The 72,089-nt window shown below is 45.2% G+C and overlaps 1 long non-coding RNA gene across 1 annotated transcript; it reads left to right on the top strand.

Moving 5' to 3' along the window:
* Positions 1 to 23,800: 23,800 nt before the first annotated feature.
* LOC137323375 (uncharacterized) lies at positions 23,801 to 62,919 on the top strand. The gene is made up of 3 exons (XR_010963363.1): positions 23,801 to 23,879; positions 30,281 to 30,414; positions 60,898 to 62,919. It is a non-coding gene; the product is annotated as an uncharacterized lncRNA (long non-coding RNA).
* The last annotated feature ends 9,170 nt before the right edge of the window (positions 62,920 to 72,089 follow it).

Genomic DNA, 72,089 nt, shown 5'->3' with positions numbered 1-72,089 from the left:
GTTTCCCACAAAAAGGCAGGCATAGCTGGGACCCATATGGGTTCCCATAGCGACACCTTTTATTTGGAGGAAGTGAGTGGAGTCAAAGGAGAAGTTGTTCAAAAAAGAACACGTTAAGCCAGGTGGAAGAGGGTGATGATGGATGGTTGAGCCTCCGTTCAAGGAAAAAGAGGAGGGCCCGCAGGCCACCCTGGTAGGGGATGGAGGTGTAGAGGGACTAGACGTCCATGGTGAAAAGGAGATAGTTAGAGCCGGGGAACTGGAAACTGTTAAAACAGCGGAGGGCATCAGAAGAGTGGTGGATGTAGGTTGGAAGAGACTGGACAAGGGGAGAAAAAAGAGTCAAAAGAGGAGGAAATAAGTTCCGTGGGGAAGGAACAGGCTGATACGATGGATCTCCCAGGGCAGTCCTGTTTGTGGATCTTGGGAAGGAGGTAGAAGCGGGCTGAGCGGGGTTGGCAGACTATGAGGTTGGAGGTCGTGGAGGGAAGACCTCCAGAAGAGATGAGGTCAGTGATGGTCTGGGAAACTATGGCTTGATATTCGGCGGTGCGGGCATGGTTCAGGGGGAGGTGAGTTTGAGCCAATCCTCTCTGTGGGTAGCTGTGGAGATAATATTTACAAGGACCTGTTATACATTGTGTATGCATGCACACACGCACACACACAAACATGGCTGCAGCATTCCCTGCAACTCAGAGCACCACTTCTATTTACAGGACATGCTAAAAGCATTTCCCCTTTACTTTAAAACATACTAAAGCTTCTTTGAAAGGAATCCAAAATGAGCCTGGCATCACCAGAAACAAATGGCATTCAGGTTTCTGAAAGTGGACATTTTTTTTTCATTTTAGATGAACAGTTGACACGAATAACAAACTACTCCCATTTTAGTGGAAACTCCTTCTCTGTACAACCTTCTGAACTCAGCTGGTCCATTGAAACAGGGCAATTCATGGAAAAGATTCTCAATTATTAATTAACCAGTGCTCATATCAATACAAAGCATACAACAGCTCAGAATTTAATCCATAAAATCTGAATAATATCTCTCACTTCCTTTACCTTTCAAAAGTGAGTCGCCAGAACAAGCTTAAATGGATTTTTAGTTGCCATAGAAACAGATGAGATTAGAACTATGAAGACCATCAAAGCAACAATTTTTCTTAACACAGAAGCACTCAGCTGCAGGCTTGTGATAGATCAGGCCATGACTGTCTAAAAGTGTGTTTGTATAATGACAGCAGCAAAGGCCTGTTTGAGTTACCTGGTGTAACTGTTTCCAATGTATGATATTATAGACCTGATTTTACAGGACTCTGTTGGTAACACAGAACCTCACTGAGGTCAAGTGCAGGTCACAAAGACAGCAAACGCAAGCAAAAGGCAGCCATCTTAATGAGGTAGGAAGGGCTATAACCCCTGACTTTGAAATTCCATCCCTCTGACTCTGGCTTCGAGTGCACTCTGCTCCTTCATTCTCCCACCACTAATGGTAGTGCCTATTGTCTATACTGTGAAATTCCCTCCCTAAACCGCTCCACCTCCCTATCTTCCTTTAAGACTTTCCTTATAACCCACCTCTTTGACAAAGCCTTCCTAATATCTCCTTCTTCGACTCGATGTCTGATTTCCTTACGCTTCTGTGAAGCACCTCGAGATGTTTTTTCTACGTTAAAGGCAAATCCAATCCAGCCAATTACTGCCCCATCAGTCTAGAATCATAGAAGAATCATAGAATCATAGAAGTTACAACATGGAAACAGGCCCTTCGGCCCAACATGTCCATGTCGCCCAGTTTATACCACTAAGCTAGTCCCAATCATCAGCAAAGTGATGGAAGGTGTCGTCGACATTGCTATCAAGCGGCACTTACTCACCAATAACCTGCTCACCGATGATCAGTTTGGGTTCCGCCAGAACCATTCGGCTCTAGACCTCATTACAGCCTTGGTCCAAACATGGAAAAAAGATCTGAATTCCAGAGGTGAGATGAGAGTGACTGCCCTTGACATCAAGGCAGCATTTGACCAAGTGTGGCACCAAGGAGCCCTAGTAAAATTGAAGTCAATGGGAATCAGGGGGAAAACTCTTCAGTGGCTGGAGTCATACCTAGCACAAAGGAAGATGGTAGTGGTTGTTGGAGGCCAATCATCTCAGCCCCAGGACATTGCTGCAGGAGTTCCTCAGGGCAGTGTCCTAGGCCCAACCATCTTCAGCTGCTTCATCAATGACGTTCCTTCCATCATAAGGTCAGAAATGGGGATGTTCGCTGATGATTGCACAGTGTTCAGTTCCATTCGCAACCCCTCAGATAATGAAGCAGTCCGTTCCCACATGCAGCAAGACCTGGACAACATCCAGACTTGGGCTGATAAGTGGCAAGTAGCATTCGTGCCAGACAAGTGCCAGGCAATAACCATCTCCAACAGGAGAGAGTCTAATCACTTCCCCTTGACATTCAACGGCATTACCATCGCCGAATCCCCCACCATCAACATCCTGGGTGACACCATTGACCAGAAACTTTACTGGACCAGCCATATAAATACTGTGGCTACAAGAGCAGCTCGGAGGCTGGGTATCCTGTGGTGAGTGACTCACCTCCTGACTTCCCAAAGCCTTTCCACCATTTAACAGGCATAGGTCGGGAGTGTGATGGAATACTCTCCATTTGCCTGGATGAGTGCAGCTACAACAACACTCAAGAAGCTCGACACCATCCAGGACAAAGCAGCCCGCTTGATTGGCACCCCATCCACCACCCTAAACATTCACTCCCTTCACCATCGGCGCACCATGGCTGCAGTGTGTACCATCCACAGGATGCACTGCAGCAACTCGCCAAGGCTTCTTTGACAGCACCTCCCAAACCCGCGACCTCTACCACCTAGAAGGACAAGGGCAGCAGGCACATGGGAACAACACCACCTGCACGTTCCCCTCCAAGTCACACACCATCCCGACTTGGAAATATATCGCCGTTCCTTCATTGTCGCTGGGTCAAAATCCTGGAACTCCCTTCCTAACAGCACTGTGGGAGAACCTTCACCACACAGACTGCAGCGGTTCAAGAAGGCAGCTCACCACCAGGGATGGGCAATAAATGCTGGCCTCGCCAGCAACACCCACATCCCATGAACCAATAAAAAAAAACTTGTCATTGCAACTGATCTTCCCACCTCATTTTCCTCCCCAACACAGAAGGGTGCCTATTTAGAAGGGCTCCCAGAAGAAGTAGGCCTTAGACCGCTGGGCCCATTCCCTGTCTGGTTGGAAAGGGGCAGCCAGCAAAATCTTGAAGGCCGGAAAAAGGTAAGTCCCTTTTTATCAGGGATCGCAGGACTGCGGTGACCACGGTGACAACCACCACGAGAACAATAATAATAATAACAATAACGTGTATTTACATAGGACAGGGATCAGAGGTGGAGGCCTTCTTGGTTGCTGGGAAAAGGCATGAAGCCAGCAGCTTTTACCACTGCTGCTTGCCTCCAAGCAATGTCGGATTTCTGTACCAGTTTTCCAGATGTGATGTCCTGGGGTTCATTGGGCGTAAAGTAATGACCTGAACCCACAAATATAGGTGGGTTCAAGTCAGGTCAGGCGGAGCACACTTGAGGTGATGCACTGCCTAATTAGCAGTAGGCATGGGGGATAGGGGAGGAAAATCAGCCCTAAGATCTACCCCCACAAGCAACCAGCTACCTTTAAGTGGGCACATCCCTTTAAATCTCAGCTGATGGCAGATTTTCCACATGATCCATCAAGATAGCTGCCAGTATAAGGCCAAAGTTGCACTGGCAGCTGATGCTAATGATTCAATTGAACTGCACTGCAAAGCTGCATGTAGTTAGCTCAGTGCGCTGTGGGCCATTTCCAGCACAGATTTTGCTGGGAGCACAAAATCAGGACTCACAGGTCAGTAAACGGTAAGTTCACAACTGCTGTGTTCCCAGCAAGGAACATGGCTTACAGAATTGGCGCTACAATTTTGTGGACCATTCTGTGACCTATCTTCCCGTCGAGTGTAGCTTCCTGCAGGTAGAAGAGAATCTAGGCTGACACTTTAGTGTAGTACAGAGAGAGTACTGCACTGTGGGAGGTGCCATCTTTTGTATGATATGTTAAATCTAGGCCCTGACTGCCCACTCAGGTGGATGTAAAAGATCCTATGGCATTTTTTCTAAAGAAGAGCAGGGAGTCCTCCCTGTGTCCTGGAAAACATTCACCCCTCAGTCAAAACAGATAATCTGGTCATTTATCACACTGCTGTTTGTTGGACTTTGCTGTGTGCAAAGCATTAATTACAACTTCAAATGTAATTCCTTCACTGTGAAGTGCTTTAGGATGTCCTGAGGATGAGAGGTGTTTTGTAAATGCGTCATGTAAATGCCTGGTCAGGGGCAGTAATCAAATAACCGGGCAGATCGCAAGAAGTGCTTTGGGCCAATGAGTACCTGAGGAGATTAGATGGATGCCCGATGGGGGAAAAAATGTCTTAAAACATGGGTGAGTTCATTTTTTGAAATAATCTTATGCCAACCACACCCTACAGAAGAGGACTATGGACCTTCAGAAGAACAACCTCCAAGAAAAAAGCAAAATACTGCAGATGCTGGAAATCTGAAATGAAAACAGAAAATGCTGGCAATCACTCAGCAGGTCAGGCAGCATCTGCAGAGAGAGAAACATAGGGTTAACCCATAAGGCATCCCCATCCCAAGCATCAGCTCACACCTCTCCCAGACCCAGCAGCTCTGGTGCAGCCATCCTCCATTACCAGCACCTGCTGTGGGAGAGAAAATGTGGTTAAGATTTGGAGGAGCTAAAGTCAATGTTAAGACCAGAGGGCTGTAAAGTGCTTAGTAGAAAGATGAGGTGTTGTTCCTCAAGCTTGTGTTGAGCTTCATTAGAACAGTGTAGGAGGCCAAGGACAAAGAGGTCAGAGTGGGAGTGGGATGGAGAAATAAAGTGGCAAGTGACTGGTAATGTTGGATGCACCAAAGCAATTGGGATGGGGGATCCCCCTATAGGTACATGACCCATTCCTGGTCCATGGCAGATTTTCCATGCTTCCCTCCCCCTCTGCCATTCTGTTGTAACCATTCACACATCCTCTAAATTGTTTCTCTAATTTCTCATTATCACCTCCTTTTGCCTTGTACCAGGTTTGCTTCTGTCATTTAATCATCTCCCACCCTCCACCCAATCATAGACCTCTCATTTTTCCTTTTCCTGCCCACTTTTCCCTGGCTCTATATCTGCTTATAAACTGTTCATCTGTAACATCTCCCAGTTCTGAGGAAAGGTCATCGACCTGAAACGTTAACTCTGTTTCTCTCTCCACAGATACTGCCTGGCCTGCTAAGTATTTCCAGCATTTTCTGTTTTCATTTCAAACTTCCAAGAAAACCTTAGTGTTAACAATGGTAGAGACATCTTGAGACAAATCATTAAAGGAACCTGCGTCCAACATGTTAAAGATTTGTATTAGCTTGTCAACAATACACAATATAATGCTTTATATAGATGGTCTATTATCATTACTGATAAGTAAATATTTTAAGGAATAATAAGCCTGACCCACATAACCCAAACCTTTTAATAATCAGGTGTTCAAACCTGATTGACCCAGTTCTTTTGAAACTTCACTGACAAAATACTAACATATATTTAATCATTAAAGAATTTCAACTGTAGTAAATCCAGAATATTACATTAAATTAAATTGTGAGAGTAGAACATGGGGACAAAGATTCAAGCTGTAAAAGGCAAATGTAGGACTGAATTCAGGATGTTCTTCTCCACACGAAGTAATCAATACTTGGAATGGACTCCCAGATAAAGCAGTGGAAGAAAAAATCCTGGATGCATTTAAGCATCAATTGGATGCTGCAATGATGGGGAACCTCGGGTCTTTCTGCATGGATGAACTAAAATAGGCCAAATGACCGTCCTCATCCGTAATTGCCTTGTGATTTGGCCAATACCCCAATGATGTATTCAGGGAGTGGACCCACACACTCAATGCATGCAGATTGCAATCTTAATTCCGTGATGAGTAATGTTTTTTGGAGGCAGTGTTGCAATCCTCATTTAATGCGAATGAACCTTAATTAGTTTTACGATGAATTCTCTGTGCTTTTCTAGCTCCTCACTCTTTGTGCGCCAATTGCCCATTAAAAGCAAAAGTTTCTCGGCTTCTATGCTGTTCGCTACTGAACTCGCATTCCTAAAGGTGGGACAGACTTGTGTGTTTTTGCAGTCTTTTAGACTACTGTTCTACATTCTTGCTTTTGCATTATTTTTCTGCTATTTGCTCCTCAATTTTTACGATAGAGAGCCCTCTTTTGCAAAGACATCTAGCTGCATTATTGTATGCTGCCAATAGCTGCCATTGGGCTTTGCCAATGGCTGTCATGGATTTGGAGGAGGAAGATAAGTTCAGGCAGAGGCAAGAAAGGCAAGTGAGCTTGCACCTCAGGTGCCTGGCCCCACTCGGAACCAGTCAAGGCACTATATTCTCAGACCCAGCACACCTATTGGGCCTGTCTTAGGAGACCTGCCTTAACCATTTCTGCTTCATTATGTCAGTGATCAGCATTCACCAAACCCAAGGAAGTCAGCTCCCCATTGGTCTGATTTAGGAAGTGCACACATTTGCTGCAATCTCAAGGCTATTTGCCTACAATTGGGGAATCACCCCCAAAAATTCCAACTTGCATAACTAATTGTATTTAAACAAAAATATATAAATTGTAGGATGTGGCCAGTGAGAGTTGAAACAGGAAAACAATTAAAGCCAGTGACTTTTGTTTAATATTCAGACTCTACCTGAACAATCTGTGCTCATTTCTTAACCAGCTCTTCCAAAAATAATTTTATTGACCTGAGCTATCTCCTTAACGTCGCCAAGTCTGCCATTTTGGAATTAGGTCTCCAATCAGGTAAGCTATCCCAGCATGCATTTAGCCCAGTACCATAGTAACCTAGATTTATGTTTAAGAACTAAATTATGAACTGTAAAGTTGATAGAAAACAAATGTATCCATTTGCTAGAAAACGGACAAGGGTCCACATTCCAGACATACCTTTATTTTAAAAAGTCTTAGCTGGGCCCCGATTGAAGCATGCAATTCTTTTAAATATATAAGTAATAAAAAATTTCAGGATAACCAAATATATTAGTCTCAATATTGCAAAGGTCAAATGTCACACTTAGCCTGTGCTACAACGCACTTGACATGTTTATAACTCTTACCAAAAGTAAACACAAAGCACAGGCTTTTTATCAAAAATTAATACATCATAATAAAAAACTGGGAGATTTCTAATTGCTTCATCTAGAAATTGGCCTCTTCTCACCGGGTGACATCAGCTCCACTGTCAGTGTAGAGAAATAAACAACTTACCACAAGTTTAAATCATCCCCAGTCTTTTAAATGCAACAGTCTTTATGAAAAAACAGCTTTTTAAAAAAATGAAACAACAAACTGGTTTCATTTGGAGAGAGCTGTACACAGATTCCCTCACAAAGCTGTCACGTTCAACTGGCGTTTCTCAACACAGTTTATGTCATTTGGTTGTGCGTTTCTGTGTGAATGGATTAAAAAAAGATTGGCCAAATATATTTCAGGAAGATGATGCCCCTTTCAACTTAAACCCTTCTGTTGTATGTTGCAAAATGATATTGGGGTAAAGTAGCTCTATACAATTCACAATTGTTGTTCTTAAAAGCAAAGTCATTCTATATGAATCACCGGAGGGAAGATTTCCTCTGCTCACCAGTTGTTGCAAAACATAAACATGTTCTTTATACAGTATTTACATTTACTGCACACTGTAAATAGCAAACAATGAAAATGATCTCCCACAATGTCTGTTCAGTGCTTCAGAATCCATCCCACCTTCAGACTATTTGAAAATACAATATTTTTCATTCTAAAGCCTTTTAAATTGTACGGCTGTTCTAAAGAATAAAATTAGTTTTATATGTTATTCCTTTGAAGTGTCGATATGTTCTCCTCTCCTGTGAAGCTGCTGACTCGTTATCATAGAATCATACAGCACAGAAGGAGGCCATTTAGCCCATCGTGCCTGTGAAAGACCTATCAAATTAGTCCCACTCCCCTAATCTTTCCCCATAGCCCTGCAAATGTTTTCTTTTCAAGTATTTATCCAGTTCCCTTTTGAAAGTTACTATTGAATCTGCTTCCACCACCCTTTCAGGCAGTGCATTCCAGATCATAATAACTTGGTGTGTAAAATAGTGTCTCTTCACCTTCCCCCTGATGCTTTTGCCAGTTGTTGAAAAGAACCTGTCTAATTCCTTCTTAAAACCCATTAAGGTTTCTTGTTCTACCACCCGTGCCAGTAATCACTCTTTCAGTAAAAACGTTCCTCCTACTTTCTTTTGTTGTCTTTACTTTACTTGTGCCTTTAGCTTATTGGTAGCATTCCCGCCTCTAAGTCAGAAGGTGGTGGGTAACAACTCCGAAGTGATTTGAAAACTAGACAGTGCGTGTCGGCAGGTTATTTTACTATGGAGTGCATTGCTGCTGAGCCCCATTCTGTTCTCACCCAACATGCACTCTCCAGCAGGTATCACTGGATAGCAATTGGGGGGAGGGACCCTGACATTTGTTTCCCCTCTCTAGCCCCAGGGGAGCTGAGGCTAATTGGCAGCATCCAAAATATCAGCTAACTCAACACAAACCAGGGATAAGTTTTATGTTCCATATGGTTTAGAAATTCATCAAGTGGTGTCATTGGCCAACAAGGGCACTCTTCTAAGTAAAAGATGGTTAGGTAAGGGTGGGATAGAGACTTTGGAGCACCAATACACTGTACCGTCGAGTAGTGAGGTGTTTGTGTGATTCCCCACCATGGTGAGTTCCTGATCTTACCTGTGATACTGTGGTGGGCGGGGAGGTGCTGAGCAGAGGCCAGCAGGGGGGAGGGATAATTAGGGCAGCTGTCCTTGGGCACTTCAGTCAGTTGGTTTTGGATTGGAGTTGTTGCAGGTCTGGGAGTCAATCATCTGCCAATTTAAACAGCTGCCGATGGTGAGTGAGAGGTGAGGAAAGCAGAAAGGAAGTAAAGTCCCTTAAAATGACAGAGCTTTGCTCTAAACAGACAACAAGGTAGATAAGAATTTGGATAACACTAAGTTTATCTAACTCAATAAATCCTTTAATTGTAGGGTACGGTAGCACAGTGGTTATGTTACTGGGCGAGTAATCCAGAGGCCTGGACTAAAATCCAGAGTCATGAGCTCAAATCCCGCCACGGCAGCTGGCGAATTTAAATTCAATTAATTAATTAAATTCAATTAATTAAATAAAATCTGGAATTAAAATACTAGTATCAGTAATGATGGCCATGAAACTACCGGATTGTCGTAAAAACCCATCTGGTTCACTAATGTCCTTCAGGGAAGGAAGCCTGCCGCCCTTACCCGGTCTGGCCTATATGTGACTCCAGACCCACAGCAATGTGGTTGATTCTTAATTGCCCTCTGAAATGGCCTAGCAAGCCACTCAGTTGTAAAATCTCGCTACGAAAAGTCAAAATAAGAATAAAACCGGACGGACCACCCGGCATCGGACCACTAAGCACCGGACACGACAACGGCAAAACACCAAGCCCAGTCGACCCTGCAAGGTCCTCCTTACTAACATCTGGGGACTTGTGCCAAAGTTGGGAGAGCTGTCCCACAGACTAGTCAAGCAACAGCCTGACATAGCCATACTCACAGAATCATATCTTTCAGCCAACGTCCCAGACTCTTCCATCACCATCCCTGGGTATGTCCTGTCCCACCGGCAGGACAGACCCACCAGAGGTGGCGGTACAGTGATATACAGTCAGGAGGGAGTGGCCCTGGGAGTCCTCAACATTGACTCTGGACCCCATGAAATCTCATGGCATCAGGTCAAACATGGGCAAGGAAACCTCCTGCTGATTACCACCGACCGTCCTCCCTCAGCTGATGAATCAGTCCTCCTCCATGTTGAGCACCACTTGGAGGAAGCACTGAGGGTAGCAAGGGCACAAAATGTACTATGGGTGGGGACTTCAATGTCCATCACCAAGAGTGGCTCGGCAGCACCACTACTGACCGAGCTGGCCAAGTCCTGAAGGACATAGCTGCTAGACTGGGCCTGCGGCAGGTGGTGAGCGAACCAACACGAGGGAAAAACTTACTTGACCTCGTCCTCACCAATCTACCTGTCGCAAATGCATCTGTCCATGACAGTATTGGTAGGAGTGACCACCGCACAGTCCTCGTGGAGATGAAATTCCGTCTTCGCACTGAGGACACCATCCAACGTGTTGTGTGGCACTACCACCGTGCTAAATGGGATAGATTCAGAACAGATCTAGCAGCTCAAAACTGGGCATCCATGAGGCGCTGTGGGCCATCAGCAGCAGCAGAATTGTATTCCAGCACAATCTGTAACCTCATGGCCCGGCATATTCCTCACTCTACCATTACCAACAAGCCAGGGGATCAACCCTGGTTCAATGAGGAGTGTAGAAGAGCATGCCAGGAACAGCACCAGGCGTACCTAAAAATGAGGTGCCAACCTGGTGAAGCTACAACTCAGGACTACATGCATGCTAAACAGCGGAAGCAACATGCTATAGACAGAGCTAAGCGATTCCACAACCAACGGATCAGATCAAAGCTCTGCAGTCCTGCCACATCCAGTCGTGAATGGTGGTGGACAATTAAACAACTAACGGGAGGAGGAGGCTCTGCAAACATCCCCATTCTCAATGATGGCGGAGTCCAGCACGTGAGTGCAAAAGACAAGGCTAAAGCGTTTGCAACCATCTTCAGCCAAAAGTGCCGAGTGGATAATCCATCTCAGCCTCCTCCCGATATCCCCACCATCACGGAAGCCAGTCTTCGGCCAATTCAATTCACTCCACGTGATATCAAGAAACGGCTGAGTGCACTGGATACAGCAAAGGCTATGGGCCCCGACAACATCCCAGCTGTAGTGCTGAAGACTTGTGCTCCAGAACTAGCTGCGCCTCCAGCCAAGCTGTTCCAGTACAGCTACAACACTGGCATCCACCCGGCAATGTGGAAAATTGCCCAGGTATGTCCTGTCCACAAAAAGCAGGACAAATCCAATCCGGCCAATTACCGCCCCATCAGTCTACTCTCAATCATCAGCAAAGTGATGGAAGGTGTCGTCGACAGTGCTATCAAGCGGCACTTACTCACCAATAACCTGCTCACCGATGCTCAGTTTGGGTTCCGCCAGGACCACTCGGCTCCAGACCTCATTACAGCCTTGGTCCAAACATGGACAAAAGAGCTGAATTCCAGAGGTGAGGTGAGAGTTACTGCCCTTGACATCAAGGCAGCATTTGACCGAGTGTGGCACCAAGGAGCCCTAGTAAAATTGAAGTCAATGGGAATCAAGGGGAAAACTCTCCAGTGGCTGGAGTCATACCTAGCACAAAGGAAGATGGTAGTGGTTGTTGGAGGCCAATCATCTCAGCCCCAGGGCATTGCTGCAGGAGTTCCTCAGGGCAGTGTCCTAGGCCCAACCATCTTCAGCTGCTTCATCAATGACCTTCCCTCCATCATCAGGTCAGAAATGGGGATGTTCGCTGATGACTGCACAGTGTTCAGTTCCATTCGCAACCCCTCAGATAATGAAGCAGTCCGAGCCTGCATGCAGCAAGACCTGGACAACATCCAGGCTTGGGCTCATAAGTGGCAAGTAACATTCGTGCCAGATAAGTGCCAGGCAATGACCATCTCCAACAAGAGAGAGTCTAACCACCTCCCCTTGACATTCAACGGCATTACCATCGCCGAATCCCCCACCATCAACATCCTGGGGGTCACCATTGACCAGAAACTTAACTGGACCAGCCATATAAATACTGTGGCTACGAGAGCAGGTCAGAGGCTGGGTATTCTGCGGCGAGTGACTCACCTCCTGACTCCCCAAAGCCTTTCCACCATCTACAAGGCACAAGTCAGGAGTGTGATGGAATACTCTCCACTTGCCTGGATGAGTGCAGCTCCAACAACACTCAAGAAGCTCGACACCATCCAAGATAAAGCAGCCCGCTTGATTGGCACCCCATCCACCACCCTAAACATTCACTCCCTTCACCACCGGCGCACTGTGGCTGCAGTGTGCACCATCCACAGGATGCACTGCAGCAACTCGCCAAGGCTTCTTCGACAGCACCTCCCAAACCCGCGACCTCTACCACCTAGAAGGACAAGGGCAGCAGGCGCATGGGAACAACACCACCTGCACGTTCCCCTCCAAGTCACACACCATCCCGACTTGGAAATATATCGCCGTTCCTTCATTGTCGCTGGGTCAAAATCCTGGAACTCCCTTCCTAACAGCACTGTGGGAGAACCGTCACCACACGGACTGCAGCGGTTCAAGAAGGCGGCTCACCACCACCTTCTCGAGGGCAATTCGGGATGGGCAATAAATGCCGGCCTTGCCAGCGACGCCCACATCCCGTGAACGAATAAAAAAAAAATTGTCATTTACTCTCAATTGCCCTTTCATTCATAGACACACAATTCAGTTTTGATGGCTTCACCAGGCTGACACTTTGGGCAGGATTTTAAAAGGGAAAAATGGGTGGGTTAGTGGTGCGGGGGGCAATGAAAATCACTGTTTTTGGGAGCGGGCAGACATCCAGGCTGGAACCCCCACATTTTTAAATGAGACTCAGGCAAATCTGTGCGTGTGTGCACATCAGTTACCAGGAAGTCCCACCCCCACTTAAATCTGGCGGGCCGATAATTTAAGGGTCAATGTACCTCATCGAGGTACTTAAGGTAGGTTGCCGAGCTATATTGGATTTTTCTTTATTGCTTATTTCCTTAATGGAATGCAGTGCTGAGTCCAGTGATGGAAGGACACTGTTGGAAACATTTATGTTCAACATGTTCCTTAGCACTGGAAGCTGGATAAAGGAACAAGAACAAAAGGAAAGTGTGACCTCCAGTCTTTCCAAGATTTGAGATAACTCAAGAACGAGAAGAACACAAGAAAAACTCAACGACAATAAAAAGCTCTCGGCCCATCATAGCTCATTCCACCAGCACTTCAACTCACCCAGCTAAGCATTCAACTGCATTCTCAACTCCACTTACTTACCTGCGTTTCCTACATTACAACAGTGACTACACTTCAAAAGCACTTTATTGACAATAAAGCACTTTCAGACATCCTGAGGTCATGAAAGGTGTTATTTAAATGCAAGTCCTTCTTCTTTCTTTAGATTATTCCAAATGTTTATCACTTTATGTACATTTCCTCCCTCTAAGATCTGTTTTGAATATCCTTGAAATTAATGTCATTGTGATACCAGTCTTAAATTTAACCTTTGAAATTTGTTTCCAGGATTCATTTATGCACCTCTGCTTTAATGATCAAACACTTGAATTCAGCATAGGGTTTAAACCTGTTGAATGTGCCCATAAAATCCTACTCTGGGGGTCATTTCTTGCTGTGCTGGGTAAATGAACAAACTGGAGATCATGATCTTCTGTCTATTTTTCTAAGCCTTCCTTCTTTCAACCCAGTACCAAAACTAAGTCTGTGCTCCTCAAAACACATGTTGCTTTTATTTTTCTAGCTGCTTCCAAAACTGGGAAGACTTGGCTCATGAGTACATCAGTTCCTGCTCTGTGGTCCAAAGGGATTCAAAAAGAAATGAATTCCTTCAATTGGGCACAACTCAAGTAGCTGATTTTGAGCAAGTTCCAAAACATTGTCTTTTTTCCGAACCTTGTGGGATGCCATAGACCTTTAAATTCTTATGATGACCCCAATAATTCTGGAGGCTGTTGTCTGGCTAGATACTTATATACACATTGTAGACCATGTATGTAGAATGAGAACAGCAGACCTGTCATCCATTCATTTCTCTGGCACTAGCAAGACTGACTAAAATGTCTGATATTTAAAGATAGCCAATTGCTCCCTGGGCACAAAGCTAAGAATCATCAGAAAGGTCATTTGCAATTTTCTTTACACGATTAATTATTTTTCCTATTACAGATTTATCCTTTGGTAAATAGGAAACATATCGAGAAATAAGCTTTAAAATAAACGAAGTGCTGACATGATCTGACACTCTGGGGTAGATTTTGACTTTGTGCGATAGTGTAAAATGGGTGATAGCGAGTTGGCAGCCCATTTTACATCTCTCCTGATTTTTTATTTCCATTGACTTCATTGGAAATAAAAATCGGGAGAGATGTTAAATGGGTTGCCGATTCGTTATCACCCATTTTACATTATCGCACAAAGTCAAAATTACCCCTCTCAGTCAATAAAATCTACCTTTCCATTTAAAGAGGCACTGTCGTCCTGAAAAACTGCACTACAAACATTTTCCTCACTTGGGGAGAGAAAAGGGTGAGGAGAGGTGCAAGTGATTTTATTACAATCGTGTAACACACAAGTGACATGATGATCAGGTTCCATGTGATCTATGGCACCATTTCATGGGTTTGTAATGTCCCCAATGAGGATGATGCCTCTTTAATTGCGTGGCAACAGCAGGTTGCATAGGATTGCTGATCAAAAGGGGCCATACCTTCAGAAAAATTTGACACAATGATTGTCATTGGTTTCCAAAGACTAAATGCATTGAAACACAATGGGCCAGATCTTGCTGTAAAAATAATGGCGAGACTAACAGCGCTATTCATGTGCAAATTGAACAGCAACTTCCGGCTACCGCACATACGCAGTTAAATGTGGAAATCCAGAAGTTGCTGTCCGAGATGCCCTGGTCCTCCAAAAGCTGCGTGAAAACAGTATCTCGCCATCTGACTCACCGAATGGTGTGAAATTCCTGCACTTACCTCATAGTTACAGATTAAACTCACCAAAAAAAGTTTGGTCTTGTCCATTCCAGTGTAAGTACCATTTTAACGGCATTTTTTTTCATCAAAATATACTTTATTCATAAAATTTGCAGCAATACATACAATACAGTTGTCATATCACATTTCAAATGTACACAATACAGATTATACAATTTGCAGGTTACATCAAGTACAGTTCAATGAACACATTGTACATAATTACAGTTCATGACACTCTAGGGTGCCTCATTGCATTACACTCAATACAGATTATTGATTACAGATTCATTACAGGTACATTACATCAATTTGAATTTTACATTCTGCCCGGGGCGGGGGGTGTTTCCCTGATTGCAGCCCCTCGGTACACAATGGCGGGAAGGCTCTAAATGGTTGCCTTTCCCCACAGAGTCTTTGCGGTGGCTGCACCCATCCTCAGTACGTCCCTGAGCACGTAGTCCTGGACCTTGGAATGTGCCAGTCTGCAACACTCGGTCGAGGACAGCTCCTTGCACTTGAAGACCAGCAAGTTTCGGGCAGACCAAAGGGCGTCTTTCACCAAGTTAATGGTCTTCCAGCAGCAGTTGATGTCCGTCTCGCTGTGCGTCCCCAGGAACAGCCCGTAGAGCACAGAGTCCTGTGTTACAGAACTGCTCGGGACGAACCTGGACAGATACCACTGCATCTCTCTCCAGACCTTCTTTGCAAAGGCACATTCCGGAAGGAGATGGGTGACAGTCTCGTCTCCACCGCAGCCTCCTCGGGGACAATGTGCAGTGGCACTGAGAGTCCAAGAGTGCATGAAGGATCTGACGGGAAGGGGCCTTCTCACCACCAGCCAAGCTATGTCTTGGTGCTTGTTTGAAAGTTCTGGCGATGAGGCGTTCTGCCAAATGACATTGACAGTCTGCTCGGGGAACCAACCGACAGGATCCATCGTCTCCTTTTCCCGCAGGGTCTCGAGGACGTTACGTGCGGACCACTTACTGATCGCCTTGTGGTCGAAAGTGTTTTTTAGCATAAACTTTTCGACGAGGGACAGGTGGGGCGGAACGGTCTAACTGGGTGGAATCTTCCGTGGCAGCGTGGCCAGACCCATCCTTCGCAATACCGGGGATAGGTAGAACCTCAGCACGTAGTGACATTTTGTGTTTTCGTACCAAGGGTCCACGCAAAGCTTGATGCAGCCACACACGAAAGTGGCCGTCAGGATGAGCACGCCTTTCCCCCCTTTCTCCGGAGATTTGTACATCGTGTCCCTGCAGACACGGTCCATTTTTGATCTCCAGATAAAGTGGAAGGTAGCTCGGGTGACTGTCACGGCGCAGGAGCGAGGTATGGGCCAGACCTGCGCCAAGTACAGCAACACCGAGAGCACCTCGCACCTGATGACCAGGTTTTTGCCCACGATCAAGAGGGATCATCGATCCCACAGTCCCAGTTTCTGCTTCACTTTGGAAATACACTCCTTCCAGTTTTTGGTGCACGCCCCGGCCCCCCTGAACCAGATCCCCAGCACCTTCAGGTAATCCGACCTGACGGTGAAGGGGACAAAGGATCGGTCGGTCCAGTTCCCAAAGAACATGGCCTCGCTCTTGGTATGATTTATCCTGGCCCCTGAGGCCAGTTCGAACTGGTCGCAGATGCTCATCAATCTGCGGACCGACAGCTGATCCAAGCAAAAGACGGCGACGTCGTCAATGTACAGGTAGGCCTTGACCTGAGTGCCTCCGCTGCCTGGGATCGTCACGCCTCTTATGCCCGCATCCCTCCTGATGGACTCGGCAAAGGGTTCGATGCAGCACATGAACAAGACGGAGGAGAGAGGACAGCCCTGCCTGACTCCAGATTTGATCGGAAAGCTTTCTGATTCCCACCCGTTGATTGAAACGGCGCTACTGATGTTTGTGTAGAGCAGTTGGATCCAATTGCGGATTCCCTCCCCAAATCCCATTTAGGAGAGCACGTCCATCATGTACGTGTGGGATATTCTGTCAAAGGCCTTCTCCTGGTCCAGGCTGATCAGGCAGGTGTTCACCCCCTTGTCCTGCACGTAGGCGATTGTATCTCTGAGTAGCGCCAGGCTATCAGAGATCTTCCTGCCGGGTACAGCGCAGGTCTGATCGGGGTGCATCACCACCTCCAGGGCTGACTTGACCTGACTGGCGATGACCTTGGACAGAATTCTGTAGTCCATGTTAAGTCGTGAGATGGGTCGCCAATTTTTAATTTCTTCCCTCTCCTCCTTCCGCTTGTAGATGAGGGTGATGATGCCTTTTCGCATGGAGTCTGACATGCTGCCTGCCAGAAGCATACTCCCGTACAATTCCAGCAGGTCTGGGCCTATCCAGTTCCACAGAGCCGAGTGCAAGTCTTAATTACTGCCAAACAACATCCCTGGTGCTGAAAACTAACTTTTACAAGTGTGGAGTTTCATTCCTACAACTTTTAATTATTGTTGGACATTTAAAAAAAAAGTAACTTTTTTTTTACTCTATCTTTTTGTCTCTTAATCCAATCCAATTTTTCTTTCCCTCTCTTTATTTTGCTTATTGTACCTGATTTGACATTGAATTCACAACTCAAACTTACACTTCCTGGTTCAGTCTGCGCTGCTCATTAACGATGCTTCAATCTGATTGGTTAAGGAGATACTCAGCTGCTTGCCCTGTTCACACAGGTCCCAGATGTATTGTTTGGATCTCCTGTTGACAGTAACTTGCTGTATAAAACCCATGGAAAGTCTATGGGCAAGTGGAAGTCTAATGAATGGCCTGTACCGTTCGTTCACCACTCACAGCAAAACCCGGCCCATCAACAAATCATTTTTGGGTAATGACAAAATGTCTTGGCAAAAATGACACTCTTTTGGCTTTTCCTCCTCCATCAACAAGAAATCTTTGCCCCAAATAATCTTTCTATCTGGGGCAGCAATTTATCAGATTGGGTGACCACTTTAATGCTCTGTCCCCAAAGCTTGAACCTGACCTCCCGATGGCTCACCATGGTGGCTCACACTCTCAATTCCTTCTTTCATCTCAACCTGAGACCTCTTGGTCTTTGGTCAGCTACACTGTTCCAATTGAGCACAATCCACATTTCAGTAACTGTGCTCACTTTTCTCTTGGGTACTCTACAGCTCTCTAGTCTAAGCATCTAAGTCATAGCAACTTCAGATGGCATTCACCCCCATTTTTCATGACTATGGTGGCCCTTTAAGGAAGTGCCTCTTTAATGTACAAAGTAAGAATATTCTAGCAATTTAAATTGCGCCAGGCTCACATCGCCTTTATTTTCACATGTGGGAGTTGTCATAATCTTTTTAGGATTCTTAGCTTAGTGTCTCAGGGAGCAATCACCAACCTTTAAACTTCTAACTTTTCAGTCAGTCTTGCTAGCGGTGGAGATGGAACTTAATGGATGACAGATTTGCTATTCCTATTCTAAGCATGAGGCCTACAATCTGTATCAAAAGCATCTCCCCAGACAAAAGGTACTAGATACAGGACAAATTGGTGTCATGGGACAATGATGTTAAACATTAAGAAAGTACAGTGGGAAATCATATCTTCATTACAAGAACTCTTCATTATTTTAGTTCTTCTATGGCATCCACAAAGTTACATTTTCACATTGCTATCAAACCTGGGAAGAGGGACAGCCTGAACTGAAAGTCCATATTGATTACTGATTGATATAATGGTTGAGATTTATCGATATTATGCTGTGAATTCTTTAAGTGATTTTATTTTACATAAACATTGCAGAAACTTGATGCTTAAAAATAGTAACAGGGCCGGTTACAGGGATAATTTGTACAAGTTCACACTCCTCCCATCTGCTGGGAGTACATTTCGGGAATTTAGGTCAGAGGTCAGGCTGGCCCCATGGGATTCCGATCCATTACATATAATGGATGGAAAACATTGACCTCTGCACCCAAATTCCCAAAATGCACTGCAGGCAGGGGGAAGCTCAGCAATGGGGCAGCAAATCCGTAACATTTGCCCTTACATCCAAATAGCGATAACTGCTCTCCAGAGAAAGTAAGTACAGAACAAAACTGGTAAATGTGCCTCAGCTTCAACTTTGGAAGAGTGTTCCTTACTGTGGCAGTCTGGCAGTTCCATCTCCCACACTAGCCATCCTTGTACCATCTCGGAGCGACACTAGCAAATCAGTGCCATTATTTGCTGTATTATGGGCAGCTGTGGACTAATGCTTCTTCACAAGGAAGGGAACAACAATCATAGAATCATACAGCATAGAAGGAGGCCATTCAGCCCATTGTGCCTGTGCCAGCTCTTTGAAAGAGCTATCCAATTAGTCCCACTCCCCTGCTCTTTCCCCAGAGCCCTGCAAATTTTTCTTTTTCAAGCACATATCCAATTCCCTTTTGAAAGTTACTATTGAATCTCCAGCATCATCCAGTTGCTCTCACAGGCTTCCTAACAGCTGATTCAGTGTTGTCTACCTGCTTTCTTGCACACATCTGCAAAAACTTGAGTCAAGGAGAATGGCGAACCACAACTGCTTCAAAGTCTCAGCCAACATCAAACTGAAATAAAATGCAGAGCCATAGTTTTGTTTACATAGTATTATCAGCAGAATGATCACAAAGTTACACTAAACAAAGAAACCTATCAGCCATGATAAAGGACTTGGATAGACTTGGCACAAGCACAAAATATACTGGAAAGAATTTTTTAAGATTTAGGATACTTCGTTAGATTTATTTGAGAACAGTTGGATACTGTATTAAGAAGTAGGTTTGGTGCAGTAGGGTTGGTGTTCTGCAAGGATGAGATTAAATGGGCCAAAGTGCTTTCTTTATCCAAACCTATCTCTGGCCATCCTCTTTGCAGGCTGACAGTAATATCAGTCTTCCTGTAGCACTCAGCATCAGGTACTGATGTCCAGTTGGAAATGTTTGTTTCTTCAGTTACATGCAGGCTATTCCCTTGTCTTACGGGTGAAGAGTTGGCCACATATTCAGCAGATGGCACTCAATGAGCTCAACTTCCAAAAGGTCGTTTCCTTTCAACAACCTTTTGTTTAACTGTGAGTCTGAATGTCAGGGGAACATTGTAGCCTTTCATGCAGAGACACAATTCAGTTTCAGCCACAATTTGGTGGCTCCACCAGGCTGATTAAGACACTATGAGAAAATATACGTGAGATGCACAATCTTTCTACATTATAAGAAGATCTGGTTATCCTCTATTGACATATTGGAGATGTGGGGATGAATGAATAGTCCAGAGTTTTTCTTGATTGCCGTTGGGGATCAGGGAGCATTTATACAGAACTTTCCTGCAGGAGATTAAAAGGGTGGGGTAGAATCTGTGATAGAGTATACTGTATGTGTATGGAGCTTACACCTACCCTGGATTTGTGTCTAATACTGTAACCTCTGAAAGCCCCTTATTTTTGGGTGGGCAAATGTGCCAGATGCAGCAGCAAAGTATGCAACAGACTGGACAGGTTTATGGCAGCTGGATTCTGGCACCAACTAGACCATGGGTACTTGCTGATCTGTTCATGCCACAGAATGAAAAGCAAGGCAGTTGTATATCTTCACATACAGCCTGAAGATTTTTTTCACTGCTTCAGGCTGTTCCTACTCTTCCGAAATATCCCACTGTGGGTGGCAGTGTCCGTCCTTGACTACTTTGAGTTAATGCCAACCTGACTGGATAAATAGGTAAATGCCTTAACCATGATTAGCTGACCTTGAGGTGACCTTTTTATCCTACCTAGGCTCTCCAATCCTTAATGTGAGACAATTCTAATGTCAAGCAACGTGGCTAAAGAGCTATCACCTGAGATGACATCTGCTTTGCACAACCTCCCTCACATAGCAACAGAATCACGAGGGTGACCATCAGGTTTCATCTGAAACGCTCCTCAATCACAATAAACACACATTCCATTGAGATGGTGCCTGCCCACTGATGCTTGTTAGTCTTCATAGCTTTACTCAACATCAATAACCAATAACACTACTGATTTTTAAATTTTCTCCCTCACATTATTTCCTGGAGGCATTGACTCTTTCGATGGGTATAGTTGCACCAGCAACAGGCAGCCTCCGGGTCTTCACCTAAGAAGCCATTACGCATGTGTCAGGCTTGATAGCTATTCAACTGGAACGGGCATCACAACTGAGTGCAGTTTTATTCTCATCCAATGTCCACACACACAGCAGGGATTGTTCCAAGCAGGAATGCAAACCATTTTGCCTTCCTTAACCCAAGAGTGCTGAGACCACTGCCTCAGCTAAAATCAACGGAACTCAGCACATACCATAGATCAGACCTAGGACAGTCCTGCTCTGTCTGACACAGCTGCTCACTGGACAAACTCGCTGAGCCATTAAGGGAAGCTGAGCCATTAACTAGGATCAGTCTACATCAGATGACCGTCCGTATGGGAAAGTATTGCCAAATATTGTCAATTCTTTAACGTTAAAAGCTTGCCTCAGTTTTGGAGACTGCTGCATACCAGCTTTGTGTAACTGGCATGGGAATCTACACAAAACTGACAAATGACCTGACCTGTGCCCCATTCCTGAAGGGATTTCTTCTGCCCTTTCCTTAATCATGGTGGTCCACATGGTTTTCCTAAGGTGGCTACACCTGTGGTCAAAACTGACTCATTTGAGTGTTAGTGGTATTATAGTAAGAGCACTGACCTCACACACAGTCCCAATGGAAGTTTTTTCTAATTCACTCCCTTTTTGAAACACTGATTCATGATGTAGTTCAGTTCCAGAGGTCCTGAGCTCTGTTACTTCACTCAAAGTGCCATTCTTCACCTGCGAGCCAAGACAGTGAATTCAACTGTGGGGGCAAATGCTTTCCTTTACAGATGTCCAGATGCAGACATTTTCAGCAGGAGACACTGGAGAGTGATCAGGAGTGATGATTTTTTAGAATCTCCTCCTTTTGCTGGAGATGCTGATGTAAATTGTAGTGCCCCAATGCTGCTCTGGCTGAGACCAAGTAACTCAGCATGGCCGGAGATTGAATCTGGGACATTCCTGTTCACTAAACCAGACAGACAATTTATCCACTGGACTATCAGAAGACCTACGCAATGCAGAAATAATGGTATTGACTTTGTATGCACTGTAGTCAACAGTATTGACCTCACACACACTGTAAGTGATGGCATTAACCTATACACTTATCCTGGACAACATTTCTCCATCAGCCAATACTAACAAAACCAGATTATCTGGTCATTCGTTGATTTGCTGTTTGTGGGATCTTGCTGTTCACAAATTGTATTTCCTCACATTACAACATTGAGTGCACGTCAAAAGTAATATATTGGATGTAAATTGCCATTGGGACATCCTGAGGGCTTGATAAAGTACGATATAAAGGCGAGTTCATTTTTGTCTTTTGATTGCATACACTACCCTGTCATGAAGAAATGTTACTGAACTCTTGAAATGTTGCAATCGTTCAGCATTGAAAGGGTTAAAAGGGGGAATGTGCAGAAAGATTCCTACCATCTCTCTGTGGTAAAATGGGATGATTCATTCCTTCAGTCGCTAATACAGTTTTGACATCGGCAATGTCTGTTTATCTTGGGGCGATGTCCAAAACACTACAATCACTCAGCTGTTTCCATTCCATTGATAACATCCAAGGACCATTTACTTCATTCAGTTTCCTTCTTGAACCATTCAGCCTCAGGTTTAAAAATAGTTCTTCCATGGGAAAACCAGCAAAACATCAGTTTCAAAGACTTTGCAGACATTTTATCAAATCTGCAGTGTTGTCAAGCTGCTCCACTACACTGCGCGAGAGACATTACAGAGTTGTTCCACTTGGCTGGGGAGCTGATTAATGTTTAATTTCAATCCTGTTTTGTTGTTCCCTGCAGTAGCCTCAGCGCCTCAGAGCTGAGTCAAACCAATATCAATCATCAAGTATCATTGTAGCCCCATCCGAGGGGTAAGTGTCAGTTTGACTGAGTCGATGGCGTTTTCGGCAATAGGTCAGAAACTGTGGGTTTGCATTTTGCTCCAGGACCTATCTCTGTAACCTCCTCCAGCCCTACAACCCTCCGAGATCTCTGCGCTTCTCGAACTCTGGCCTCTTGCGTTCCATCATTGGCAGCCGTGCCTTCAGCTGCCTAGGCCCTAAGCTCTGAAGTTCCATCCCTAAACCTCTCCACCTCTCTACCTCTCTCACCTCCTTTAAGACGATCCTTAAAACCTACCTCTTTGACCAAGCTTTGGTCACCTGTCCTAATATCTCCTTGTGTGGCTCGGTGTCAAATTTTGTTTGATAACACTCCTGTGAAGCACCTTGGGACGTTTTACTATGTTAAAAGTGCTATATAAATGCAAGTTGTTGGTGTTGTTATATGGTTTTGTTCAGGTGCAGTGTGAGGGATGTTATGTCACCGGGGGGTTAGGGGGTGTTCCTTTGGGGGTCTGATCCAGGCTTTTGGGTGGATGTTTAAGATCCCATAGAAGTATTGGAAGAAGAACAGAAAGTGTTCTCCTGGTATCCGGGCCAATATACATCCCTTAACCACCACCCAAAAACAGATTAAGTGGTCGTTCATCTCATTGCTGTTTGTGGGATCTTGCAGTGTGCAAAATGGCTGCCACATTGCCCTACATAGCAATCATTACTGCCCTTCAGAGTAATTCATTGTATGTGAAGGACTTCGAGTCATTTGTGAGAACCATGATTAAAAGCCAAATAAATGTATGTCTTTTTATATTTTTCCCCTTCTTCCAATCAGAATCATTGGTATTACTGCAGCCCCAACCAATCAGAATCAAATGGTAATACTGCAGCCTCAGCCAATCAGAATCATTGGTATTACTGCAGGCCCAGCCAATAGACGTTTTGGTTTGTGAATGAGAATCCAAAAATATTCCCTCAACATCAGTAACTGATGTATCATTGCAATTAGGCAACCATTAGATTTAGACTAGAGGAGTGAATCAGTCTGCAAGATGGAGTTGGTAAGCTTGCAGTATGCCATTGCATGCAGAGTTGTTTAAAAACATAATGAATGTAGTTGTTTTTCCTTTAATGCTGCATTATTAGGAACCCTCACAACATGGCAGGGTAGGGGTGGGGTAATTATTGTTGTGAAAAGATTTCTTTTGTTGCAATCCAGCTCATTTTTCCCTTGGCTGAATTTCCTAGCCCCTCTTTATCATTAGTGGTGGCTGTGCTTCTATCCTAATAGACCAACCCAAAGGAGGGTTTCAGATTGCTGTTCTTGGCCTGTAGATGAAACGTTAATTAAAAGAAATTGGAGCCTGCCTGTTCTAGTCAATATATTGCAAAGTTATGCTAATGAGCTGCTTTTTAGGTTCTGATATTTGAAGGACATTCAAAGCTTGGCTTGCTACTAAGTAAACACTTGAATCTTGACAATTATTAAAGCTATATTCACCCAAACAATCTTATTCAACTGTTTTCAGATACAATCGCTTGTTTTGGTTATGGCCTGTCCCACACCATCTGTGCAGAGGTGTAACGGGAGGAAACTTGCTCCCAGGCTGGCACTAATGCCATTCAGAAACTGGCTCCCTGCAGATGTATCAGAGAAGCATCAGGAAAGGCAGTGTCTCTGATATTCCCTTCCTTTCTGTGGCGAAGCATCTAACCCCAACTTGGCGCATCCCCAGGACTGCATTGGCTGAGACGGAGAGTTCAGGGCACACTCTCCGTTCACATTTGAGACGAGCACTGAAATCCAACCCAGTCACTCTCTCCACTAGTTGCAAGACCCTTACGTGAAATAATTTCCTCGAGACTGTGGGTCAAGAGAACCAAGTTTCTATATTTCAGGGTTAATTGGTACCAAGTTGTCAACCTCACTGACCATAGAATCATAGAATGGTTAAACATAGAAGGAGACCATTCAGCCCATTGAGCCCGTGCCGGCTCTTTCTAAGAGCAATCCAGTTAGTCCCATTCCCCCGCTCTTTCCCCTGTAGCTCTGCAAATTTTTTCCCTTCAAGTATTTATCCAATTCCTTTTTGAAAGCTACGATTGAATCTGCTTCCACCGCCCTTTCAGGCAGCGCATTCCAGATCATAATTACTCGCTACGTAAAAAAGTTTTTCCTCACGTTGCCTTTGATTCTTTTGCCAATCACCTTAAATCTGTGTCCTCTGGTCCTCGACCCTTCCGTCAGTGAGAACAGTTTCTCTTTATTTACTTTATCTAAACCTTTCATGATTTTGAACACTTCTCTTAACCTTTTCTGCTCTAAGGAGAACAACCCCAGCTTCTCCGGTCTATCCACATAACTGAAGTCCCTCATCCCTGGAATTATTCTAGTAAATCTTTTCTGCACCCTCTCTAAGGCCTTCAAATGTTTCCTAAAGTGCGGTGCCCAGAAATGGACACAATACTCCAGCTGTGGCTGCATCAGTGTTTTATGAAGGTTCAACATGACATTCTCGCTTTTGTACTCTATGCCTCTATTCATAAAGCCCAGGATCCTGTATGCTTTTTTAACCACTTTCTCAACCTGTCTTGCCACTTTCACAGATTTGTGCACATATTCCCCTGGGTCTCTCTGTTCCTGCATCCCCCTTAGAGTTGTGCCCTTTAGTTTATATTGCCTCTCCTCATTCTTCCTGCCAAAATGTATCACTTCGCACATCTCTGCATTAAATTTCATTTGCCATGTGTCCGCCCATTCCACCAGCCTGTCTATGTCCTCTTGAATCTATCACTATCCTCCTCACTGTTTATTACACTTCCAAGTTTTGTGTCATCTGCGAATTTTGAAATTGTGCCCTGTACACCCAAGTCCAAATCATTAATATATATATGTAAAAAAAAGCAGTGGGCCTAGTACGAATGGTATGTTGGCCTTCATTGCAAGAGGATTTGAGTACAGGAGCAGGGATGTCTTACTGCAGTTATACCGGGCCTTGGCGAGACCACATCTGGAGTATTGTGTGCAGTTTTGATCTCCTTATCTGAGGGAGGATGTCCTTGCCATGGAGGGAGTGCAACAAAGGTTTACCAGACTGATTCCTGGGATGACGGGACTGACGTATGAGGAGAGATTGGGTCGATTAGGCCTATATTCACTAGAGTTTAGAAGAATGAGAGGTGATCTCATCGAAACATATAAAATTCTAACAGGATTAGACAGACTAGATGCAGGGAGGATGTTCCCGATGGCTGGGGAGTCCAGAACCAGGGGTCACAGTCTCAGGATATGAGGTATGCCATTTAGAACTGAGATGAGGAAAAATTTCTTCACTCAGAGGGTGGTGAACCTGTGGAATTCTCTACCACAGAAGGCAGTGGAGGCCAAGTCATTAGATGTTTTCAAGAAGGAGATAGATATATTTTTTAATGCTAAAGGGATCAAGGGATATGGGGAGAAAAGCAGGAACAGGGTACTGAGTTAGACGATCAGCCATGATCATTTTGAATGGCAGAGCAGGCACGAAGGGCCGAATGGCCTACTCTTGCTCCTATTTTCTATGTTTCTATGTTACCGTCTCTAAGGGAACCCCACTGTATACCTTCCTCCGGTCTATAAAAACAACCGTTCACCACTTCTCTCTGTTCCTTGTCATTTAGCCAATTTTGCATCCATGCTGTCACTGCCCCTTTTATCCCATGGGCTTCAATCTTGCTGACAAGCCTATTATGCGGCTCTTTATCAAACGCCCTTTGAAAGTCCATATACACCACATCAACCGCATTGCCCTCATCGACCCTCTCTATTACCTCATCAAAAAACTCAATCAAGTTAGTTAAACACGATTTGCCTTTAACAAATCCATGCTGGCTTTCCCTAATCAATCCACACTTGTCTAAGTGACTATTAATTTTGTTCTGGATTATCATCTCTAAAAGCTTCCCCACCACAGAGGTTAAACTGTCTAGCCTGTAGTTGCTGGGTTTATCCTTATACCCTTTTTTGAACGAGGGTGTAACATTTGCAATTCTCCAGTCCTCTCCCCCGTATTTAAGGAGGATTGGTCGATTATGGCCAGCAGCTCTGCAATTTCCATCCTTACTTCCCTCAGCAACCTAGGATGTATCCCATTTGGACCAGGTGACTTATCTACTTTAACTACAGCCAGCCTTTCTAGTACCTCCTCTTTATCAATTTTTAGCCAATTCAGTATCTCAACTACTTCCTCTTTTACTGTGACTTTGGCAGCATCATCTTCCTTGGTAAAGACAGACGCAAAGTACTCATTTAGTACCTCAGCCATGCCCTCTGCTTCCATGCGTAGATCTCCTTTTTTGTCCCTAATCGGCCGCACCCCTCCTCTTACTACCCGTTTACTATTCATATGCCTGTAGAAGGCTTTTGGATTCCCTTTTATATTGGCCGCCAGTCTATTCTCATACTCTCTCTTTGCCCCTCTTACTTCCTTTTTCAATTCTCTGTGCTTTCTATATTCAGCCTGCTTCTCACTTGTATTATCGAACTGACATCTATCATACACCCCTTTTTCTGCTTCATCTTACTCTCTATCTCTTTCAGCATCCAGGGACCACTGGCTTTGGTTGCTCCACCTTTCCCCCTTGTGGGAATGTACCTAGACTGTACCCGAACCATCTCCTCTTTAAGGGCTGCCCATTGTTCGATTATAGTTTTGCCTGCCAATCATTGATTCCAATCCACCCGGGCCAGATCCGTTCTTAACCCATTGAAATTGGCCCTCCTCCAATTAAGTATTATTACTCTAGATTGCTCCTTGTCCTTTTCCATAACTAATCTAATCCTTATGATACTATGATCACTGTTCCCTAAATGTTCCCCCACTGACACTTGCTCCATTTGACCCACTTCATTCCCCAGAACTAGATCCAGCAACACCTCCTTCCTCATTGAGCTGGAAACATACTGATTAAGAAAGCTCTTCTGAACACACTTCAGAAATTCCTCCCCCCTCTTTGCCCTTTATACCATTCCTATCCCAGTCTATATTAGGATAGTTGAAGTCCCCCATTATCACTACTCTATATTTCTTACACCTCCGTAATTTCCCTGCAAATTTGCTCCTCTATATACTTCCCACTGGTTGGTGGCCTGAAGAATACACCCAGTCGTGTAATGGCGCCTGTATTGTTTCTTAACTCTAACCAAATAGATTCTGTCTTTGACCCCTCAAGAACATCCTCTCTCTCCACATATTCTCCTTAATCAATACTGCCACACCCCCTCCTTTTTTTTCCTTCTCTATCTTTCCTGAGCACCTTGTATCCAGGGATATTTAGTAGCCAATCCTGCCGTTTTTTGAGCCAGGTCTCCGTTATCACTACTAGATCATATTCCCATGTGGCTGTTTGTAGCTCACCAACCTTGTTTTACACACTTTGTGCGTTTACATACGTGAACTCTAAACCTATCTTAGACCTTCTTGTATTCTCTCTTAGTCTGATCCCACCTAATACTGTATTATTTCTTACTTGTGTGAGTGCAGTTCCAACAACACTCAAGAAGCTCGACACCATCCAAGATAAAGCAGCCCGCTTGATTGGCATCCCATCCAGCACCCTAAACATTCACTCCCTTCACCACCAGCGCACTGTGGCTGCAGTGTGTACCATCCACAGGATGCACTGCAACAACTCGCCAAGGCTTCTTCGACAGCACCTCCCAAACCCGTGACCTCTACCACCTAGAAGGACAAGAGCAGCAGGCACATGGGAACAACACCACCTGCACGTTCCCCTCCAAGTCACACACCATCCCGACTTGGAAATATATCGCTGTTCCTTCATTGTCGCTGGGTCAAAATCCTGGAACTCCCTTCCTAACAGCACTGTGGGAGAACCTTCACCACACGACTGCAGCGGTTCAAGAAGGCGGCTCACCACCACCTTCTCGAGGGCAATTAGGGATGGGCAATAAATGCTGGCCTCGCCAGCGACGCCCACATCCCGTGAACGAATAAAAAAAAAACTTTAGTGCTATCTGTCTCTCCCAATCCTTTATGCACCTTGTTTCTCCTTTCTAATGCTATACCCTTGCCTATCCCCCTGCAAATACCACCAATAGCAAAAGAATGGCTGATGTGGGAAATGGAACTGGTGCAATAGGGGGGGTGCCCTTTTGAATTTGGGGCTAAGGCATTAACATAGAGAAAGTGCAGCCCAGAACGGGGCCATTTAGTACTTTTGGTAGCTCTTCAACTCGACCTATCTACTCTAATCCAATATCCCTGTCGCTTCCCCTAATTTTCTTCCTTTCCAAATATTTAATCAATTACCTTTAAATGATGTTATAGGGGTAGAATTTCCACAAGGGTCCCTTGATCTCCTGTTGTAACTTTAGCGGAAATTCCAGGCAATAGTCTCTTACCTCAATACTGACTTGTGGTGATGCTTTCCATGTTCTAATAAGTCTCTGTATGGAAACATTTCTTCTTATTTCAATCTTCTATTAATAATCCTGAGTTCATGCCCTCTCGCTGCAAATAGAAACAATCTTACACTGTATATCTTCCCAAAATATTGAAGGGCAGTGTAGAGGGAGCTTTACTTTGTGTTATATCTGACCTGACAGTACTTAATGCTGACACTGGGTGGGAAACTTGGTTAAGCATTTCATTTCCCCAGCATTCATGCTTCCCCTTTTGATAAGCTTATAAATTAAACCCTTTCCCCCGCAGTGACGAGAGAAAAAAATGGCAGGCTCTTTGACGAGTCTAGTGCCCAAGTCACACATCTAACTCTCTTTTTGACCAGTCACCTGTCCTAATAGCTCCTTATGTGCCTTGGTGTCAAATTCTGTCTGATAATGTTCATGTGAAGCGCTTTGGGATGTTTTACTATGTTAAAGGCGCTATATAAATGCAAGTTGTTGTTGTTGTATAGTGGCAACCAGTGCAGTATGAGGCTCTGAACTACTCTCATTAACGCTGCACTTTAACATACTTTCCTCGACCAGCCTTTTCATTATAATTGGTCGAGCAAGCACACACCCAACCCCTCTAAACAATATTGGATATTTCTCTGGCTGTCCCCTCAACTGACTCTCAAAATACACATTTCAATTTTCCCTTCCATCTTGGTTTGATTATTGCATTTCCCTGGGAGGAAATAAGGGATTTAAAATGTTTTTAATGAAATCCCTGCTGAGGCTTAAATTATTCGGAATAAACATGATATCCATGCATGATCTCAGTGGGAACCTGGTGGATCTGATGCAATGAACTGTAGCAGCTGTTTATCTTGCACAATATTAATCTATTTTGAAGGATGTGAAATATAAGGAGGCAGGAGACTTGCATTCGGTTGGTCTATACTCCTAGGCCAAGTTAAATATCCTATTTACATTCAAAGTATCTGTATCTCTCAGCGCTTTAAAGATCAGGATCATCTCCCCTTTTAATCTTCTTTTGCTTCTCATAACACACAGTCCTGTTCCCGTCATCCTGGAATAGACTCAAAGCCGGGACCCAGAGGTGAAAGGTCAAAGTTGTAAGCCGTTGCACCAGACAGGGGCCCAGTGACAGATCACCGATAACGTTGAGCTCCCAGGAACATAGGAATGTGAGTAGCACCATTCAGCACCTTGAGCCTGCTCTGCCATTCATTTAGATCATGGCTCATCTATATCTTAACTCCATCTACCTGCCCTAGTTCCGTAACCCTTAATACCCTTGCTTAACTAAAATTTATCAATCTCAGTTTTGAAATTTTCAATTGACCCCCCCAGCCTCAACAACTTTTTGGGGAGAGAGTTCCAGGTTTCCTGCTCCGTAAATAACAAACAAAAAGTATCCTTCACATCAGCACATAAAACTTCCATGTAATTGTGTAGCCATACGCCCACCCTTGGCATCTCAATATCCAGTGACCCCTACTGAAAGTACAGGAGTATGGACATCAGGTGAGGAAAGGACTGGGCTCTGCTGTGATGCCTTCTACAGTCAGATAGCCTGCCAGCACTCACTGTCAAGGCTTACACAGGGATAATGACCAAGGATGACTCCCACCGCTGGAACTGTACCAATAATGAGGCAGTCAGTGTCTTCAGGGAAGGAGAGGGACGAGAGCTGCAGCAGAGAAGAGAGAGAGAGAGAGAGAAAAAGGGAGTCCCGTGTATAGGAAAAAAATGCTTGATTGAAAAAAAGACAACAACTGAATCTCTTAGCAACAAAGACCTTTCACGTTCATGATTCACTGCTCTATTCGTTGAGGCTGGAAGATGACCTAGGGGTGAGAGTTCACCAAATAGACTGGCTGCTTTGTTTACTTATAAATAAACAAATCCAGACTTATCATCCCATGTTGGGTGCTTAAGTTCCCTGCAAACGGCAAATGGGTCTGTGAAAAGGACAGCGGGGGTGGATTTCCGGTGGAGTTCTCCTGTCTGTCCGCCATGACCTTGGTGGAAGAGCCGCGGAAACCCTGGAGAAATAGTGCGTTTTTACTGAGGTTTCTTCGGGTGATTTTACGGCAGACGAATGGGAAAATCCCCATGGAAATTCATCCCCAGTCTTTCTAATGGATTTGTTTTTTCAATTTTCTCCCCTCCTTCTTCAAGGTGCTGAGGGTACAGAACAATATTCACCAACAGACCTCTAGTACCTTGTTCAAATATCCATTCTTCATGTGTGAGCCTTGACAGTGAGTATCAGTAGACTATTTGACTATGAAGGGCATCACACCCAATGCAAGTGGTATCCTCCCTTGCCATCTACATGTGTGAACTTTTCAGCAAGGGGCCTCAGACTTCAACTTCTCTCAAATAAGAGGGGAGAAAAGTGGGAATGGCCCAGTTCATCCCAAAGTGACAATAGTTCCCAACACCAGTGGCATTGCCAAGCCTGCAAACTGTAATTATGGATTACTTACCTTTTAACTTTGCAACCATTTGCTTTGGAAGTGTGGTTACTGTTGTAATGTAGGGAAACATGGCAGCCAATTTGAACAGAGCAAGGTCTCACAAACAGCATTGAGATAACTGACCAGATAATCTGTTTTTTGATGGCACTATTTGAGGGATAAATGTTGGCCAGGACATCTCCCTGTTCCACTGGAAATAATGCCACAGGATCTTTTACATCCATCTGAGAGGATAGACAGGGCCTCGGTTTAATGTCTCATCTGAAAGACGGCATCTCCAACAGTGCAGCACTCCCTCAGTACGGTATTGAAGTATCAGCTTACATTATGTGCTCAAGTCTCTGGAGTGGGGCTTGAACCCACAACCTTCTGACTTACAGACGAGAATATTACCACTGCTAGGCTGATACCTTCGCTCCTTTCTCCCATTAGAATTTATGTGATTGCAAATCTATAATTCTCATGCTGTTGACACTACTCATTAGCACAAATGGCTTACCTCCATAAGAAAAGAAAGATTTGCTTTTATATAGCGCCTTTCAAGACCTCAGGATGTCCCAAAGCACTTTACAGCCAATGAAGTACTTTTGAAATGTAGTCGCTGTTGTAATGTTGGAAAAGGGCAGCCAATTTGCGCACAGCAAGGTCTCACAAACAGCAGCGTGATAATGATTAGATAATCTGTTGAGGGATAAATATTGCCCAGGCTACCAGGGAGAACTCCCCTGCTCCTCTTCGAAACAGTGGGATCTTTTACGTCCACCTGAGTGGGCAGACGGGGCCTCGTTTTAACGTCTCATCCAAAAGACGGCACTTCTGACAGTGCAGCACTCCCTCAGTACTGCACTGGAGTGTCAGCCTGGGTTTTGTGCTCAAATCTCCGAGGTGGGACTTGAACCCACAACTTTCACAGCCGACGAGACTCACCGTTTTGTGGATCCTGTGATCTGACGTTGGATGAAACATCCCCTCCTGCGGCCTGCTACTTGTTGAGCTAGTCCACTGTGTCAGCGTGTTTACATTGAGACCCCCCAACAAAGTTCAGACTTGACTACCCTGATACATGGGGCTGACTCAATGTCAAATAGCCCGGCCTGCCCACAGTGTGCATCGCGGCATGCCATGCATGCCTCAAATGGCAAATCTCTGATTGAGGAATCACGGAGACTGGAACCAGATAGCGGTATCATAGCGGAAGAGTGGCCCGCATTGGACGGTTTAGTGCCGCCTTAACACGGCCTGGACTGAAGCAATAAGCGCCTAATTTTAATGAACTCTCATTTTGATTGCTGTGAAGGCAGGGGAATAAAGGCAGGAAACAAGGATATTAGGGTGGCAGGTGGGTTAGGACACTACCCTTTCACCTCCGGGCTCAACTAGAAAGTCTCCTCTGAAAGTGTCCTTTATGAAATGAATCTTGGGCAATCTAAAACCATTTCATACTGGGTGTAAATCCATCGAGCATAATGGCCCTAATTCATCATTAACTGGCAGCCTCACTGAGAAACTCCCTGAGGATGGCTGGTGCAGAATCTGAAACATCACAAGAGGGTGTGCTGTGGCATACTGTTGGGGCAGAGTAATGGGAGCTTTACTCCGCATCTGACATGGAGTGCAAGATGCTAACAGTTGATGTAAACAGTGGTAAGAGATTTCATTACTCAGCACCCTCTCCCCTCCCCTCCCCCCCTCGATTGTCCCCCATGCACCTTCCTGCTCTAAGAATGCACATTTTCTAACATTTTATTCTCTTTCAAGTTTCAGTGGAGATTGGGCTACAAAGGGTCCAGCTCTAACATTCAGTCCTGTCCTTGTGAAGATCCCCCATTGCTGTATACTCTACGCTAATGTACATTGATACTCATACACTAAGAAGATGAGTCATCATCTGTCTAAGGCTCTGAGGTTATTCTTTTGCGGCTGCTTAGTTAATTTTCTTTCATCTCCCTAGCTCATTGACTTTAAAACACAAGGATCTGACGTCAATAGCTTTACCCATTTCATAAAAGAAAAATAAAACAAAAATATTTTTGGAATGGCGATGCAATGTATATATGATATACATTATACATATATAATACATGCATATATATGTTATACATGTGTGTGTGCATATATAATACCTATATAAAAAACAGTGAGTGCATCGATAGGAAATTATATATATATTTCTTAAGGGAGCTGTACCCCATTATTAGGTATGGTGACTTAGTCTATAATAAATCGTATGAATTTCTATACACTGTGTATTGTGATTTGCTGCTCAAGTACTGTAATTTTGCATAACAAGTCCCAGAGGCCGTGAATTGCAGTTTCTAAGTGGACCCGAGTGTTGTCAAATCACTTATCCTGTCCATTATGAAAATCATTACATTTTTAGATTGCCCAAGCAATCTGTATTCATTCTTTTTAACTTACTGAATTTTCGGTCTGCACTTTTAAAAAAGATCCTTACGATAATCATTTTAACAAATCAATTTTATCCATTTACAGTTTTGTCTGGGTTCCCATTTTTTGACTCCATTTAGCTAGGTTATTACAGCAACAATTGAGTGCCACAGCCCAATCCATCTGCATTTTTATTTTAAATATGTTGCTTAGAAAGTTCCTCCAGAAATGTATGCTGGCCATACATTCCCATCTGGAATGTTGTGTACTGCTCTGGTCACCTAATCATAGGAAGTGTAACATTGCTATTGACAAGTTGAAGAGGGGAGTAACAAAAGGGATCAGGAATTTGAGTTATGAAATAGGACTCGTTTTCTTTCGAAAACGAGGAGACTTTGAGATGACCTAATTGACATTTTTAACATTATGAAGTGAATTGAGAAAATTACTGCAAGCAAATTGTTCACTCTGGTAAAGGCTTTGAACACCAGGGAATGCCATTTAAAAATGAGTAAGTTGGAAGTAAGTCGTGAAATCAGGCTGTACTTATCCACCCGAAGGCTAATGGTGTTGTTGAATAAGTTGACAGGAAACTGCATTGAAGCAGACAGTATAAATTGGTCCAAAACATGATTAGGCTACATTTATACTTCAGCTTCTGCCTCACTGTGAAGTAAGAATGCTGACCTACATTGGCTCCCGGTCCAGCAACGCCTCAAATTTAAAATTCTCATCCTTGTGTTCAAATCCCTCCATGCTTTCGGCCCTCGCTCTCTCTGTAACCTCCTTCAGCCCTGCAACCTTCCGAGAACTCTGCGTTCCTCCAATTATGGCCGATTTCTATCGCCCCACCATTAGCGGCCCTGCCTTCAGCTGCCTAGGCCCTCAGCTCCGGAATTCCCTCCCTAAAACTCTCCGTCTTTCTACCTCCCTCTCCTCCTTTAAGACGCTCCTTAAAACCTACCTCATTGACCAAGCTTTTGGTCGCCTGTCCTAATATCTCTTTATGTGGCTCGAAATCAAATTTTGTCTGATAACCGTTCCTGTGAAGCGACTTGTGACGTTTTACTACATTAAAGGCGCTATAGAAATGCAAGATGTTGGTGTTGTAGTTGCAGCAGAACCCTGGAGTTGGATAGCGGTGTGGGTCCCCCATGGATGCTCCTTAAAATTCCAGCCATAGCTTTAAGAGTTTGACCACAAAAGGGATTTTTTATTATTTGTTATTCAGTTATTTCCTAGACCTGGCTCCCACTTAATCACAAATGACATGAATAAAAATGACAAAGGACTAACTCCTGCCCTTGCTGAGGAGCTACTGTGTTCGATAATTAAAAACAAATTTGTGGACAAATAGTTTGTATTTGGTATGCATATAGAGATTATTTTTCAGAAGATTTTTTTTAATACACTCTGAATCCGATGACAGCTGCGGGCAGATCGTGAGCTGAATCTGAAATCAGGCCTCATTCGCAGTGACTGCAACAATTTGACTAAGGCAAGCTTTCTCCACTTAGCTTGAGGGATTTCACAACGCATCTTCCTATTTATAAGGACTGGGTAATCAGGCTGGTTTTAATCAAAGTGCTTTCACCTAATCCTTCATGCACTAGACAAGACTTCTTAACCATCTGGCATATAAGCCTTAATCTTGTGCTCTTGTTAAAAATGGAATTGAATGAAAAGGATTTGAACAGGGTTCATCAACCCTGTAAGTTTTGTTTTCCTGATTAATCAGATGTTGAAATTTGCTTGGTAAAGACATCATTTACGTTGGAAAAACATTACTGTGTCACTTGCTAATCCTGTCGTTGTGACTCGTGCTTCTTCTGGGCTCACTTTCCATCCCCCCCCAAAAAAAAGCATTGACAATTCCCTCCCTTAAAGAAACAGCTACATCTCTGGTTTCTTCTGACGCATATAATCTAATTACTGTACTGAGAGACAAATAGGATCTCAGAGTACGCTATCTCCACTACCTTCAGCACTCCTACAAATAAAGACTGATGCGGCTGAGGGTTTGGGAGGAATGGACATTTATCACTCCTGGTAATTGCTTTTACAGGGCAATTTCTGGTGTTGGACTGGTCTAGTGATTGTGTTTGGGGAGGTTATTAATGTAGTAGATAAGGGAGTGTCTTTGGATGTTATTTATATGGACTTCCAGAAGGCATTCGATAAGGTTCCACACAAGCAACTGTCAGCAAAAATGAAGGCACATGGAATTGCAGGCAACCTATTGACATGGGTAGGGAACTGATTAGGAGGTAGGAGACTTAGGAAATTAAATTGGATAATCCCTGAAAATGGGTGGTCCATGATTAACCTGCAACCAGTCTTTGCGATGCAGGTAGCATATTACCTTTGTGCTGCCTGTTGTTTTAAATGATTGCTGCGTGCAGCCAGTGCTACCTGCGCTGTTGATTGGCTGCACGCATCAGCAGGGGGCCCCAATATCGCGAGTGGATCGTGCTTCTTAAAGGCAGCTTGCACCTTTTAAAGGGGAGGTGCAGTGTGGCTGCAAGAGATGGTGGGAGTCGTTTCAAAACTGAATCTGTGCTGTGATACTTTGAAGAATGGCTGCGCCTGGGAGAGAGCAGGCACCAAGATTCTCTGATGATGCACTGGAGGCCTTGGTGCAAGAAGTGGAGAGAAGAAGGGGCATCCTATGTCTGCAGGGGGGCAGGAGGCCCTCCAGACATATGCTGAAGAAGCAGTGGGAGGAAGTAGCATAGGAGGTAAATGCCACGAGCATAGCTGAAAGAACATGGTTGCAGTGCAGGAAGAAGTTCAAAGGTGAGTGAGATCAGGCTTCAAGTGACATATCCTACCAACTGCACTATTAGTCTCATCCACTGCTCAATTCATTACAACCCCATCACCCAACAATCAAGTGGCAGTGGCTCCATGGAACACAAACCTGCTGTCCTCTCTCAGGATGACAACATTCCTGCTCCCACCTTGCTCCTACCCCTGCCACTCCGCTAGTGTCCATGCTGTAGTCTGTTATCCAGCGAGCCCACTCCGTGTAGAGTATTGAAACTTTATCCAAGTAGAGAAAACCTCCAAAAACACGGACAAATGCATCAGCAGCCAGAAGAAATAATCCAGGAACTAACCAGCATCTGGAGCACTGCGTTCAGTTCTGGGCACCGCACCTCAGGAAGGATATATTGGCCTTGGAGGGGGTGCAGCACAGACTCACCAGAATGTTACCAGGGCTAAAAGGCTTAAATTATGAGGACAGATTGCATAAACTAGGCTTATAATCCCTTGAGTATAGAAGATTAAGGGGTGATCTAATTGAGGTGATTAAGATGATTAAAGGATTTGATAGGGTAAGTAGAGAGAAACTATTTCCTATGGTGGGGGAATCCAGAACAAGGGGGCATAACCTTAAAATTAGAGCTAGGCCATTCAGGGATGATGTCAGGGAGCATTTCTTCACACAAAGGGTAGTGGAAATCTGGAACTCTGTACCTCAAAACGCTGTTGAGGCTGGGGGTCAATTGAAAAATGGGTTTTTATCTGTTCTTTTTGCCTCTCCAAGGAGATTGCATGCCTTCTGGTGAGCAAGGAGTGTCTAACCGTGATGCATAAGGCATCACGACTGTACGGGACAGGCTGGATAGATCAGTTGGTCTTTCCCTGTCCAACATTTTCATATGCTCGTATAAAATATATTGTTTGCATTTCAAAGCGGTGTTTACTGGACAGTTGGCAAAGATGTCTTGTCTAAAGAATCTTGACCCTGAATTTGCAGTTGACATTCATGGTTCTTAAAGGAGCTGTGTGATTTCATTTTGTCCTAAAGGTGTTTTTACTTTACCTTAAAAAAGTGTTTCCTGTCTCAGGAGAGTGACCTCCATGTGCTGCCCTCCTCCTTTTACATTTTTGTGAGGTGCTGGTCTCCATAGGCCTGTTGGGCTCCAGTAATGTCAGGTTGCTTGAGAGAGAAAACATACATGACCAGTTCCATGCATTTCATTTTCTGCCAGACAAGGCTGATGACAACTTGTTTCAATTAGACAGGTTGGGGGAGGACCAGGAGGGTCACATTTATAAGTTATACAAGGGTAGCACTAGGTTAGATGTTAGGTGGTTCTCCTTCTCCCAGAGAATAGCAGACCTTTGCAGATTTGAAAAGCTACGGTGTTTTTGACATCCCCCAGTGGGTCAGTTGGTAAATGAATGTTCCTATGTGGGACTGAAGGTCGCAGGGTCGATTCCTGGTCTATGCAGAGTTAGCTGATCTCAGCCAGGCAGCTTTACAGGTGGTACAATTTGCCTCAGTGCCTCTGGGATAAGGGAGGTGGGGAAATCAGCCAGGATTTCTGCTCCTGATCACTGCTGCCTAATGCTTCCTGCTGGAAACCTTGTGCTAGGTTGTTGGGCGAGGTCGGGATTAGACTTGGGGCTTTGATTAAACATTCTGCTGATGCACAATGCCTGAAAATGTGCAAAAAGAATAGCCACTAGGTCAAGGTTGTAAATGATGCCTGACACACAGGGAATCTTCAGCCCACCAGTGTCTACAGGAGCAAAGAGAAGGGGCAAATTCGAGGGAAAATCATTATTCCCTTAATTTTCTCCTCTCCTGGAAGCATTGATTCCTTATTGGGATACGGTTCCAGGGGCACTGGGTACCCTCTGGTGCCTCACTCAAGTGATTATTCTTCATCTGTGATGCCTTGGCAGTGAGTGACAGCAAGCTATTTTACAGTAGGTACACCCAAGGCTGATCCTGTCTTCCTTCGACACACATACTCACTCACTCAAAACACACCACACACACACACTCACTCACACACACTGAAAACACACAACACACACACACACTCACTCACACACACTGAAAACACACAACATACACACACACTCACTCACACACACTGAAAACACACAACACACGCACACACACTCACTCACACACACTGAAAACACACCACACACACACACACTCACTCACACACACTGAAAACACAACACACACACACACTCACTCACACACACTGAAAACACACAACACACAACACACACACACACACTCACTCACACACACTGAAAACACACAACACACACACACACTCACTCACACACACTGAAAACACACAACACACGCACACACACTCACTCACACACTGAAAACACACAACACACGCACACACACTCACTCACACACACTGAAAACACACCACACACACTCACTCACACACACTGAAAACACACAACACACACACACACTCACTCACACACACTGAAAACACACAACACACACACACACACTCACTCACACACTGAAAACACACAACACACACATTCACTCACACACACACTGAAAACACACAACACACACATTCACTCACACACACACTGAAAACACACAACACGCACATTCACTCACACACACACTGAAAACACACAACACACACATTCACTCACACACACACTGAAAACACACAACACACACACACACTCACACACACTGAAAACACACAACACACACACACTCACACACACACTGAAAACACACAACACACACACACACTCACTCACACACACTGAAAACACACAACACACACACACACACTCACTCACACACTGAAAACACACAACACACACATTCACTCACACACACACTGAAAACACACAACACACACATTCACTCACACACACACTGAAAACACACAACACACACATTCACTCACACACACACTGAAAACACACAACACACACACACACTCACACACACTGAAAACACACCACACACACACACACTCACTCACACACACTGAAAACACACAACACACACACACTCACTCACACACACTGAAAACACACAACACACACACACACTCACTCACACACACTGAAAACACACAACACACACACACACTCACTCACACACACTGAAAACACACAACACACGCACACACACTCACTCACACACACTGAAAACACACCACACACACACACACTCACTCACACACACTGAAAACACAACACACACACACTCACTCACACACACTGAAAACACACAACACACAACACACACACACACACTCACTCACACACACTGAAAACACACAACACACGCACACACACTCACTCACACACACTGAAAACACACCACACACACACACACTCACTCACACACACTGAAAACACAACACACACACACTCACTCACACACACTGAAAACACACAACACACAACACACACACACACACTCACTCACACACACTGAAAACACACAACACACACACACACTCACTCACACACACTGAAAACACACAACACACGCACACACACTCACTCACACACTGAAAACACACAACACACGCACACACACTCACTCACACACACTGAAAACACACCACACGCACACACACTCACTCACACACACTGAAAACACACCACACACACTCACTCACACACACTGAAAACACACAACACACACACACACTCACTCACACACACTGAAAACACACAACACACACACACACACTCACTCACACACTGAAAACACACAACACACACATTCACTCACACACACACTGAAAACACACAACACACACATTCACTCACACACACACTGAAAACACACAACACACAACACACACACACACTCACACACACACTGAAAACACACAACACACACATTCACTCACACACACACTGAAAACACACAACACACACATTCACTCACACACACACTGAAAACACACAACACACACATTCACTCACACACACACTGAAAACACACAACACACACACACACACTCACACACACTGAAAACACACAACACACACACACTCACACACACACTGAAAACACACAACACACACACACACTCACACACACTGAAAACACACAACACACACACACACTCACACACACACTGAAAACACACAACACACACACACACTCACACACACTGAAAACACACAACACACACACTCACACACACACTGAAAACACACAACACACACACACACTCACACACACTGAAAACACACAACACACACATTCACTCACTCACCACACTCAACACACACTCACTCACTACACACAAGACACACACACACACACACACACACACACTCACTACACACAACACACTCACTCTGCACACAACACACTCACTCACTCACTACACACACTCACACTCACTCACTCACTACACACTCACTCACTCACTCACTAACTACACACTCACTCACTCACTAACTACACACTCACTCACTACACACTCACTCACTACTCACTCACTCACTCACTCACTACACACACACACAACACACGCACGCACGCACGCAACACAAATATACACAATGCTAGCAGGGGTAGTGATCAGAAATGTTAACTGATTTTCCCTCCCCAACCCAGGGACACAGTGGCTAACTGTAGCCACCCGAGCAGAGAATAGCTATTCAGCTCAGACCGTGAGGCCAAATTGGGACCTTCCTGGACTGGATGGCTCAGCCACTCACTGGGTAAATAAGCTGAGCCATGGGTGATGAGGAGCGGGGAGTGGGGGCGCAGGGGGTGGGGGGGTGAGGAGCGGGGGGTGGGGGGGTGAGGAGTGGGGGGCGGGGGTGAGGAATGGGGGGGTGGGGTGAGGAGTGGGGGTGTGTGTGGGAGGTAGAGAAAAGTTTTTAAGCGAACGTGACATTATCTGAAATCATCATTTTTTTCACACCTTTATTACCAGAGCACCAAATGTCAGGCTACAAGCATCACTGCTGGTTGTCAAAGTGAATTTAAATCATTTTAAATCTATCACTGATGGATTGTTTAGTAGAACGGGTGATAAGTTAACATGCAGTTTGACAGAAAATGTCACTTTTTTCAGTTTCTGAGGTGAATGGGCAGGGTTACATTCATTTACTGTCAAAAGTGCTTTGATCTGAGTACTGATTTCAATACACAATCATTTGATATTGTAGAATCGGAAACAAAAAGCACTTTTTTAATTTATAAAATTCTTAACGTATATTTCAACCTGTCACTCCTGATTTTTTTTTAAACTAACGGCTGAGATTGTGAGCACTTTGTCTTTGTGACACTTCTGCTCGGGCTGTTCGTTCAGTGAGATTCCTCGAGGGAGCGATCTCTGAACAGCACAGGTCTACAGAGAAGCACCAAGCCTGTAAACAGACGCAGGCGCACAATACCCATCCAGTGCTGGTGAACAATATGTTGTTATGACTTTAGGTTAGTGGGTCAAAAATAAATGACTTCAAAGTACAGAGGCACAGAGCTGCTAATGATCACGAACCACTGTGGCTTCCGTGTATGTACAACAAGAGGCAAAATGGAAGGCTTACAACATCGAGCGTCACTGTTGGCTCAGTGGTAGCACTCTCGCCTCTGAGTCAGAAGGTTGTGGGTTCAAGCCGCATTCTAGGCTGGCACTCCAGTGTGGAACTGAGGAGTGGTCTGCCGTCATTTGTTTGAGACATTAAACCAAGGCCCTTTCCGTTCTCTCAGGTGGATGTAAAAGATCCCATGGTACTATTTTGAAGAAGAGCAGGGGGGTTGTCCTAGCCAATATTTAGCCCTCAACCAACATCACTAAAACAGACTGCCTGGTCATTATCCCATTCTGTTGGCCGAGTCTTGCTGTGTGCAATTTGGCTGCTGTCTTTCCCTACAGTACAACAGTGACTACACTTGAAAGGTACTTCATTGGCTCTAAGGCACACTGGGTCATCCTGAGGTTGTGAAAGGCATTGTATAAATGCAAGTTCGTTCTTTCTTTCTAACATTTTATTATTTAAAGAGGAAATATCGGCTCCCCTGATGGACTGTTTGGTAAATGCACCATTCTGTGTGGAACCGAGCCAACACAGGCCAGGTAGGTCTTTCTGTTATAAGTTAGCTTATCTCATCCAATGTCGTGGTAGAAGTGTTACAACTTACTTTAGCGATGCTGGGCTAGGGAGTGGAAAAATCACCTTGGATTTCCTGCTCTTAATTGCTTTCTGATGTTTCCTGTTGGGAAGCACACTGTGTGCAGGTTGGGTGAGAACTGAGCAGGGCGCAACTGTGATGCCCACAATGGTAAAATGGCCTACTGACCCCCGGGGGAATTTTAACCCAACCCGCCCGGTGGGGAATGTGCTGGGGTGAGGAGGTGGTCTTTAAAATAGAGAGTCCTGCTTTACCGCCCAATTCCCACTGGCCACCATTTTAACTGCTCACTGCAGTTCAGTGGCTGAGGCACTCAATGGAAGCCTCATAGAATTATGCTAATTGGGGTTCCATTACATCAACGGGACCCCGATTGGATTTTAACTCAGGCCTGAGTGGGGAAGTCACTGCAAGATTCAGAATGGTGAGTTCCTGGTGGATTTCCAGGCAGTAAGTAACCTGGGTGATTTTAATGGACCACATGCTCGGTTTCCGCAGGGCAGATAGGATTAAACTCATCCCTTAAGGGGCTGGTTTTCCTGTCCTCTGAATGCCCTAGCAAAAATCGAGTGGTTTGCATTTTACATGCATCTGAAGTGCACTGAACCTGGGCATATTTCAACTGTTTGACATATGGTAGGTGAGCACTGGATAGGACTACTACATTGGATTTATGTAAGGAGTCTTACAACACCAGGTTATAGTCCAACAGTTTTATTTAGTGCTGGCTATTTTGAATTGAAGAGCAAGAGATAAGTTTACTCTAAACAGAGCTACTATATTCCATCACTGTGTGAATACAGGCTGTGTGGAGCACTGAAGCTGCTGACAGTAACGTGCTCTCTCTCTCGCTCTCGACTTTGCATTCTCCGGCCAGCTTTATCAGCCATGTCCCCCCACTTCTTTGCCCCAATGTGGTTGAGGTATGATCAGCAAAACTAAGCAGCCAAATCTTTGCAACTGAAGAGAGCTTGGTATCCTTGAGAAATATTGGCGGAGCTAATAACCCATCCTAATGGTATGAGACTGAAGGTCCCCCCGTGTCCCACAGACTGTCAGAAAACGTCACGTGCTTGACAGACTCATTGACTTGCTCTTCTAAGTGCAACAAATAACCCACTGTGTTGTTCTGTGCACTGCCCTTGCTTTAGGAAGTGTGGTTAGTTGCCTTCCTCAAGAGATAAGTATTTTATGAAGTATGAAAATTAAACATGGTCTCTTGAAAGAAGTAGGCTTTATGGATATCCATCATTCTGTATATAAACCATCCGAGCCTCTCGATTAGATTCTGAACTGTAAACCGGTCCCAGCTAGCCAATACTCTGTATATAAACCATTCCACCTCCTCAATAATATTCCAGACTGTGAATCACTCCCAGCTTTCTGCTATTTTATAGATAAACCATTCAAATTCCTCGAGCAGCTTTCCTCACAATTCACTCTTCTACCAGTTTTTGTATCCACCTCTGCTCACTTGTTTGCCCTAGCATTCTTCAGGTGTAATTACCATATTAAGGAGCTGAATGCACATGACTGAGACAGCTTGGTATCCTGGTCGGTTAATCACAAATCTAATAACTGATCCTAATAGTACAAGATTGAATTCCCCCACCTTGCACAGACTGTCAGAACACAAAGGCACATGCTCGACAGATTTATTGACTTGGTCTTTTAATTGCTCCAGATAATCATTCCCTGTTATCCATTATCCTGCATGAACCATCTGAGTCCCTTGATTAGATTCCAGACTGTAACTCACTCTATAATGTTTGGTTCGTACTGTAAGCTTCAGGTTAGGTATTGAATGGGTTGGATATAATGTAAAGCCCCCTCTATGCAGCCCCATCAAGCATTGCTAAGTCTGTTGCAGGATATTCAATTGTTGGCTATCAGCCTTCTCATCCTATACTTTCTTATATTCTTGTCAGTGCTGTTGGAGAATTTATTGCTAAGGAAGGTGTAAGTACATATTGTTCATCTCTCAGAAATCTGACTCAGTACGAACCTTACTCAACTCTCAATATTTGGGCCTCCCCACTGCCCATCCTAGCTAGAATCCATTCTGGTTAACTTACATCAAGCTTTACTCCAAAACAATCCATCTTTAGTTGCAAGTGATCACAGACTCTGGAGACCAACAACTGAATACTGAAAGCTCAGATTAAGAATATGGAGTGTAACCTTGGCAACCAGTAAATTATTGCCATACCGGTGTCAACGTGTGAAGGATTACCTTGGTAACGCTCTTCAGGTACAAGAACGTCATTGTGAAAAGCATGGTTAGGTAGAAGAACATAAGCCCTGAGTGAGAGGAACAGCTCTCGATCCTGCTCTCGATTTGTTTGAGATGGAACATCCAGTGGCTCTAAATTGTATGTATTTAGAAGGCCACTCAATCCTAAATGAGACATCTCCCTCCCCCTCCCGAATGCGTAGACTCTGTGGAATCAAGTAAACACGCTTAGTCCCCCCAATCTGGATCAGCTGCATACTTACCTACCACTACCCCAGACTCCTATAATTAACAGAGATCAGATACACTTTTTATCTGGCCAAAAAGAACAGATTAGAAACAAATAAAATTATTCTTTTATATTCCTTTATCTTTTTCTCACCATACCCTTTCTCTTCTGAAGGTCGTCATTCATGCTCAGGTATAGTTTCACAGGCCAAGTGGCCATTCTTCTGATGAACTTTGTCAGCGAGCATCAGTAGGCTATTCAACCACAGGGACCAACATCCACCAATGAACTTTCCAGCAGAGGTCACAAGATTGTGGTCAGGAGCAGGCCGATTTCAGATTATCATTCCTCATGGGTTATATATCGCCAAAACCCTTCAATTAAATCTTACCTGCAACAGGTATCCATTATTCTATATAAGCCATCCTAATCCTTGATCAGATTCCAGCCTGTAACACTCCCAGATACTCATTCTGTTTTCCACATCTTTCTACTTCTTATGCCACAGATGAAGCCTTGAACATAGCAGGTGATTCACTGGAAAATTGCAGGTGCACAGCCCCCAATTTTCTATCCATTTGAACAAACTGCCCACTGCTACAAGACCTTGCAAAATGTTGCTCTACATATAAACCATCTGAACACCTGATTAGATCTCAACCTGGACGTCACTCCTGGCCATCTATTATTCTGTTCTATTCCATCTTGAAATCTTTATTTAGATTACATCCTCTAACTCACTCCCTAGTGTCCTTTATTTTATGTATGTAAACCACCTGAACTCCTTGACTGGACTCTAAGCTCTAACCTGTAACGCTTCTCAGGCAAGTGCAGGTCTGTGCCATCAGCTGCAAGGACATCGGCAATTACCGTCAGGCATAGGGCTGGCAAATCCAGTGATAGCAAGAATCAGCTGCAGCCTCAAGCTTGTCTCCACCTCTGTCCAGGCAATGCTGACTTAGGGGGATAATGCCATGGGGTGGCACAGAAGACCACCATCCTGGCAACCACCTCGTGCATTACCATCTCCACTTCAAGGCAGCCATCAAACAGGGGGTCAGGTGCTGCGCTGCCCCCTCACTTGGCTGTAGACTCATGCCTCGACTTTGGGTTTCCTTTCCCTTAATTTTTGCCTGTCACTTTTTAGTTCCCTGCTCTTCATCTTTTCAGTATTTAATGACTCTTTAAAATCTTTCTGAATTTTTGTCACCCTATTATGACACTTCCCTTTAATTGTCCCCCTCCCTTTAAATTCTATTTATATTCAACTTTCGACTCTCACCAATAGTGTGCTCCTGACACCTGTCCGAATCTGCTAATGAGCTGACCTCAGAAAATTGGGTGCAAACCGCAAACTTCCATTAACGTCCATCTAAAACCTGCCAATGGCCACGCTGATGTAAATTACAACGGATGGAAAATCTAAGCCAATATATCAGACTGTTTCAAGGAAGCACAAGACTAAGTATGACTTGACAATTATTGTTGGCTCTTTACTGAACCCATTCCATGGTGACACTGTCAAATCATTAATGAAAATGTTTTATAGCAGGATGAAGATTCCAGATGCATGCTTCATAACCTATTGACTTTTGATGGTTTTGTTAGCAGTGGCCCAAATTTCCTGTGTATTAAATGCATTAACTAAACTTTACTGCTGAGTATTTCAGTAGTTCCATGTAATGCACAGTTTATGGGCATGTGGTGCTTGTAGTGAAATTATTCCTCTAATTTAAATGTCATAGTAATACACATCGCCTGGACAAAGTTTCTTACGCTCTTGTTGACTGCATATTCCCATAAATTAACACATCACATCATTTATGGGAGAATCTCCTTCAATAAAATACTGACATGAGAACGGTGCTTAGAGATGGCTGAGTTCTAGAACAAGGTTTATCAGTTTGTTGTCGGCCATGCTCTATACATTTCCTTACTCAATTTGGTATATTATCTTCTTTCTTCCATACTACCATGTTTCTGTTTTCCACTCACTGACATCTGCCAACCTTTCTCTTTCTGTGTTCTGCTGAGTACTTGTAGATAAGACCACCATCGGCCATATGAAGGAAGAGCAGGGGCCGTAGCAGCTTCTGGCTGGAGAAACCCAAGGCCATTGCAAGTGATCCATCTGCAACTGAAACTATCCCCTCCAGCAATTATATCACCGGTGTATGAGATACCTCAACCTGTCCAGGGAAGAATGTTTTAGTAGACATTGGCCCAAAAGTCCAACGTGGATGACCTCTGCCACTTACTATTTATGGAGACCAGTAGCCTCTTGTCTCTGAGTTCAAACCCCACTCCTGACTTGAGCTCAAAATCTAGGCTGACACTCCAATGCAGTACTGAGGGAGTGTTGTCTTTCAGATGAGACGTTAAACCAAGGCCCCGTCTGCCCTCTCAGGTGGATGTAAAAGATCCCATGGTATTAGTTCGAAGAAGAGTAGGAGAATTCTCCCCAGTGTCCTGGACAATATTTATCCCTCAACAAACATCACTAAAACAGATTAACTGGCCATTATCTGATCGCTGTTTGTGGGACCTTGCTGTGCACAAATTGGTTACCACGTTTCCCTATATTACAACAGTGACTATACTTCAAAAAGAACTTAACTTGCTGTAAAGCGCTTTGGGATGTCCTGAGGTCGTGAAAGGCATGAAATAAATGCAAGTTCTTTCTTTTCTTTCTAGCCAGGCTTCACCTTCAGGGTGGCACTTAAGGTGATTACTGGCCATGACTTACTTGCAACAAGGTGCTTCTAATCTCCCACAGGCAATATCAGACACATCGGGCAATTTGATGTCCATCACTGCAACAGGAAAGAGACAGGTTCTTTATTGAGAAACATGGTAACATTCATCTGCCCCGGAGCAAGATCACTGGCAACAACATGACAGAACCTTCCACCTCATTCTTTATGAATATTTTTGCTAATCATCATCCTTCACTTGTCGCCTATCCACAGCAGGACCACTGAGATTAGGAACTTAACATGTGAAGAGTCGTAGTCCAGTACTTATCATTCACCACCCTGCTCTATGGTTTACTAGAGCTCCATAACAATGAATCCCTGCAAGTTCAATGTTGAACTGTGCTGTAATTCATCACTGCAATTATTTGAAATGATTCAATATAATCCTGATGACAGAGTGGTAGAACTGTACAGTGAAATCTGTAAATTAGGGACACCTAAGGGACTTGCATCAGGAGTCCTTCATTTGCTGGTGTCCTTATTTTCAAAATGGTCAATCCAGATGAGCCAAATACCTCAGGATTGGTTGCATCTCCTGTAGCATTCCTTCTTTTTTTGGTATCACCTGGGATCGTGCTTAATTCCAAAGCCCTGCCAGCGGGATGTGTGATCAGTTCATTTTCTGTTCTCTGGGTTTCCCAGTTCATTGCCATCCTGGGGTACTTTTTCATTGAGGGAAAGATGTCCTGATCTTGAGATCTGCTACATTGGCAGCCTGCACAGGGTGAGGTGGCTGCTGTAGGGCCGGAGTGCCTGGGAGATCCCAACCAAATTCGGGGGGGGGGGGGGGGGAATTAATGTCCTGCAGACCCCTCCGCGGGACTCCTCCCTCCGTGTGCTGCAGCTGCAAATGTTTGAAGTGCTGGGGGGTGGGGGGTGGGTGGGGGTGGATAGGGGGCTGTTAGCAGCTCATCAGTACTTGATGTACTTGTGGAGTGAGATGTGGTGTTGCCTGGTGCCGTTCCTGGCTTTTGTTGAATGGGGAGTTCTTCACCCAGCATCCATAGTGACACAGAGACTGCTCTATTACTGGGATAGAGCCATGCAAGCATTCAATCCCAGAGATAGAGCAGTTTCTCTGCCACCATGGATGCTGGGTAAAGAGCTCCCCATTACACCAGAGCTGTTTTTCACTTGCTGCCATCTCACGCTGACCTGTGTGTCCCGTGTTTAAAATTGTAAATGAACTTGGTGCATTGAAGGCTGTCCGTTGTTCATAATTTGCGAGTTTCCGTGGTTTCAAGGTGCAGCTTGTATCTGTCACAATGTAAGTTATTTGGGACTGTCAATAAGAGTCCGTTTTCTGCAGGTGTCCGTTTTTTGGGGATGTGCATTTGTACAGGTTTCACTGTACTAGCTTCCGACACGCTATGTCACAGATAGGGTAGGGCACAGGGTCCAAGTCCACATCTTAAGTTATGTGTTACGTTATTAGTTATGTGGAGAGACTAGAGAAGCTGGCATTCTTCTCCTTAGAACAAAGAAGGTTAAGGGGACATTTAATAGAGGTGTTAAAAAATTACGAGGGGTTTTGATAGAGTAAATAAGGAGAAACTGTTTCCAATGGTGGGTGGGCCGGTAACTGTAGGTCATGGAATTAAGATAATTGGCAAAAGAACCAGAGGGGAGATGAAAATGTTTTTATTATGATCTGGAATTCATTGCCTGAAATGGTGGTGGAAGCAGATTGAAAAGGAAAAATTTGCAGGACTTTGGGGAAAGAACGGGTGAGTGGGACTAATTGGATAGCTCTTTCAAAGAGCTGGCACAGGCATTATGGGCCGAATGGCCTCCTTCTGTGCTGTGAGATTCTATGATTCTATTCTATGATAACTTGCTATGATGGCAAATTCTGTCATGGACGTAAATACCAAGCAATTCAACCCAGGTGGAGGAGAGCGGACAAGCTCGCTATGGGTGCCATGTGTGCCTTTGTGCAGCAGCTTCAAGAATGGGGATTCTCCACGACCTGGGATCAGGATGACTGGCTTCCTTTAATAAAATCACAATTCATTGAATTATGAATAGCGGTGGGGGGGGTGGGGGAGAGGTTCTAAATGTGGAGTAATATTTGAAAGGGAGAAAATGTAAGTTATATACAATTGGTTAACAAAACTCAAACTGTGGGAGAGACTTGTGAAGGAAACCATGTTGTAAGAAACTTTCGATGATCAGCTCCCTGGTGAAGTCCCTCTTGCTGTCATTCCCCAGGATAGCAGTAAAAGATGGTTATACAATCTTGTTTAAACAGTAGGTGACTGTGCCCTCATGTGGCTGAGAGACGAACTACACAGAGTAACAGTGGGGCGAGATTATACAAGAGGTTGTGTATCCCAGACACTATTATTGTAATTGTGGTGCTTTAAACCCAATATTAAGCCAGCTTCCTACCACTCTCGATTATGTTGCAAGAGCCAATATTATGCTCTGGTGTCAGTATTTCAGACAATTTTATGGACACTGGCAGTTCTCTGGTACCTCATCCAAGGGTATGAGCACAGACAGTAAGTGTTGGCAGGTTATTTAACCATGGGGGCTTCATGGCTAACCCCAATTCTGTCCTCCCCTCCCTGCCCTTCCCCACTGTCCACACACATGCACTTTCCATCAGGGGTCACTGAACAGTAATCAGGAGCAGGAACCCTGGCTGAGTTTTACCTTCCTTACCCCAAGGGCTCTGCAGCCCTTTGTGGCACCTTCGCTATCTTGGCTGAGATCAGCTAACTTAGTGCACACCGAGCCAGGGGCCTTCCTTGTCTGTACCATTACGCACCATGCAATGTGGTGTATTTACACACAGAGCGAGAGAGGAAACTCTGATGGTGGATTATTGAGCACACAGCCTGGAATGTACTATAAAGGATAGATTCGAGTGCCCCACTCCGCATTGCCCTCCTGAATGTCTGTTCACTCATAAACAAGTCCTTGCCATCCACAGCTTTACTATGGATGATTCCATTCCTACCTTGGCTTTGACTCAAACTTGGATCATGGGCGATGTCACCTTTACCCTTACCGAAGCCTCCCTGTCTGGCTATACTTCCCACCACTTGCCTGACCCAAACTGCTGCGTTACAGGTGTGGCCCTTATGACCAAGTCACAACTTTTCCCCTTTGCCTCGGACACCTTCTCCTCCTTTGAGTCCCTCACCTGTTCCACTGCTCTCCCCTCTCCTTTAAAATTTTCATTGTCTACCGTGCCCCAAGCCCCACCCAAATTTCTCATTGAGCTGTCCTCCCTTAGCCTCTGCATTGAATGACTCCTCATCCTCCATCTCAGCTGCTCTTGTCATCTCTCCTCTGAATTCACCGTCCTCCTGTCCTCTCCTTCCATATAAACTTTCCTATCCATATTCATGACCACCACATCAACTTTGCCATCTCATATGGTCTCTCTACTTTCATGGTCTCAGTCACTGACCAGAACATCTCCGACCCCCTTACAATCCCACTTCCTTCTGCGTCCACCCTTGGAAAAATCTCTCCCCAAGTCACTTACAATGGTATTTTAAAACTCCCAATTGCCTTGCCTTTCGTTCTCCATTCGCTACGATATTTCTGCAGCCATTAATTTGCTAACCACTCCGCTCACCTCCACCACTGATACCCTGGTTCCCAGTAATACCTTTACTCTCTCCAATCCTGTTTGTTTCCCCTGGTTTGGGCCCTCTTTGCTACCTCAAGTCCAGGGGGTGCAGACTTGAGCATATCTGAAGCATAACTGGTTTAGTGATTCAACACCAGATCTGGCTGGACCACATCAAGTGCTATCAGGCCTCACTTTCCTCTGCCAAAACCACCTACAACTCCAGGACCATCCTGGAGAGCAGCCTTGTTTCTCAATTACCAATCATCTCTTTAAACCCCTCCTCTGTCCTCTCCACCCACACCTCCAACAACAAGTACGAGGAATTTATGGACCTCTTTGTCACTAAGATTAAGATTGTCTAGTCAGCTGCCTTCCCCTTGCCCAGAAAGCCAAATCTCCCTCCAGCTCACCCCTGCCCTGGCCCTGAACTCACGTCTCTCTCCAGTTTGTCTCCCATCTCCGTTCTTGCCCTCTTCAAGCTCATCTGATCCCTGAGATCCACCTCCTTCTCCTTTGATGCCATTCCCACTAAACAGCTGACCACCCAATTTCCTTTACTGGCTAGCTAGCTGACATTGTAAATGGTTCAGGAACTGTCCCCCTCCCTTTCAAACCACATCATTCATTCCCTCCCTCCTGAAAAAACCCACCCACGATCCATCTGTCCTTGGCAACTACTGCCCCATCTCCATCCTCTCTTTCCTCTCCTTGAAAGTGTTGTTTTCTCCCAAATACATGCCCATTTCTTCTGCAACTCCATGTTTGAATCTCTCCAGCCAGGCCTCTGTGCCTCCATTGCACCGAAACGGCCCTAACCAAAGTCACAAATGACATCTTCTATGACTGTGACCATAGTGCACAATCCCCCCTTGCCTTCCTTGACATCTCTGCAGCCTTTGACACAGTTGACCATACTATCCTCCAATGCCTCTCCTCTGTTGTCCAGCTCAATGGGATTGCTCTTGCTTGGTTCCACTCTTACCTGTTCAATCGTAGCCAAAACATCTCCAATAATGGCCTCTCTACCTGCCTCCACACTGTTACCTCTAGAGTCCCCCAAAGATCTACCCGTGACCTCCTCCTCTTCCTCTTCAACATGTTGCCCCTTGGTGACCTCACCTGCAGACACTGGGCCAGCTTCCACATGTATGCTGACGACACCCAGCACCACCTCTCCACTGCCTCGCTCGGTCCCTCCACTGCCTCTGCATTGTCAGACTGCTTATCGGAGATCCAGTCTTGAATGAGCCACAATTTCCTCCACCTGAACATTGGTAAAACCCGAAGCCATCACCTTCAGCTCCACCACAAGCTCCGTAAATGTTGCCTTCGATTCCACCTCCTTCCCGGTCACGGTCTCAGACTGTAGCAATCTCAGCATCATATTCAATCCAGAGCTGAGCTTCTGACCCCATATCCTGTCCATCACAAAAAATGCCTATTTCTGTATCATCACCCGCCTCAGCCTTTCTGCTGCTGAAACCCTCAACCATGCCTTTGTCATCTCCACCACTCGATCATTCCAATGCTCTCATCCTGCATCATCCATAAACTTCTACTGATTGAATACTTTGCCTGCCTGTATCCTATCCTGCATCAAGTCCCAATTATCCATCACCCCTGTCCTCTCTGACCTACAATGGCTCCTGGGCCCCCAGTACCTCAAATATAAAATTCTCATCCTTGTGTTTAAATCCCTTCATAGCCTCACCCCTCCCTACCCCTGTAACCTCCTGCAGCCCTCTTTCCTCTTACTCCATTCTCTTATGCATCCCCCCTCCCGTTGTCCCACTTTCAGATGCCTAGCCCCCATGCTCTGGAATTCCCTCCCTGAACCGCTTTGCTTCTCCATCTCCCTCTCCGCCTTTAAGACCCTCTTTAAAACCCATCTCTTTGACCAAGCTTTTGGTCACCCCTCCTAATACTTCGTTCTTTGGCTCATTTATTTTCCTTACACCTCTGTGAAACCCTTTGGAACATTTTCTAAGTTAAAGGCACTATATAAATCCAAGTTGTGGTGGTGGTAGTATTAGTAATAGTGGTAGTACTAGTAAATGATTTGTAACCCAATAGTTACACATTAACACAACAGAGAGGAAAAAAAATCAGATAAGATGCTGTGGAATGATTTGAAGGATGCAATCTGATATCAGGATTCAGAGTATTTCTATATGCAATAACACTAACATAAGGGCTAGAGTGAGTAACATACAGGGTAACACATTGGTTGGTGTGAGTAACATACAAGATAACACACAGGCTACAGTGTGTTACATATAGGACAACACACAGAGTACAGTGTTACACACTGGATAACACACTGGCTGGTGTGTGCTATAGGCAAAATAACACATAGGCTACAGTGTGTTACATATAGGACAACACACATGTTTTAAGCAGGATATCACACTGGCTGGAGTATACTAATTAGTTGCAGTCGCAGTGCTCACAGAGCTTGTTGTTAAATTCACAAGTGAAAATATTAGTGGAAACTATGAAGCAAAATCCATCCAAACTGCGTGCTTGTTCAGTGAGGTCAAGTCAGCACAGGCGTCAGGCCATGTTTTTGTGCCATTGTTGGAGCCAATAACTTACGCAGGAGCAACACACCCACATGCATTGGCAGCCCTGTGACAGTCAAAGACAACATCTTTAAAGGATATGTGTGTACGTGTACATGCACGTGTATGTGTGTTTTTCAGGTGGGGAATTGGCTGCAAAGCAGCTTTTTTAAGTAGAAAAAAACAACAAACATTGAGATTAGGCAGTTAACATGTCAAAGGTCAGATGATGTCATGTGTCATGTCCTTAAAGCATCACTCTTTTCAAAGCCTTAAATATATTCCTGAGACACAAAGCAGCTGTCAAAATACTTGAAGGAGTGACTAATGATGTACAGGATCAAGTACTTGTACATGAAAAGCACTGGAATCAGCCTGAGCAAATCCTTCAGCTTCAAGGGGCTTTAAAGAGGCCATGTCTTCATTCAAAAAAAAAATTGGAACCAGTCTTTTTTCCTTCTGTTTAGGAAGTAAATAGAGCTATAAGAAGGGTTGTGTGTCATTTTCATCATGGTGAGGGCACAGCATCCTCGAATCCTAGAATGATACCGCACTGAAGGAGGCCATTCGGCCCATCAAGCCTATGCTGGCTCTTTGGTAGAGCTTGAAGCGATTTACATTATTGCAAGCTGTATCTGTATTTAAAGGGGAAAAAAAGGCTACTAAATAGTGTTTTTCAGTAGGGTAGAAAAGCCTCTTCCACTCATTCCCAGTTTGAGGCTGTCCATTGGTGAGGAAGTTACAGATCACATTTGGGCACTTTAGCCTGGATACTGTGATCGGGCGTGAGCCCGTCCTGAAGAAGGGCGGAACTCAATTCACGCCCGCCCGACGCGGTAGGTGATGACCCCCACCATAATTTCCACGGGTCAGCCCCATTTTAATATTTTGGGTGCGCTGCAGGTGTCAGAACCACCTCTGAATGGGAGCTCGCCGGTTTGTGGATGGGGAATCAGCATACTGCGGCAGGGGGTAAAGACCACGGCTGCAGAGGGCAACTCCCAGGAGCCACTCCCACACTTGCCTTCCCAGCTCAAAAATGTCCTGGCACGGTGGACTGCATTGAAACGAAGGCAGCTCCCCCCCCCCGGGAAGCGAACATTAACCTGCATGATTTGGCGCAGCTGGTCGCAAACGAGCTGTACATTGAGAGACTGGGAGCTTTACCTCATGACGTAGGGGGCTAGAAATTGGGCCATGTAGCGCCCGTTGTTTCAGTGCTACACGGCCTCCCAAAGTTCCAAAATGGCGTCCAGAATGCGCCCGCACGCTTCTAGCGTTACATGCACCGGACGCCATCTTGGTAAAGGGTTTCATGCTCTCGCAGGTAACAAATGCCGGCAGCATGTAAAGTAGGGAGAATATGTGATAGATCAGTGTGCAACGCTGATTTAAAGTGATAGACACCATTTTGGCACTTAACGCTCCACTCATCGCATTGTCTTAACCACGAACACCTGAACATGTCTCAGAGGCCTGGAGGACCCCCCCAACCAGCGCTATTTAAAGGGATCATGCAGGTGTTGCAGGTTAGTTGCTGGATTATTGCTTCTGGCTGCTGGTGTTTGTTGAAGCCTCCTATACTTGCAGAGAGTTGCTACAGTATATTTGCGAGTGGTCTGGCAGGTACGGCCTTATGGGGTTGGTGAAAATTACAACAGTGTTTGAACAAGATTCCTGACAACCATGGGTGGTCTGCTAGGGCTCCCACTGGGCATAGAACATGACTGGAAGCATGCAGAGAGGCCACGCAGAGCAGGTCAAGCTGTGAGGAGAGGGAGGAGGAGGAGGAGGTCCAGGGCACTGAACAGGAGGCCATATCCCATGAGAGTCTTCATGGAACACCACTCTATCTCCAGATGAGCGAGGATCAGTGAATCCAATGGCTGAGGTTCACCAAAGAGGTCGTGATGGAGATCTGTCAACTGCTGCAGCCTCAGAGCAGGGCAAGGTCAGCATTCCCTGTGACTGCGAAGGTAACCGTGGCGCTGAACTTCTACGGCTCTGAATCCTTTCAGGCCTCTGCTGGCGAGCTGTGCAACATCTCACGATTTGCAGTGCACTGCTGCATAAGGGAGGTCACGGAGGCGCTGTACGAGATGCGCAACAGGGACATCACATTCCCTCTTGATAGAGAGAAGCAGCAGGAGCGAGCACGAGGGTTTGCTCCCATTGCTGGCTTCCCCATGGTGCAGGGTGCCATTGACTGCATACTTACTGCCATGCGTGCTCCACATCTGAACTCGGCCATCTTCATGATCAGAAAGGGGTTCCACTCCCTGAATGTGCAGTTGGTGTGCGACCATACGCAGTGCATCATGCAGGTCAATGCCCGCTACCCTGGGAGCAGGCATGATGCATTCACTACGCGGCAGTCCAACATGCCAACTATCTTTGAACTGGCTGAGCAAATGAAAGGCTGGTTACTGAGTGACAAGGGCTAGCCCCTCATGAGATGGCTTATGACCCCGGTCAGCAATGCAGAGCAGGCCTACAACGAGAGCCATGCTGCCACACGCAACATCATTGAGCATACCATAGGTGTCCTAAAACACTTCTACCACCTGGACTGTTCTGTTGGAGCCCTGCAGTACTCAGCTGAGCAGGTGTCAAGATCGTCGCGGTCTGCTGCATAACCTCGCCATCATGAGGGAACAGCCCTTGCCACCGATTATTCGGCAAGACCCTGAGCCAGATGAGGAGGAGGAAGAGGCTGGGGATTAGGGGGAGGAACAGGCTGAGGATGAGGGGGAGGAGACGGAGGGCGAAGTGGAGGAAGACGCAAGGGGGCAACAAGGAACATTGGCCCTATCTTCCAGGGCTCTGCGTGCTCACCTGATCCGTGAGCGACATCAATAACATGAACGATATCTCCTAGGTCACCAATAGTCCAATACTCCCCGCCCGTCCTCTCCCACATGATCATCAAATCGCCCTCCATATGATTACACATTGCTTCCTCCCTCAGCTCATCGCAGAACTAAAAACCACCACCAAATGCAAATTCAAATTCACATTTATAAATTAACACATGAAATGATGCAAACAAAATGAGACTATTCACCCTTGTGCATTCCCTCAGTGCCTGTCACTCATGTGCCTTTACCTATCCTAGTGCTCCTATGAGGTGCATCCCCGGTGGCTGGAGCATGGGTGGTGGAAGGCTGCTGACCTTCGATTGAGGAGAGTGCAGATGGCGTTGGTGGACGACCTCAAGCAGCGCTGGGCTGGGAGGGCCCGGCTTCAGACTGCAGTCTGCAGCCCACGCAAAACTGGGCACTGGAGGAGTGGCAGGGGTGGGAGCAGGAATGCTGTCGTCCGGACAGAGGACAGCAGGTTCGACTGCCATGGCGCCACTGCCACTTGCACGGGCCGGCGCCTCAGCACTCCTGGCGATCAGCTGGAGAACGGATTGCTGGAGTGCTGGCACGTCCTGGAAGCCTCGTTCCACAGAACCACAATTGCAGCAATCTGCGCTACCGTAGCAGTAGTCTGAGCTTTAACTGAAGCTTGCAGACCTTTGATGATATCGGTTTGTGCTGCAATGGCAGCTGTTTGTGCTCCAATGGAAGCCGCGACATCGGCCATCAGACGCTGCATCATAAATAAAAACAGAAAATGCTGGAGAAGTTCAGCAAGTGAGGCAGCATCTGAGGAGAAAGAAACAGAGTTAACGTTTCAGCTTGAAGACCTTTCGTCAGACGCTGCATCATGGTGGGTTCCACAGGTGTGCTGATGGAGGTGACCACCCGTTCCATGTGGGAAAGGATGGGCTCCAAGCTCTGCACAAAGCCCTGTGTCAAGTTGGAGCTGGACTCCTCCAGGCCCCTTAATGTTGTGCGCAGGCTTTCTGGCAGGCTTTCCAGTGCACCGAGCATTTGTTGGTGTGCGCCCATCAGCCGTCTTCTGTGGCCTGGCCCATCGAAGTCCTCATTTGACCACTCGGCAGCAGAACTAGTGAGTGACCTCGCCCTCCGGTGAGCTGGCACCTGTGGTATCCGTTCCCCCGCCCCGGCTCCTGCGCACTTGTGCTCGGTGTCTCACCACGTGCAGATCCCTCCTCTAACCTAGCATGTACACTACACGTAGTGTCAGTCTCAGAGCTGGTGGATGCGAGCGTCAGATCGAGTGACAGTGCGGCTTCATTATCACTGTCTCTCTCTCCTCCTCCTCCACCTCGGACGGTGCCGGCTCCAGTTCTTGGGTATCTGCAATAACAAAGGGAGACGGGTTGAATTGTAGAGCGGGGAGAGGAGCAAGTAAGATGTGTGTGCTGATACCGTCTGCAGCATGTTAGTCAGAAAAGATTGTGGGATGAGGGAGATGTGGGAAACAAGAAGGAGGATTAGGGATGCAGAGACCCCCTTCGTCGGGACCTCCAGCGTTGCCGGTGGCCATGTCTGCAGTGATGGCCCACCCAATGATGCGCAGCACTGTCTCCTCCAGTGTAGGCGTGTCTGTCCTCCCCCAGGTCTCTCCTGCTGCCGCCTGTCGTGCGCCACCTTCTCTTGCAAGACAGAGGGAAGTGTGTCAGTGAGTGTCCTGCAAGGTGTCTGGGTGATGTGCCTGTCATGGTTGAATAGCTGTCAGTGCCTGTGCTCTGTGAATGGTCGTTGTGTGGCCTGCAAGTGTGATACTATGTGAGGGTGAGAGGCAGCATGCCGAGTGCAGCGTTGCGTACAGACGGGCAGCGTTTGTTGGTGGGTGGGTGAGGAGGGGTGTCATGCTACGGTTGGTAGGACGTGCCACTTGACACTTGCATTCACGCACCTTGACCACTCATGTCAAATCATTGAACTTTTATTGGCACTGCACCCACGTGCGCGGTTCCATGCTCCTGGCATTCACCTCCTGGGCCATTGTCTCCCACTGCCTGCGCAGCTGGTGTCTGGAGGGTCTCCTTTCGTCCGCTCACTCCACCTGGGCTTCCAGTGCATCGTCCGAGAACCTTGGGGCGCGCTCTCTTGCCAGTCCAGCAATCTTGCCTGCCATCCTGCACTGTACTCATTGACTGTGCACCATCCCTTTACGAGTTGCAGGCTGCCTTTAACTAGTGCTGGCCACGTCCCATTTCAGGCCCCCTGCTTGTGCATGCAGCCTCTCAACAGCGTGGGTAACACTGGCTGCACGCACAAATCATGGTAATGATCAGGCAGCACGAATCTCACATGCTGCCTGCACCGGAAGCACCGGGCGTGGGTTCAACACGCATCACGATGCCCGTGCCCGGATTCGGGGGTTATCGAATTTAACCCCCAGGGAGTGGCATTGAGCAAGAGAGCATGTAGAGCCACCTGAGTTCAACCTACGACTCCATGCGCCTTTCGGGAATTCTGTCACTCTGACTTGTCATGCTGCCTCTGACTGTCCATGGGGAAAGGAGATGAAATTGCTTGCCCTAGCAAACAAATCATTCTCGGGATGTGGGCAGCATTGGGAAGGCCGGCATTTATTGCCCATAAGACAATTGCCTTATATAACTGAATGCCTCGCTAGACCACTTCAGAGGGCAGTTAAGAGTCAACCAATGTGCATCTCCACCTGTATATCCTCGGTAAGGGTATCTAAACGTGGATGCCATGCACCTTTGGTGCTGCCTGACCAGCCTGGGCGTCCGTCCTTTGCTCCACCTCCTCTTCTAAAAAACAAACATACAGAGGAATTGCCAATGGACACCCAATTGTGCCCAGTATGAAATGGTGCTGGTGGAGGGGGAGAATGGCAGCAAATGGCACAACGGTCAAAGTATTTAACAACAGTAAAAAAAAAACACCAAATACAACAACAACTTTCATTTATATAGCGTCTTTAACGTAGCAAAATGACCCAAGGCGCTCCGCAGGAGCTTAATCAAACAAAGATTGTCACTGAGCCAAAGAATGAGACATTAGGACAGACTCTGGCTACAGCTTCATTGAGTATCATGGAATGAACCAGAGACAAGGCTGTGTTCACGTTCTGTGAAAAATGGGTCATTTCTCAATCCGTGGAATTAGATGTTTCTCAGCAAGTCGCACACAGTAATCTATTGGGTATTGTAAGTCTCAACACTAACTGATTGGGTGTTACCAACCTTACACCGATCAATAGGATATTGAAAGCCTCACATCACAGCCAATTGATTGTATCATTTAAATTGGGTAATTTTTTTTGAAACAGTTGTAGATTTGGTAATGTATTTCATTATCTTATCACCTATGTTTGACATTACTGTGGTGATAAATATGGTACCAACCTATTCTGGCTCTTGTCCCTCTCGAAACAAAGAGTGCCCGCTGCCTGAAATGATTCAAGGCTGTTTTCCCTTAGGTGGAGGAGGGGTCAATACAGGCAGGCGGTCCTCCCATTCTGCACAAAGTTAGTTATTGGAGGCCCACTTCATCATGGATCTCACATGCTGCTGTCAGATTAGCTGCTTCACCTGCTTTGCCACTAAATTCATGGAACTAGTTCCAAAGCATCTACATGTTTGGCCAAGTCCTCTCTGAGTTTCTGCTTTGTCCTCCAACAGGCCAACAGACGAGAAATACAAATTGGGGAGAGCAGTGCACGAAAGTCTTACAGTGTCAGTCTCCTGAGACCGGATACCAAATGGAATTGTAAGATAAAAGGCCCCGTGAGGCGATGTCAATCTGAACTTCACAGAGATAGACCTGCCTTTGCAGTGTAAACCAAAGCTGGATTGATTGATCTGCTCTGTAAATGGACTGGTTTTAGTTGATCACAGGTGTGGACAGTGAATGTATGTCATGTCATTAACGTACAAGGTGGGTGAAAATGAGCCAACAAAGAACGGTAAAGATTGTCAATCTTAAAATGTAATTAGCTGACCTTTAAGTGCCCCTCCCCCTGTGGAATTCTAGAGATGAGCTATTCACTCTGTAAATAGTAAATGGTACATTTGTAAATAAAAGCTCTCAGTCTCATATGCAACTGCTTCCAAATGGGAATTTGTGTCCTGTGGCAGATTCATCAAAATTATGACGACTGTATACGTGCAAACCTGGTGCGTGTGTAGCTGGCACACATCCTTGTGACCCAGTTGTTTTGAGTATGACCTTCTCCATTGTCAGTGGAAGGTCCAGACTGGTGTAAATTATTACAGGTATGTACAGAGTGTCAAGTCCAAGGAAGGTCCATACAGGCCAGAGCAAAGCTGGCAGACGTAATGCTGTCAGCTGTGCTACTGGAGGCACCCAGCAAGGCATACACGTGTGTGTGTGTGTGCGTGTGACTGCTAGCTGAGCAATGTCCTATACAGATACTCATCTGAGCCCGCTAACTGAAGCAGAACTGCAGCCATAGGCATTTTTAGCAGGCTGGACTTTTCCACATCACGCTGACACCTACTGGTGACTTTGCTGAGGACCTCTTGTGCCTGTCACAAAATCAGAAACACACAGCTGGTCAGTCAACGCCTGCGGAGAGAACGGACAAGCCAACGTTTCAGGCGCAGACCCTTGATCAGGACTGGAAAATAAGAGGCGGACAGATACAGGAGGAAAAGAGATGAATCGCGAGTGGAATGATGTAGCAGATCATCTCGGTCAAGTAATGGGACAGAAACGTTGAGGCATTAAAGAGACAAAGGGTGTGTAGGTGGCCAAGGAAGTGCGAGGCTTGGGAAAATGGGAGGGATGGAAAACCTGGGGCTCAGGCATAAAGTTAAAACAGGTCGAAAGCTAAGGATATAATTAAAGTTTGAAGTTACTGAAGTCAGTGTTCAAACCACAGTGTTTTGGAGAAAGTTGAGTTATTTTACTTGAAGCTTGTGCCGAGCTTCGTTAGAACAGTGTACAAGGCCAATGATGAGGAGGTTAGAGTGGGAGTGAGAGGGGCGTTAAAGTGTACCTGTCACTCACGTTAACTTTTTTGTTGTTGTCACTCCAGGAAACCTTCCTGATATTTTTTCGCCTGCTTTTGTCCCTTTTTGTCCTGAGGTTATGACTCATGCTCCATCTCCAGTGCCTCACCCCAGAGGCCATTCTTCATGACTGAGCTCAGACGGCCAATACAGTAGGCTATTCAACCTCGGGGGACATCACAGCCAAGCCCGATCCTGTCCTCTCGGGCAAGGGTCACCAGTCAGAAATCCACTTAAATCAGACAAAAATGATAGACAGGAAAAGACCGGCTGATTCATCGAACTTGTCCTGCTCCAGCATGGCTCAACTGAGCATCATAACCAGCAGCCACGTAATCTCCTGGGAGGGACAAACAAAACAGAAAAAATTCTAATCCAATTCAGAGGGAAAGAAAATCTGGAAATTCCTCTCTGACCCGCCCCCCCTTCCCCCTTGAAGACGAACAAAATGAGTTCCAGGAGACCAAGAACTGATGTATAACTCTATGACTCTATGATTTATTTTTCCTCCTTTTAACCCAAGGGCATCGATGAAGGCATAAAATTACAGAGAGATATTAATAGATTAAGTGAATGGGCAAAACTGTGGCAAATGGATTTCAATGTAGGCAAGTGTGAGGTCATTCACTTTGGACCTAAAAAGGATAGATCAGAGTACTTTCTAAATGGTGAAAAGCTCGAAACAGTGGAGGTCCAAAGAGGGTTAGGGGTCCATGCACATAGATCATTAAAATGTCATGGACAGGTACAGAAAATAATCAAAAAGGCTAATGGAATGCTGGCCTAGAATGCAAGGGGGTAGAAGTTATGTTACAGCTATACAAAGCCCTGGTTAGCCCATACCTGGAGTAATGTGTTCAGTTCTGGGCACTGCACCTTAGGAAGGATATATTGGCCTTGGAGGGAGTGCGGTGTAGATTTACTAGAATGATACCTGGACTCCAAGGGTTAAATTACGAGGAGAGATTACACAAACTAGGGTTGTATTCCCTGGAATTTAGAAGATTAAGGGGTGATTTGAACGAAGTTTTCAAGATATTAAGGGGAACTGATAGGGTAGATAGAGAGAAACTATTTCCACTGGTTGGGGAGTCCAGGACTAGGGGACATAGCCTAAAAATTAGAGTGAGGACTTTCAGGAGTGAAGTTAGGGAACACTTCTACATGGAAAGGATGGTAGAAGTTTGGAATTCTCTTCTGCAAACAGCAGTTGATACTAGCTCAATTGTTAATTTTAAATCTGAGATTGATAGATTTTTGTTAACCAAAGGTACTAAGGGATATGGGGCTAAGGGGGGCATATGGAGTTAGGTCACAGATCAGCCATGAGGCAGAAAAGGCTCGAGGGGGCTAAATGGCCTACTCCTGTTTCTATGTTCTTATGTACTGCCCTCACTGAGATCAGCACGAAACAAGAATTGACCCAGGTCCTTCTGCCTCTGTATGGTGGTGCATTTACTCACGGAAGCAGGGTAACGCTCCCTCTACACTGCGCTATTAAGCATATCCAGATCAGGGTACTGAACAGGTTAGATGCAAAGTAAAGCTCTTCATTGTGCCATCAGATCAGGTCTAGCAGAGATTAGAGGAAAAGTAAAATTCCATCTATATTGCCCTGTTAAGCCCACCCAGGTGAAGAATAGCTTGGGCTATATGCAGAGAATAATGGACATGCAGGAGTGAGCTCGCGCCAGAGTCCCCTGGATGGTTTATATACGTAGAATACATGTACACAACTTTTTTACTAACCACTCTCCAAATCCTTTCATTTACATTGTGTTGTCCCTGCAGTGCTTCTCACAGTTGGTTTATTTAAAAAAATACTAATTACTAATGATCTGACATTGACTTTAAAGGGGGACCATTTTGATTGGGGACACTAAATCACCCAGCTCTGGATGAATTAAGCATGATTTATACCAATACCCATCACAATGGACCGATCCGCCCCACCTGTCCTTCGTCGAAAAGTTTATGCAAAAAAACACTTTCGACCACAAGGCGATCAGTAAGTGGTCCGCACGTAACGTCCTCGAGACCCTGCAGGAAAAGGAGACGATGGATCCTGTCGGTTGGTTCCCCGAGCAGACTGTCAATGTCATTTGGCAGAACGCCTCATCGCCAGAACTTTCAAACAAGCACCAAGACCTAGCTTGGCTGGTGGTGAGAAGGGCCCTTCCTGTCAGATCCTTCATGCACTCCCGGACTCTCAGTGCCACCGCACATTGTCCCCGAGGAGGCTGCGGTGCAGATGAAACCTTCTGGAATGCGCCTTTGCAAGGAAGGTCTGGAGAGAGATGCAGTGGTATCTGTCCAGGTTCATCCCGAGCAGCTCCGTAACACAGGACTCTGTGCTCTACGGGCTGTTCCGGGGACGCACACCGAGATGGACATCAACTGCTGCTGGAAGACCATCAACTCAGTGAAAGACGCCCTTTGGTCTGCCCGAAACCTGCTGGTCTTCCAGTGCACGGAGCTGTCCTCGACTGAGTGTTGCAGACTGGCACATTCCAAGGTCCAGGACTACGTGCTCAGGGACGCACTGAGGCTGGGTGCGGCCGCCGCAAAGGCTCTGTGGGGAAAGGCAACCATTTAGAGCCTTCCCGCCATTGTATACCGAGGGGCTGCAATCAGGGAAACCCCCCCCGGGCAGAATCTAAAATTCAAATTGCTGTAATGTACCTGTAATGAATCTGTAATGTACCTGTAATGAATCTGTAATCAATAATCTGTATTGAGTATAATGCAATGAGACACCCCAGAGTGTCATGAACTGTAATTATGTACAATGTGTTCATTGAACTGTACTTGATTTAACCTGCAAATTGTATAATCTGTATTGTGTACGTTTGGAATGTGATATGACAACTGTATTGTATGTTTTGCTGCAAATTTTATGAATAAAGTATATTTTTTGAAAAAAAAAGACATTGTAGGGAACTGATACAATGACACTTTTATCACACAACCTCATGGGCCAGTGTTACAGAGGCACATGTTTATCAGCACAAATCCAAGTTTAATGCCTCATTGAACCTGAGGCAATGGTTCCCCTTTAAGGCAGCAATTCGATCCCAGGGTTCTCCTGATATTTGTAAACTGGAAGCGCTCGATGACTCACAGGCAGCTGTTCCTGTCACCCTGAAGACTAAAGTAACAGGATCAGAACCAGGAAGTTGCGGGCTCCACGTTTTATTCCCCTCCATTCTGTGTAAGCAAACATTTACAAAGGTGATGTGTCATCTGCTAAAAATGCTTCTTTTCAATCTAGAAAATATAAGCACAGTAAATAACTTAGCCTCTGAATAAACTGAACATGCTTGTGGTCCGTGTATGGCCACAGGGATTCAGACCATTATTCCCAGTCAGCAAAACAAAAGGTTACTTTAACCATGGATTAACCGTGGTTAGGGGGGGTTAAAATTGCGTCATATGACGTGCATAACGCATTTGTAGAAAATACCTACTTTTGGTATTTTCCTTTACTTTAAACAGGTTAAAATAGTGCACAGAGGAATTTTATGCAAATAAGTCTCCTCAGATAGTTTTTACAAACGTTTTTTGTGAAGAGATGGTCCCACAATGCAGGAATCAGATTAAATGAACTTCGAAAGCCAACCCACAGATTATAGGATAACTGGTCCATAGAGTTACAACTGGGGATGAATTAATGAAACTGGGTATGGATAACAGTCCTTCCCCATAAGTTGATAAGCATCCTTTGCTTTTGTTGGATGTATCGGAAAGAGGGAGATGGAAAGGTGACTTGTTCAAATTATGACAGACTCTTCAGCCTTGGGGACGGATCAATTGGAAGCAGCTTTAGTCCTGACCAGAAAGAGGGTTACAGGCAACCAACAAATGGATCTGACCGTGGGACAGCTGGTTGGGTACTGCAGGGACTCCATGCTGGTAAGGTGCTGTAAAAATCAGCTTCTGAGACATCAGTTTTCTGCTCTAACTGCAGCTTTGCATCATTGGTAGGATCTAAACTTATTCAGCACAGAGTGTGCAAGACAAAGAGTTGTTGTTTTTCCTTCCAACTGGGCAGGATTTTGCTCAACTGTAACCACCAGTGGAAACAGTTTTTCCTTATTTACTCTATCAAAACCCCTCATAATTTTGAACACCTCTATTAAATCTCCCCTTAACCTCCTCTGCTCTAAGGAGAACAATCCCAGCTTCTCCAGTCTACCCACAGACCTGAATTCCCTCATCCCTGGTATTCATGTGTGAACCTAGACAGGTTATTGCTTTGGGATATATCACAGCTCATCGCAATCTTGTCCTCACTCGGCAATAGTGGGGGTCACTGGGTGGGAATCAGGAATGTGGGCCCAAGTTCCCCCCCCCCCCCCATTCTGTGTAAGCAAATAAAATAAATGAAAATAGCAAACTGAGGAATTTCCTACAAATGCATTAAAATAGCCCATGATGCAGTTTCAACCTTTGCTACTGATTTTTTCCCTTTCCCCAGCTCAAGGATGTTGAGGCCAATTATAGCATAGCTCCTGTCACCTTGGCTGAGATCAGCTATCAGAGCGCAGTCCAGTATTATTAGGCTGAGCACTGCAATGAGACATTTTGCTTATCTCCCAGCATCCTGCCCGCCTCAACTGAAAAGCCACGGCGTGTTTCCAAGGCGATCACTCCTGGCCATTTTTGGACAGTATCCGGAATATCCCTTTAATGTAATTTCTCTGGTGGACAGGCTGTCGTGTTTTTCTCCAGACTTTTATGTGGAGTCTTTGACCAAGAGGCTCTGCTGCCCTCTAGTGGACATTGTAGTGCCCGCATAACTGCTGCATTCAGGTTTATTGTATGCAAAAAATCAGTAGCAATATGGGATTTGCTCTAGTTTGGTTAAAGTGACAGCCAAACCATATCAAAGATTTATCTTCTCCTTGATATCCATGGAAATTCTGAAACACAGAAGACCCAAGGATCAGAAAGTCACACAGTATTGTATCTGAATTAGCATTTGTCTGATGCAATGTGATCCTGTTTAAATGTTGATTGTTTAAGGGGAAACCATGCTGCGTCAATTTTGCAAGTATATTTTAATGAAGACAGCTGCCTTTTAACAGTTCATATCTCCGCTTTATTTTTAAATGCAAAAGTATGGTTTGTTACATTCTCATCCTTGGGTTCAAATCCCTCCAAGGCCTCGGCCTCTCTATCTCTGTAACTTCCTCCTACCCTACAACCCTCTGAGAATTCTATGTTCCTCCAACTCTGGCCTCTTGTGCATCCCCCACTTCCTATGCCCCACCAATGGCGGCCGTGCCTTCAACAGTCTAGGCCCTAAGTTCTGGAATTCCCTCCCTAAACTTCTTCACCTCTCCAACACTGTCTCCTCCTTTAAATCCCTCCTTTAAACCTACCTCTTTGACCAAGCATTTGGTCACCTGTCCTAATGTCTCCTTCTTTGGCTCGGTGTCAGTTTTGGCCTGATCACAGTCCTGTGAAGCACTTTGGAACATTTTACTACGTTATAGGAATTATATAAATGCAAGTTGTTGTTACAGGCCAGGAAGGTCTTAGAATTGATCCTTGATCTGCATTGAGTTCTCTACAATTCATCTCTGCATCCTTGAGTTAAGAAGGCCAGGGTTCCTGCTCTCAATCATTTAGCCAGTGACTCCTGTCGGAAAGTACGCATGTTGCCAGCATCGGGTAAGGACTGCATAGAGTGCCAGCCCTCCACGGCCAAATGGCTTGCTTACACTCACCGTCAGGGCTTGCACATTAATCAGGCTTCTTGAGTGAGGCACTGGAGAGCTGCTGGTGCCTGTGTAACCATATCCCCAAGGTGGGTTAAAAGTCATGAAGATAGCCCGGGAAGGGACAAAGTAGGGGTGGGATAGGAAAGAGTCAGTGATTGCCTGACAAATGTGTATTTAAGCACAGCATGAGTGTATAATGTCCCCTACCCCATACATACACACTGACAGGACCTTTGCTCACTCACTGGATGAGAATTCTCCTGCTGCTGTTCACATTGCATCTTCTGCCAATACAAACTCCAATTGTTTAATTGATCAAACATCAAAGAGAATCTGTAACACAGCAAGGCCATTCTGATCTCTATAACCAGCTCTGTGTACTGCCCACACAAGCTGGCCCAGTGACAAGTGTCCTGCTTAGATAGCTATCAATTTAAATCGGCGGGAGATCTGGGAGTGAGTTACAAGCTGGAATCGGATCAAGGGGTTCAGATGTTTCACATACAGAATAATGGGTGCATGGAAATGAGTTACAGACTAGAATCTAATCGAGGGGTTCAGGTGGTTTATACATAGACTATCTGGTACATGAGTTACAAGGCTGGGGTCCATTTGATGGATTTGCAGAATAATGGATATCTGAGAGTGAGTTATAGGTTGCTATCTAATCAAACGATTCAGATGGTTTGCACATAGCATATGGATACCTGGGAGTGAGCTGGAGGGCAGAGTCCAATTGAAGGGTTCAGCAGGTTTAAACATAGAATCATGAACACCTGGGAGTGAGTTATGGGCTGGGATCTAATTGGAGGTTTCAGATAGTTTCTACATAGAATAGAAATCTGAGCATGAGGTACAGACTGGAACTAATGCAGGGGTTCAGGTGCTTTATATATAGAACAATGCATGCCTGGAATCGAACTGAAGGCTTCAGGTGGTTATATACAGAATAATGCATACACAGGAGTAAATTACAGGCTTACAGGAATCTAACCGAATGTTAGTACATAGAAGAATGGACACCTGGGAGTGAGTTACAGGTTGGAATCTAATCGAGGATTAAAATAGTTTACTTCTACGACCAATTGTGTGAATGCATGTTGCTGGTGGGTAACTTTGCCCACTCCCCATGATAGTGGAAAAAGATGGGGAACACGCCCACTATTTCTCAGCATGTGATCCGAATTGGTATGGCTCTCCACCTCTCCACTGGGTGAGTGGTTTTGTAAAACTGGCCCTCTGGAGTACAGGATACACCAGAGTGATTGATGACTGATTCCAAGCCAGTAGCCTATTTGGCAGTTCTGATAACAAAGTACACCGCATGAAATATTACGTTACCATTTCTGAATTTGACATTAGATAACAGCCCTGAAGCCACTTCTTGCCATTTGCGGTGTTGAAATTTGAAGGGGGTATTCCCTCGTTGGGCAGATTTTGTCTGCAGTCAGTGTCAGTGCTGACAGCAACATCAGCACATTCTGTGTCCCTGATGCAAGAAGAGTCATACGAAGGGATCAATGATTTTGAACTCATTTTTCCAGATTTATTGAGCAACAGTCTGCAGTCGATTACCAGGAGACTCAATATTCAGGAAAATGGAACAGATTTCTAACAGCGTCGTTCAACTGACAGGCCCCTCACCAGCTTCGAGAGATGCCTCGACATTGAATTTGAAATAGAGGGACAGCAGTCGGGCTTGTTAGGGTGCATATTCTAATCAGTTAATCAGCACTGATTGTGAGTGTAATGAGATGCATGTATGCTGAGGTATCAGTGACATGCGACTGCAATCCATGAACTGCTTCATAAACCCAGCAGAAGTATCTCTCCATCAGTGCTAATGCCTTGCCATTGAAAGTTTGATGGGAGAGCATTAATGGACCTCTCCACTCAGTTTTCACGCAGTCTGATCCTGCCAATGGAATAATGCAGTCAGCTGGAACAAATTTGAATCTTAATATCACTGCCTTCCACTGATTGCTTGTAAAACCAGAAGATACTGGTTTGCAGGTGGATAACTCTAGTATTAAATCACTCAAAATAAAATGAGATTTGAAAAGAGAGAGCTGACTCCCAGGGGTATTTAATATCTATTTAAGCTCTGGAGACAGAGTTCAATTCCCTAAACAATTGATATTCTCATACTGTGCTTAATATTCCGAAGGGATGCGAGATTCGTAATCTAATTGCTGAATCCAGTGTCCACTAAGCAAAAGAATCTGGTCGATCTCGTTCTTGAAGCATGGCCTTCACTATCCTATTCACCAGAAAAAAACATGCCGTCTCCTCGCCCCTTGACTCCTCCTTCTCACCCTCCCATGGCTCTTTTGGATTCCTATGCATTGGTTTTCCCTTGGGTGCTGTGTCTGAGGAAAACTGATACATGGCACCTGGAGACCAGCCAAAAAAAAAGACTTGCATTTATATAGCGCCTTTTCTGACCTCAGGATGCCCCAAAGTGCTTTACAGCCAATGAAGTACTTTTGAAGTTTAGTCACTGTTGTAATGTAGGAAACGCGGCAGCTAATTTGCACACAGCAAGGTCCCACAAACAACAATATGATGTGGTGTTGGTGAGGGATAAATATTGGCCAGGACACAGGGCAGAACACCTCTGCTCATCTTCAAATAGCATCACAGCACCTTTTACCTCCACCTGAGAGGGCACTCAGTTTAACATCTCACCTGAAAGGTGTCACCTCCAACGTTGCAGCACTCCTTCAGTACTGCACTGGAGTGTCAGCCTAGATTTTGTGCTCAAGTCTCTGGAGTGGGACTTGAACCCACAACCTTCTGACACAGAGGCGAGAGTGCTATCACTGAGCCACGGCTTATACCAAGAACACGATTGGTAGTTAACTGGCAGCAGGCTGTATGTGGCCAGCAGGAGTTCCGGGGAGTGAAAGAAGGGTGCATAGGAGGGTACGTACTGTCGAAAGAAAAGAAACAAATTGGGTCACTAGAGCCAGTGGTGTGTGTAAAGATTTTGTGCACTTTTTTTTTGCAAGGTTGTTATAATTTATTCCTTTTACTTTCATTGATCAAGAATGTCTGACTTAGTCAGTTTGCCACAATAGAACTGTGTTGCTAACAGTGAGGACTGTCTTGAATTTTAAGGTTGTTCCAAGTCCAATGTCACTGACCCATGTAGCAATTATTACTATTTGGTAGAGGGGATAGGCCCATACTCCAGAAACTCATTGAAACTACACACCATTCTTAATAATCCCAAGAGAATGGTAGGTGATCATGGGTCATGATGACCAAGTTCCATAAGTGGATTCCTTTAGAGCCAGACCTGATCTGGACTTACTGGCAACAAGTCCGTATGCCACTTGGGTATGTGGAAATTGTAACATGACCTGCTTAATTTAATCGACTCCCTTTCTTCCCCTCCTCTCATTGGTGTCTTGCCAATAGCATCAGCAACCCACTCCCTACACAGGTATGGAAAACTTGTCATCATGTCACTGATATTTCCAGGCATTATCCTGCTGTCAAAAATATCTAAACTGTGGAAAGTCCCCCTCAAAGTGCATTTATTTCAAGATCCTAAGTTTGCCAGGACTTTTACAAGAAATATTGAAGGCAACACAGATTTCACCATCTTTGCCGTCACCAACTGGAAAACTGCCAAATCATTTATGGGAATCCATGTGGTCCATAATACCAAAGAACAGAAATCTAAAAAAGAAAGTGTAAGCTGAAGGAGAGAGTAGTTAATTTAGATCAGCAGTGTACACCTATTCTCCTTCCCCTCTCCTCCCCTCCCCCTGCCATAGGGAAATACAGACAGTCTAACTACTGTGTGCTGAATTAGACTCGCTGCTTATTCAGAATGACACAATGTCACTTTATTTCTTTGGGAAAGATATTACAAGCACAATTACCTTAGGTGCTGAGGGAGTATTTATGCACATTTCCTCAGGAGGCTGATGGGTAGACTGCACGATTGACTAAATTTTATTTGATTTGTGGAAAGAAGAAACTTGCATTTATATACACGACTTTTCACATCCCCAGGACTTTTTCAAAACATTTCCACAGCCAGTGAAGTACTTTTGAAATGTAATCACTGTTGTAATGTAGCAATATGCAGCAACCAAATTG

Source organism: Heptranchias perlo, chromosome 7 (assembly GCF_035084215.1).
Source record: "Heptranchias perlo isolate sHepPer1 chromosome 7, sHepPer1.hap1, whole genome shotgun sequence".
NCBI classification, from domain to species: domain Eukaryota; kingdom Metazoa; phylum Chordata; class Chondrichthyes; order Hexanchiformes; family Hexanchidae; genus Heptranchias; species Heptranchias perlo.
The sequence above is the reverse complement of the archived record's forward strand: the minus strand, read 5'-3'. Positions and strand labels throughout refer to the sequence as shown.